The 53184-nt window shown below is 35.9% G+C and overlaps 4 protein-coding genes across 12 annotated transcripts in view; 2 read left to right on the top strand and 2 right to left on the bottom strand.

Moving 5' to 3' along the window:
- Positions 1-4016: 4016 nt before the first annotated feature.
- On the bottom strand, positions 4017-29336 carry LOC111407224 (probable LRR receptor-like serine/threonine-protein kinase At1g07650). Of its 3 annotated transcripts, XM_023036585.1 has the most exons (24): positions 29126-29336; positions 28769-28940; positions 28079-28156; positions 27893-27961; positions 27734-27805; positions 27579-27650; positions 27412-27483; positions 27261-27329; positions 27104-27175; positions 26913-26984; positions 26763-26834; positions 26423-26491; positions 26175-26240; positions 8130-8195; positions 8004-8039; positions 7856-7890; positions 6717-7093; positions 6447-6642; positions 6152-6292; positions 5902-6002; positions 5538-5748; positions 5188-5425; positions 4637-4787; positions 4017-4552 (listed from the first exon to the last, which is right to left on the bottom strand). In XM_023036585.1, the coding sequence occupies exons 1-24, from the start codon at positions 29244-29246 to the stop codon at positions 4202-4204; spliced, it is 2979 nt and encodes a 992-aa protein (XP_022892353.1). In that variant the 5' UTR covers positions 29247-29336; the 3' UTR covers positions 4017-4201. The 3 variants fall into 3 exon arrangements, with proteins under 3 accessions (XP_022892353.1, XP_022892355.1, XP_022892354.1); XM_023036587.1 differs by lacking the exons at positions 27734-27805; positions 29126-29336 and having other exon boundaries at positions 27855-27961; positions 28125-28150; positions 28826-28933; XM_023036586.1 differs by lacking the exons at positions 27734-27805; positions 28769-28940; positions 29126-29336 and having other exon boundaries at positions 27855-27961; positions 28079-28170.
- Positions 29337-36937: 7601 nt separating this feature from the next.
- Positions 36938-38756, top strand: LOC111408164. Its single transcript, XM_023037967.1, has 5 exons — positions 36938-36950; positions 37054-37065; positions 37156-37248; positions 37714-37866; positions 37978-38756. Exons 1-5 carry the CDS (start codon positions 36938-36940, stop codon positions 38754-38756), a joined length of 1050 nt encoding a protein of 349 aa, XP_022893735.1.
- An 18-nt stretch (positions 38757-38774) lies between these two features.
- LOC111408163 (ATP-dependent DNA helicase PIF4-like) lies at positions 38775-40711 on the top strand. Its single transcript, XM_023037966.1, has 4 exons — positions 38775-38946; positions 39038-39762; positions 39962-39964; positions 40637-40711. The coding sequence occupies exons 1-4, from the start codon at positions 38775-38777 to the stop codon at positions 40709-40711; spliced, it is 975 nt and encodes a 324-aa protein (XP_022893734.1).
- Positions 40712-48582: 7871 nt separating this feature from the next.
- The window catches only part of LOC111407222 (probable LRR receptor-like serine/threonine-protein kinase RFK1), a 9176-nt gene continuing 4574 nt past the window's right edge, over positions 48583-53184 (bottom strand). For 5 of the 7 annotated variants that reach the window (XM_023036578.1, XM_023036577.1, XM_023036582.1 and 2 more), the window contains 10 exons: positions 53112-53162; positions 52970-53013; positions 52080-52459; positions 51807-52002; positions 51124-51261; positions 50405-50523; positions 50122-50332; positions 49692-49929; positions 49454-49604; positions 48583-49119 (listed from right to left, as the gene is read on the bottom strand). In XM_023036578.1, the coding sequence (XP_022892346.1) occupies positions 48715-49119; positions 49454-49604; positions 49692-49929; positions 50122-50332; positions 50405-50523; positions 51124-51261; positions 51807-52002; positions 52080-52459; positions 52970-53013; positions 53112-53162 (1933 nt within the window). In that variant the 3' untranslated portion in view covers positions 48583-48714. The remainder of the gene's footprint in view (positions 49120-49453; positions 49605-49691; positions 49930-50121; positions 50333-50404; positions 50524-51123; positions 51262-51806; positions 52003-52079; positions 52460-52969; positions 53014-53111; positions 53163-53184) is intronic. The other 2 variants (XM_023036581.1, XM_023036580.1) reach the window with 2 other exon arrangements.

The following is a 53184-nucleotide window of genomic DNA, read 5'->3' as shown; positions in this document are numbered from 1 at the left end:
AATGCAGATCTTCTTTCCCTTTGTGATCTCCTAACTTGTGGCTCAGGAACCGATTCAATCGTTGTTTGAGGAATTGGAGATTCATCCTGGTTCCTCGGTTCTTCATTAACAACTTCAATTGGTTGGGAACCAACTCTTTACTGTATGATGGAAACTGGAAGAACAACTTGATTAGGTTCAACAAGAATTTCTCTCAACGTGGAACTACCACTATTTCCAAAATCGTTCTCCAGAAACTTAGCAGTAATGGACTCCACAATTCTAGTGCCGAGATTTGGACAGTAAAACTTATATCCCTTTGATCTATCCGGATACACAATAAAGTAGTCAGGAGTTGATTTAGGGTCTAATTTCTTTTCAAATGGATTATAAATCCTAACCTCAGCTGGACATCCCCAAACTTTAAAGTGAGCCATACTTGACTTACGTCCTGTCCATAATTCAAAAGGTGTCTTTGCAACAACTTTACTTGGAACTCTGTTCAAAATATACATAGCTGTTTTCAAGGCTTCACCCCACAAATATTCAAGCAAATTTGTTCTACTCATCATACTTCTGACCATATCTTTTAGAGTTCGATTACGTCTTTCAGAAACACCATTCTGCTCAAGTGTCCCTGGCATGGTGTATTGGGGCACTATTCCACACTCTTGTAAAAATTTTGCAAAATCACCCATATTTTGACCAGACTCGTCATATTTCCCATAGTACTCACCACCTCGATCAGATCTTACAACTTTGACACTTTTCCCACATTGTTTCTCTACTTCCAGTTTGAAAACTTTGAATTTCTCAAGTGCATGTGATTTGTCGTTAATCAAATAAACATATCCATATCGTGAGAAATCATCAATGAAAGTTATGAAATATTTATTCCCACATATAGTGGAAAGCAAAGGTCCACCGATATCAGTGTGAATTAAATCCAAAATTCCATTACTCCTAGTCGAACCCTTCCTCGTAGACTTAGTTAACTTTCCTCTTATACAATCTATACAAGTGTCAAAATCGGAGAAATCTAAGAAAGGAAGTATTTCATCTTTTATTAATCTTTCCATTCTATCCTTAGAAATATGACTCAATCGCTTATGCCACAACATAGAGGATGATTCACGAATTAAAGCCCTTTTCTTTGATACATTTGTAACACACGAGATATCATCAAAAGAAGCCAAAGATAATTTATATAAACCATCACATAAAATGCCATTTCCAATCAAACGAGAATCATTAAATGACTTAACCATTCCATTACCAAAATTAAATGTAAAACCACAAGTATCAAGTTTTGGTATAGAAATTAAATTCCGTCTCATCTACGGTATATAAACTGTATTTTCCAAAACAAGATAAAAATCAGACTCTAAAGTAACTTCACTACTCTTATGAATTCAACCTTCATTTGGAATCCATTTGCAACGCTCAAGCTTACTTCATTCTCACTTGGCCTATGTTTGCTTATGAAACCCTGCAAGGAATTCGCAATATGAATACTAGCTCCTGAGTCTAACCACCAAGAATTCAAAGGTACATCTACTAAAGAAGACTCAAAACAAACTAAGGCCAAGGGAATACCTGAAGAACTCTTCTTTTTTTCCAACCAAGTTTTGAACTTAAAACAGTCTTTCTGCCAGTGACCCTTCTTTTTACAGAACTTGCATCGATCATTTTTCTTTATAACTGCTTTGGGACCACTAAGATTTTTATTCTGCTGACTTCGGTGGGACTTATTACCCTTACGAAACTTAGGTTTATGATTATGAGAAGGCCCCTTATTCTGTGATGGTTGAAAAACTAATTGCACAGTTTCAACAGTTTCACGGCGCATCCTATACTCTTCTTGGGCACACACTGCTATGAGGTCATTCAAATTCCACTTATCCCGCTGAGCATTGTAAGCAACCTTAAGCTGATTAAACTTGTTAGGAAGGCTATTCAAAACATGATAGACCAGGAAAGGCTCCGCAATGGGAATGTCAAGAGCCTTTAGCTTAGATGATATATTTATCATTTTCATGACATGCTCCCTAACACCACTTATACCGGCATATTTCATGCTCATAAATTTATCCATAAGATCCGCAGTTTCGGCTTTATCAGACTCAATAAATTTTTCTCCGATGGCATCCATAAAACTTTTGGCATTTTCATTATCAGGGATAGCACCTAGAATGGAATCAGATATCGATCGCTTAATAATTTTCAAACAGAGTTTGTTAGCCCTTTCCCACTTTTCATGCTCGGTTACATATTCAATGGTACTATTATCTGTGGGTTTTTCAAGTTTTTTCTCCATTGCAAAATCCAAGCCCAAAAGACCAAGTGATATTTCTACGTCTCGTTTCCATTTCACATAGTTATTTCCAGTCAAAGTTTCAATAGCAGACAATTGATTCGAAAGAGATGAGGCATTATAAACTGTGGAAATATAAAATATCACTCTTAATATCATCCAAACTTAATGCATGCAATCAAATGGATGATGAAATAGCCAACTAATTAATATAGGCTATTAATTAGATAATCCGTAATTTAAATCGAAACATATGAATTTTATTACGGTAAGAGCCTAGGTGCATCATCATAAAGTCACCTTTGGGTCGACAATACAACATGCTATAAGGTACTCTTAAAACACATCATATTTATTTCAAAACATTTCTCTTATAGTGGGAAAAACAAGAATCGTCTCAAAACCCATAAAGAATCTAATCACAAAACAAAAATTATGCAACAAATCATGATCATTAATTGATAAAAGATAAGAAATCCATATGTGATTAACATTGAGAGACGAAATTGGTAACAAAATTTTAAAATGAAATTTAATGCATAAATAATGACAATACATAACATTTTAATGAAACAATACAAAAGTCGTCAATTAATTTTATTATTTATTCAATATATAATTTTAATCGGGTCAAGTTCAAATAAAAATTTTAATTGGGTCAAAATTGAAATCTTAGGGTCAAACTTTTAAAGGTTCAAATTAAAAGCCCCTTGGAAAAATTATATCTTACACCAAAATTAAAAACAGGTCCTTCACTACTCAAAAATTGCGTGACAGGTCCTAACTTGAGTAATTGCAATATGACACCCAACTGTTAATTGCAAACAGGGGTTTGAAGATTAGTTATTTACGGTAGAAGCCCCCGTCTACATTTGGCCCGTTTTCTATAGAAATTGAAAAATAAAATAAAATTTCTACGGAGCTGGCGGCATCGGGCGCTACAACCTGTGCGGCAACAACAGGCTGCCATCGATCTACTATGTAACATTATTATTATTATTGTTATTATTTGTGCGTATGACAGTGGCCCTATTTAGAGACCGGCGACGGTGATGATGTGGTGGTCTAAGCTTTAGGGAAGGCAAGCACTTTAATTTAATTTAGTAGCGGAATCATGGATTTTGGATGGTCTAAAGCCATGGCTTCTTTGAGAGCTTTACAATCACCCAAAACCAAGTAATTGACTTTGGATATGCATAATATTGCAAAAAATAAAAATAAAATGCGCACACAATACTCCTGTGTGTCTATGCGGAAGAACTGATCTTACGTTTTCGGCTTCTTTACTTAATTATACACATATGCATACGAAAATATATATGCACAGAAACTTGAATTAAAAAAATATTTCATGAAGGATTTCGATCTTAACATGAAGGCTCTGATACCAATTGTTAGTCTTTAGTTTTAATCATGTTAAGAATCGATAATCACAATCCAATAAATTTAATAGAAACGAATTTCATACCTGCGGAAGCCATTGTTGATATGAATTATAGTTGTAATAGTAGACGAGATCTTTCCCTCCTAGCTCTTCACAAAAGTATTAGCTATCAATGGGGCAAGCTAATGAAAACATATATATAGAGAGGAGAGGGGACCTAGCCTTTATATATAGGAAATAATTTGAGCCGTCCCATTACGACTAGAATTCTGATTAGGGTTTATTTCCGGCCCACATACTTTAAATTACCACATCAAATTAATTACAACCCGTAAAGTGTAAAAGGTCCAATTGATCACTTAATAAATTTGGCTCAAACACAATTATCATTATGAGCCATATATCTAACCCATAAAATTTTGCAATCGAATGTGAAGCCCACATATGGAATTATTAATTATTCCAACAGAAACTGCATACTAGACGATACTAAGAAAGAGAGAAAATCATTTAAGGCTGTCTGATTAGGGATCTCGAGCAGATGAAAAAGACGAGCCAGTTGCCGGAGCATCAGACGGATGAATGAGGCTCCGAGTTTCACTTGAATTAAGTTGAAAGTCTTGAAATTTCTCTCTGAGTGCTTGAAGCTTCAATTCATCTTCATAGATGCTTGGATCCATTTTAAACTCCTGAATATTTATATAACCTTCAAGCATGCCACATACCGTGGACATGGTAGGCCTCAGTGCCGGAGATGGATTAGTGCACAACAGAGCAACTTTGATCATTCTTTCTGCCTCTTCTTTATCGAAATTAGAACCCAACCTCGGATCGACTAGCTCCATGAGCCTCCCTTTGTTTTGTAAAACCATCGCCTAAGACAAAAGGAGATGAGAATAAGAACTAAAACAGAAACAAAACTCCCATCTTCTGATGGGCAGAACATACAAATTTCTTACCCAATCAAGAAGGCAAACGAAATTTTCATTGGGGCGATATTTCATGTTGTTCTTTCCAGCAACAATTTCTAGTGCAACAACACCAAAACTGTACACATCTACTTTGTAGGTTAAGTAACCCCACATTGCATATTCAGGAGCCATGTACCCACTGCAAAATGAAAATCATCAATTGTGAATCATACAAAAGCTTTTCACTCCTATTTCTCACATAAGAAGTTGTTCAAATATTACACGAGTTGATTTTTTTTCCCCGCAAATATTACACGAGTTGATTTTTTTTCCCCGCTAATTAACATAATACTGAGGAATTAAGATATTCCCAGAGGTTTTTAAGTGCATCTGTCAAGTTGTGAGCAAACAGGCTAAGCTTAAAAAGTTATTAAGTAAAATAATTAAGTTTTACAATAAGTGTTTTTTATCGGTCAAAGTTAGAAATACGTTACTTATTTGTGTGGACATATATTTCTCAACTAAATAACGAAACATAAAAAATAAAAATAAAAAGAAAGAAGAAGAAGAAGAGAGAGAAAGAGAGAAAAGAAACTCACACAGTCCCAGCAACTCTAGTGCTGATGTGCGTGTTATCATCTTCGTCAAGTTTGGCTAAACCAAAATCTGAAATCTTTGGATTTAGATCTTTGTCAAGAAGAACATTATTGGCTTTAATGTCTCTATGGACAATTTTCAATGTTGATTCTTCGTGCAGAAAAGCTAAGCCTTTTGCTATCCCAACACAAATTCTTTTTCTGGTTGGCCAGTCCATTTCTATTTGCTGTTCCTCTAATCCTATACTTGATAATTAGATACAATCATACACGTGCATAAGATAATACAAAATGATCTGGTAATACAACTTTTGAACTAAAAAATGCACAGTGCAGGTAAGAAGTTCAATTACCAAACAAAGCGCGAGCAAGGCTATTGTTCTCCATGTATTCATACACTAGCAGTAATTGGTTTCCTTCAATGCAACATCCATACAATTTTACAAGATTTGGATGCTGTAAACCAGAAATCATGCCTATTTCATTCACAAATTCACGGTTGCCTTGCTTTGATTTGGAAGACAGCTGCTTGACAGCAACTAAACTGCCATCCAAGAGTACACCCTGCAAATGAAACATCATAGTATTAACACACAAAGAAAGTACAAGAAGACAAAAATGAAAGTTCATTATTACGCTGCAAATGAAACATCATAGTATTAACACATAAAAGAAAGTACAAGAAGACAAAAATGGAAGTTCATTATTGCTATGTACCTTGAAGACAGATCCAAAACCACCTTCCCCAATTTTGTTTGTAGCAGCTTTGATTTGTCTAAAAGTGAAAAATCCAGTCCGCAAATCTAATCCTCTTAGTTCTGGAAAAGAATATATTTCAGGTGTTAAATCTACTTAAGCTACATGAGATTGAGAAACTGCTCATGTTCCATAATGGAAATATACGACAATTTTGGAATATAAATTCTTGTTGAGATACTGGAAAGTTCTATTTATTATTCCACATCACCTTGTTCCCTTGAGACCCTGCCTCCGATGTACCCTTTCCACCAAGAAAAGCAAAGAATAATGAGGATAAGAAAAAATGCCAAAGCCGCTGCTCCTGTTGCAATGAAAATCTTCTTTTTGCCTTCTGAGTAAGGATGAAAATCTATAGAGTGGAAGAAAGAAAGAAACGCATTGTTAGATGGTGCTCAGTTTTGCTTAGCACCAGAAGAAATTGCATAAAGGATTGGTACATGAAACTTGAGAGAAATATAGAGGTGTTGCATGATAATTGAAAGGTATTTGTCAGATTATCATACCCGATTCAACAGATATAGCAGATATCAAAGGGCCATACGTGCCTCGAATAGGTACGGCTGTTGATCCTTTCCCAGAATGGTGAAACCGAATCTCCAGAGTTCTATTATTTACCGTGGCTTTAAATTTTTGTTTTACAACTTGGTCAACTCCTTTTGCTTCTTTTTCAATATCAAAATCTTTCAATTTCCTGTCACCCTGTATTAAGATACACAAGTCGAGTCAAATTGCAACCATAAATGGCACTAAAAACTGCTTATTCATTACTTGACCTGGATATAAACATCAAACATCCGTCTTCCAAGACTCTGAAAAGAGCGATTATTTCTGAAAATTATCTCTGCAAAGTGAAGCGTCACAGTGTAGTTTCCATTTGCTAAGCAACGCCCATAATAAGTGAGAGATAAAGGAGAAAGACGGGCACTCGTATAGAGTTCAGAGTCATTCACTTTGAGCACGGTCACATTATTTGTCGTATACTCATTAATCGATATGTTACGGTCCATAAAGTATCCTGTACTACTACTTCCCCAGTACTCTTTCGAGTGTACAAATTTTGCTAAACCTGCTGATTCTTCATCAGCTTCAAAAATTACATTTCCAACGGAAGCTTCCTTTCCACCACAATTTACATGAAACGAATACCACTCTGGGAAAAACCAAAGCAAATTAAATGGTTTACGATGTTAATCTTGGAATGTAAAAATAAAGTACTGTAACCGTATGCTATGTATAAATTTTTTTGCTCAAAATAGAGTCCGTTAATAAAAGAAAATTACAACTGCATTCCTTCTACATTTTAGTTGTCAACGAGTACAGAAAGACGTTGACGGTATACCATGCAGAAATGCTTGGATGAAGAGATTCAAGCAAGTAATCAAGGTGTTAACGAATGTGTTATCCCACATTGGTTTAACACCGAAATAAATACCAATTTATAAAGACCTTGGACTTCTCCATTTAATAAGGTTGACCTTATTAAGATGAACCTCAAATCTTAATATGGTATTAGAGTCTATTAAGCTCCAACGAGCGATTTGATCCGATTAGAAGTCTCAATTAATGACCAACAGATTGCTAAGAGATAAAAATTTCACATCGGTTAAATACCGAAATATTGATCAATTTAAAAAGATTTTGGACTACTCCTCTTAATAAGGTTGACCTTATTAAAATGGACCCCAAGTCTTAACATGAATTAGAGCTATCCCGTGAATTTCAAGGTTAGTTTGCTCAAATGAGTCACCATTTTGAAGGGGGCCTGTTAACGGATGTGTTATCCCACATCGGTTTAATACCAAAATAAATACCAAATTATAAAGATCTTGGGCTTCTCTATTTAATAAGGTTGGCCTTATTAAGATGACCCCAAGTTTTAACACAAGGCTTAATGTGTAAATGGAGCACTTACTCTTTCTACAAGGACTGAGGCACTTCCCAAGTTCTCTGTATTTAGTCGTGTTGAGGGGGGGAAATGAGTTATAAGATAATGGATATACAAAGACAAGTTAAAATTATAATAATCTTATAAAATATATAAGAAGAAACTAATAACTTACGAACTGTTTCCTGTACTGAAGCTTCTGAACAAGTTTCTGATGCATAAAGAAAAGAAGAAAATAAATTAAAGCCGTCAAGTCTCAAGAAGCAAATAGAAAGCAAGCACGTGAAAAATTGAGGCTTACAGAGATTCCTGACAATTTGGTGGGACAGAACTCTTGTAGAAGTTATTATAAGAAAGATCGATATGTCTGCAAACGTACATAATCACTCTTTCAGAACTTATTTCAAACAATCAAACCTCTACAATTAAGGAAAGAAAAGAACCATACATGACATATTAATAGAAGTCCTGCAATATGTAGTAATTATAGCTCAGATGATAAATAAATTTTCTGCAAACTTTCTGGATAAAAAGATATCAAAAGGGGTCCTGAGATAATGAGGATCCTGTTTACACTGTAAAACCAATTAATTTCGTGGCTATTAGATAATTAATTAAGTGAAAATTACATCCAACTATATTTTTCTGAAAACTAACTTCACTAATCAGATCTAAAGTTTATTTATACAAAAATCAGATATATTAATTCAATATTTTAATACTGATAATATTATTAAATAAAATTAATCTCCCACACTCACTTCACCTAGCAACAAACCCTAATTCAATCCCCCAAATCTCTCTTTACCCTTTTCATTTCCGACCGCCTCTCTAGCATCTATACACGGTGAGAAGCAGACAATACCCACGGTCGTCACCGCCACGTGCCGCCAGCACCACCACCTCTTCTCTCTCTCTCTCTCTCCCCCTTTCCTCTCATCTCTTCTCCATTCTCTATATGTGACAGAAGTTGCACGCTACCTGTGACAGTCGCTATTCGCAGCACCTCACTACTGCAGTACTCCCAAGCCGCAACGTCACTCTCTGTGCCGCTGTACTCAACCGGGGTTTTGGCTTGTTTTTGGTGATTGTTGCGGGTTTGGGGATTTTGTTGTGTTGTAGGTGATTGTTGCGGGTTTGAAGAATTCGTTGGTGAGGGCGGTTGCTGTGGTGTGGTTGTATGATGGTGGATTCTAGCATATAATGGTGGTAATGATGAGGTGGTTGATTGGAGTTGCAAGTAAGGGTAGAGGTGGAGGTGGTGGTGGTGGTTGGTTGTTGGAGGAGGCGGTTGTCGAGATGGGATGTAGTGATGATGTATTTGGTGGTGGTGCTGCTTGTAGTGGTGGTGTTGACAATGAGGTGATGATGGTGGTGAGGTGCTGACTTTGTTAGTGGCTATGAGTGAGATGACTGTGGTAGTTAACGATAATTATGTGAAATAGTGGTGGTTTTTGGTAGTTGGTGTTGGTTTGTTTGAATGGTTAAGATGGCGGTGGTGGTGTGGTGAGTACTGTGATGCTGTAGGTATAGCGGTGGTGGTTCTATGATGTTGTGGGTGTGACAGTGGCGATGGCATTACTGTGATGTTGTGGGTGTGGTGGTGGTGGTGGTTCTGGTGCGTGGCAGTTTTGATGGCGTTGCGACTGACGACAGTTGTGAGGTGGTAGTCACAAGTATTAGTGGTGGTCCCAAATGATTTGGTTGATTAGAACCATTAAATTGACTAATTCGTGAACAATAAATAATGTGTGACCAATTAAAAGGATAAATTGTGTCAAACAAATAATTTGTGACCTAAAATTTTGTTAATTTGTGATTACTAATTTGATAATTTTTTACTGTATAATAAATTATGACTTATAAAATTTATGATTTATGACTAATAAATAAATTGTAACTTAATTTTTTTATTTGTGATTGATGAACAAATTGTGATATATGAAATGTTTGATTCGTGATCGAAAAATAGTATATGATTAACTAAATCGTTAATTTGTGATCAAATTGTATAAATTTGGACCTTAATATATTAAATTAATAAAATATATGATTAATTAAATCATAAGTAAATTTTAATAAAAAAGTGATTTTTGAAATTTGAAATATTTGTTCTTGGTTTTGAAATGGTGATACTTAACCTCTTAGTTATGAAATTTTTCCATTAATTAAAGTGGTTCATTTATTACAAAAATCAAATTGGCTGATTGAGAAGTAACAGTTTTATAATTGTCCACTTTGATGGAAAGTGGATTGTTATTTTAATAGCCCATGAAACTGTCTCTCTGTCTATAAACGTGAAAAAAACTCATCAATTAATACATTAAATTATAGAGAGGAGAAGGGAGAATCGTTTCTTATTTTCTTGTTTCTCTTATTTTTGTAGGTCTAAATCTTCAATTAATTGTCACAGATCAATGATCATGAAAATCATAAAATTCTAAGATCTTGGTATTTGGGTTAATTGCTTACATGTACTATCAGAGCCAATGTCCCTTAAAGATTAATGTTTTATACTTATTCCATTCCCATTTATCCACGACAGCGATTTTCTGCTTGATGAAATCCATTAAGTTAATCAGGTTACCGCAATTGGCTGGAAAGCAAAGAGACAGCCATTCAAAGTCCAGTATTTCGGCTGTGTTTTCTCGTTCGTCATTATTAATCATTCAAAATGCAAGTTTAATAAAACAACTAGCCTAATGCATTGGAATGGAACCCGCGTGCTAATCCATAAATTATAAGAATTGGCCTAATCCATTAGCTTATCCGCGGCTCCAGCCTCGAGGTGAGGTTTGTACTTTCCTTACCTTGTTTATTAATCTTCAATCACTAATAAACATTAGGTGGTAATTATTTTACAAGAATTAATTGGGATGAAAGGTGATATATTCAAAAGTTTTGATGAATATTTAGATAAATATTTTGTTTATGTAATTAATGTTCGATTAACGTTGTTTGATAGTCACCATAGTTATCAAACATTATGGTATTTTGAGCACTAAAATACATAATTTATTTGTCAATTACTCTTGATAGTTTGATGTTTATAAGTGAAGATGATATTATAATTATTGTTGACCTCGCGAATTGGACCCTCCACGTGGCTAACCGATAGCTGCTCCACTTAATCCTCCTTGCGCACAGTCAACGCACGGTCAGATGCACACGGCTAGAACCAGTGGGGTGGCGGCGGCCGCATACACTCCGACGGTTAAGTTTGCTTCTGGTGATCGAAACAGTGCCAAGGTTGTGCAAAAAGGGTAGGGAGGAGAATATATATTTACTTGTCATGGAGAGCTAAGTTGTAAGAGTTTCATTACCTTTGTCTCTTGTCAAACCTTGGGTATTTATAGTTGAGGAGAACCGTTAGATGTGGGACATGTGTATACATTTGACAGTGTGAGGCGTCTGCTCATAGGCGTTATTCAGTCGCGTCTATAGAGTGAGCGGGTAATAACTTCTCCTGAGTTCAGTTGACATAAAGTTGATACGTCACATCAACTAGGCCCATGGAGATGTCAAACCAATTAAACATTGGGGGTAGAAAGGATCTTGACATAGATCTCTTTCTGAAATTGGCAGCGGATCCTCTAACGTAGATCCTTGGAGTGAATTGCGCTTCGACGTCAGAGGCAAGAACGCTTCAGTTGGAAGTAGAATTGTTTATGTCTCGCAGCACGTTAGCAGCTCACCAACATTAGTGGTGGAGTCACTTTGGAACCACTTCGAATAGGTGTTGGACACCTCGTATAACGCAATGACAGACTTTTCAAAGTGGTTCAAATAGGGGCGTAACAGTGGTCCCCCCAAGTTCAGGCATGAATATTTATATCATGGATGAATTTGTTTTTCCGATCGGGTATGCTTGTCTCAGGATAGGAACCGCGATTTGTGAGAGCTTGGGAGTTGGTTTTTGGTGTTCACTAAAGAGATGAAGATCGGGACATATCTTCGACAGACGCGCTAAAGCTTCATTATTGCCTAAGGAAGGAGCTTATCTGTAACCGATGTGCTGGCCAATAGGACGGTACGTTAGGAGACGGCTAAATCTTTGTAAAGCTTAGGGAGAGACACAGCTACCGAGGCGATGACCAACAGGGGACTCCGCGTCAAGTGCGTCTAAACTTTGTAAAGCTGAGTGAGAAGTTCATCTGCCACCGATGCGCTAACCTACAGGGGATGAGACGTTGGGAGATGGCTAAAGCTTTGTAAAGCTTAGGAGGGAACGCAACTACCGAGTCGATGACCCACAGGGGAATCCACGTCAGGTGCGTCTAGACTTTGTAAAGCTGAGTGAGAAGCTCATTTGCCACCGATGCGCTGACCTACAGGGGACGACACGTTGGGAGATGGCTAAAGCTTTGTAAAGCTTAGGGGAGAACGCAACTACCGAGTCGATGACCCACAGGGAAATTCACGTCAGGTGTATCTAAACTTTGTAAAGCTGAGTGAGGAACTCATCTGCCACCGGTGCGCTGACCCACAGGGGAGGACGCGTTAGGAGATGACTAAAGCTTTGTAAAGCTTAGGAGGGAATGCAGCTACCGAGGCGATGACCCACAGGGGATTCCGCGTCAGGTGCGTCTAAGCTTCGTAAAGCTGAGTGAGGAACTCATCTACCACCGGTGCGCTGACCCACAGGGGAGGACGCGTTAGGAGATGGCTAAAGCTTTGTAAAGCTTAGGAGGGAACGCAGCTACCGAGGCGATGACCCACAGGGGATTCCACGTCAGGTGCGTCTAAGCTTCATAAAGCTGAGTGAGGAGCTCATCTGCCACCGGTGCGCTGATCGACAGGGGACGATGCGTCGGGAGATGGCTAAAGCTTTGTAAACCTTAGGAGGGAACGCAGCTACCGAGGCGATGACCCATAGGGAACTCCACGTCAGGTGCGTCTAAGCTTTGTAAAGTTGAGTGAGGGGCTCATCTGCCATCGGTGCCCTGACGCACAGGGGATGACACGTTGAGAGATGTCTAAAGCTTTGTAAAGCTTAGGAGGGAACGCAGCTGTTGAGGCAATGACCTACAGGGGACTCCGCATCTGGTGCGTCTAAACTTTGTAAAGCTGAGTAAGGAGCTCATCTGTCACCGGTGCGCTGACACATATGGGAGGATGCATTGGGCGATGGCTAAAGCTTTGTAAAGCTTAGGAGGGAATGTAGCTACCGAGGCGATCACCCACAGGGGACTCCGCGTCAGGTGCGTCTAAGCTTTGTAAAGCTGAGTGAGGAGCTCATCTGCCACCGGTGCGCTGACCCATAGGGGACGACGCGTCGGGAGATGGCTAAAGCTTTGTAAATCTTAGGAGAGAACGCAGCTACTGAGATGATGACCCATAGGGGACTCCGCATCAGGTACGTCTAAGCTTTGTAAAGCTGAGTGAGGGGCTCATCTGCCACCGGTGCGCTGACCCACAGGGGACGACGCGTTGGGAGATGGCTAAAGCTTTGTAAAGCTTAGGAGGGAACGCAGCTGCCGAGGTGATGACCCACAGAGGACTTCGCATCTGGTGCGTCTAAGCTTTTAAAGCTGTGTGGAGCTCATCTGCCACTGGTGTGCTGACCCACAGAGGACGATGCGTTGGAAGATGACTAAAGTTTTGTAAAGCTTAGGAGGAGATGCAACTACCGAGGCGATGACCTATAGGGAACTTCGAGTCAGGTGCGTCTAAGCTTTGTAAAGCTAAGTGTGGAACTCATCTGCTTGATCTGAGGTGAACATTTTTGACGTTAAATGATTTGACAGTTATCGCATATTTCTAAGGCGACAGTTGTGTGTGATGCCCATTCCCAGAAAAGGTTACTGCAGCTACTTATTGTAGACGGTTGATGGTGATCGAGGCGACGCGTTTCACGTGAGCGTGAGGGTCATAGCTAGATCTTGGGCGTAGATCAAATCTAGCGTTCCATTTCAACGGCCTAGATTGATGATGAGACGGACGGCCTAGATTGATTGCATTTTAATTCAACGGTGGAGATCAGTTGGGACGCTCTATAAAAGGCGGACTTGAGCGTTTGGGGAGTTTTTCACTTTTGCAAAATCAGAAACTCCATTTGCTCTCAAAACTCTTGCATTTTTCGGCGTTCTTCAAGCATTTTCCGATGACAACTCCAGTTTTCGACGACTCTACAGTGTTTCCTGACCATTTTCGACTGTGGAGCCCCCATTTCGTGAGTTTCAATAAGTATTTGACATCTTTCATTTCTGAAAAATGGCTTCTGAAGGTAATGATAGCTCGGAGAGGGGGCTGGAATTAGTACGAATGGACGAGACCATTTTGGCGACCTCCTCCAAACTTTTTGAAGCGATAATTGGGGGGGAGAATATCTGGAAGAGGTCTAATAGTCCAGTAGACACGTCTGTGCATTGGGGGACGTCAGATTACCCTTCTAAGCTAAAAAGTGCTGACCTGGATAGACTTAGGATGGAATATAGGATTCCAGACAGTGTAGATCTGATCCTACCCAAACTCGATAAGAGAACCTGCTACCCTAGGCCAGGATGCGTAGCAATTAGCGAAGCGATTCTTAGGGTTGGCCTTAGGCTCTCGATCCATCCTCTCTTCCACCCAGTCCTTAGGTCTTATGGTTTAGCTCCGACCCAGTTGAACCCGAACTTTTGGAGCCAAATGATGGGCTCCTGGATGTTATGGAAGGAGGTGTCGCTTGGGATAGAGATGCCTTTTCTGTCTTCCAAACCCTCTACATCCCCAAGGTACCGGCTGGGGGGGGATAAGACTAGGGGCTAGTATTACCTGACCTCATGGGGTTCCTATACTCCATTCGTGCTCAATCTACCGAACTCCATTAAGGAGTGGAAGAGCTCGTGGTGCTGGGCTACCGGCAGATGGGACACAATGGAGGGGGACCTCCCTAGAGCCTCTTACGGTCCCCACGAAGTATTCTACACTTAGTGAGTACCGTTGCTTTGCATTTATGTTTATTATTCTTCGATTTGGATCGTAATTGCTATTTGTTAGCTTTTGAAGGCACTCTTCCTCGGTGTGAGATATCCACCGACAACTTCGATATCATTTGCATCATCTATCAGCTGCCTCCGAAGAAGAGGTCATACCACCAGCTGATTAGGAAGAACATTCACTTCGTGACGTACGATTTGATGGCTTCTCAAGGTAAATTTCTCGAAGTGAATTTTCTGGACCCTTTACACTTTTAATAATTTGTTTTTTTCTTTACAGATAACTTTAACAGGAAGATGCCCCTGAGGCTTGATTTCAAGACCATCTAAAAGATGATGGCAGAGGCGAGAGCCTTGAAGACTTCCTCCTTTGCATACAAGAAGCAGATGGAGGATTTAGTGGATGCCAGCAAGATGCTCCAGCCTCCGACAGAGGAGGAGGTGGCAGAGAATCCGGAGGCCAACTTGTTATGAAAGGGCAAGAAGTCTGCTGGCCCTTCGAAGCGCCCAACAGTGGCGAGGCCACCCCCGATTCTGAAGCAAACCACCATACCCACTGGGATGGCCATCCCGGAGAAGACACATGCACTCTCCGAGGCTTCTCCTGCCCCAGTTGCTGCTGTTCAAATTGCCCAAGTGCCGGGGCAACCGAAGAGGAAGAGAGCCCGTCCTTTGAAGAAGGAGGACTTGGTGAGAACTTCGATTGAGTGGGCCTGGAAGTATGGCCTCAGTTTCCTTGACGCCGTGATGAGGGTGAGTGCTAGTTTTTCCATGCTCGGGTAGCGAGTCTCTATCAAAAATAGTGCTTTGCTGACATAGTATACCGGCAATTGATGCTCGTCTTCTTCTCTAACTATGATTGCGCTGACTGCCTCATCCGAGACCGCCAAGTATAGCAGTAGTGATTCCTGTTGTTTAGGTTTAGATAACAGAAGCCCCTCTCCTAAGTGCTTCTTCGGCGCTTGGAAGGCTTCCTTGCACTCATCGGTCCATTGGAACTTCTTCCCTTGCTTCAACATTTTGAAGAAGGGTAGGCTTTTATCAGTGGCTCTGGAGATGAAGCGACTGAGCGTAACTATTCGACCATTGAGGCTCTGGACCTCCTTCAACTTCTGAGGTGACCTCATTTCCAGTAAGGCCCTAATCTTTACCAGATTTGCTTCGATTCTCCTTTGGTTCACAATGTACCTCAAAAATTGACCCGAAGCCACGCTGAAGATGCATTTGAGGGGGTTGAATTTCATTTGTATTTCCTAAGAATCTGAAAGGTCTCGTCGAGGTGACTTACGTGTTCATTCGCCTGGAGACTTTTGACTAGCATATCGTCCACGTAGACTTCCATGGTTTTGCCAATAAGTTCGGCAAACATCATGTTGACCAGCCTCTGATATGTAGTTCTGGCATTTTTCAATCCGAAAGGCATAACTTTGTAGTAGTACAGTCATCTGTCTGTGATGAACGACGTGGCCTCCTCATCAGGTCGAAACATGGATATCTAGTTGTATCCTGAGTACGCATCCATGAAGCTCAAGAGTTCATGTCCGACAGGAGAATTCACAAGTTGGTCTATCCTCGGCAGTGGGAAGCTATCCTTAGGGCATGCTTTGTTTAAGTTTGTGAAGTCTATGCACACCCTCCATTTCTTGCTAGGCTTCCTCACAAGGACCGGATTGGATATCCACTTCGGATAAATGACTTCTCTGATGAAACCACTGTGGTTAAACTTATTGACTTCGTTTTTGAGCACCTCGTACCTCTCCGGATTGAAGACTCGTCTTTTCTGCCGATGTAGGGCACAAGAGGCGTTGATGTTTAGGCGATGGCAACTGATCCTTGGGTCTATTCCTAACATGTCTTCGTGCTTCCAAGCGAAGATATCCATGTTCCTTTTCAGGAAGCCTATCATTTGTTCTTTCGCTTCGGGGGACAACGTCTTTCCTATCCGTAGGACCTGATAGGAGTCCTCTGGGTTGATGGAAAAAGTTTCATGTTCTTCCATTGGGGTCGCGTTTGGTTCTGAGCCAGTTATTCGGGGGTCTAATTCGTCAAGAGGATGCCCTTCTTCAAGGGCCTCTTTCATGTCGACGTCTTCCTCCTGTTCGGAGGTATACCCTATTTCAGGGGCATCGAGCATTTTCACATCCAGGTCAGATTTGTTCGCAGCCTCCGTTATGATTACATTAACAGTGTGGGGCTCATATTTTTGCAGAGAGTTTAGATAACATGCTCTGGAGCCTATCTGGTTGCCTCGAACTGTTGCAATTCCATGCCCAGTTGGGAACTTCATACACAAGTAATGTATAGAGGTGATAGCCCAAAGATCTTTCAAGACGGGTCTGCCCAATACTCCGTGGTAGGCTGACTTGCGGTCTACTACCAAAAACTCCATGAAATGTTAGGCCACTAGGGGAGCTGAACCCATATCGACGGGTAGAGTAATTTATCCTCGTGGGATGATGTTGTCTCCAGTAAATCCAAATAGTGGGTTGGTCATGGGGATTAGCCCGTGTTCAATTTGCATTTTGTCAAAGGTAGAGCCAAACAGTATGTTCACCGAGTTGCCATTGTCCACAAGCATGCGTTTGAGTCTGTTTCTTGCTACTACGACTCTTACTACCAATGCGTCACAATGGGTGTGGTGAACTCCTTGTGTATCTTCTTGGGAGAAGGTAATTGGAGCCATCCTGTTGGCTTCTTGGGATTAGTTGACAATGTCGTGAGCATCGATGGATCCTTTGCTTCCCTTGTGTAGTTCCTTTGAACATTCCTTTGAACATTTCTAGTGTTGCTGCCGATGTGAGGTCCCCCAATGATCGTGTCAATTTCCTTGATGATTTGGCCTCCAGAAAATGGGGCCTGATCTCTCTGTCCGGACTTTCCTCTGTCCCTCAATCCTCTTCTTCGGGGTGATTGATCTTTATGCCTCCTTTCAGCCCTGTTCGAGGAGGCGGATCTGCAGGGATATTCGTCCCTCCTAGAAGGATGTAGGTTATTCCGATCTGAGTGCCATCTCTACATTTGCATTTGCTGGTGTCATGTCCATAGAGTTGGTGGAAGGTGTAGAACCTTGCCCCTTCTAAGGGCCTGCTTGACCACTTCTTCTTCTTTTTTCGACTACTATCAGTACCCCTAGATGGTCCCGCCTCAGCAAGGGCATTCTCGTATGTCAATACTGGCACTTCATTTAGCGAAACAGAAGCTAGTGCCTGTTCGGACGTGGAAGCTATTGTATGCCCTGCCTGGATCCATTGCTGGGTGACAAGGTGCGCTGCAAGTCCTCGGCCTACCTGCCTCTGAGGCAGACAAAGTCCCCGTGCGGTACGATTTCGGTGATCAATCATCTCTTCACTGACGATCTCAACTCTCATCATTTCCACCAGTTCGTTATAAGTGGTAGGATTCTTGCTGCGCACATCCCTCCAGAAAAAAATGTTCATGTTGAGGCCGGCTTTCAAGACTGAAAGGGCTTCTCTGTCAGTGACCTGTTCGCAGTAGGTGATCTCATCCGTAAACCTAGCGAGGTAGCTTTTTAACGTTTCTCCAGAGACTTGTCTCATATCTTGTAGGCGTTGTACTAGGCCTCTCCTTCTCTACGTGAGAGGTACTAGTTCAAGAAGGCCTTTTTTAGCTTTGACCAACTCCTAACGCTCAGGGGAGGCAGCCTGCTATACCACACTTCAGCGACTCCGGCCAGGGTTAGGTGGAAGGCTCTGCATTTCAAAGCAGGCGAGGCTCTCCTGAGACTCATCTGTGTCATGTACTTCGTGAGGTGCTTTTACGGGTCCCCTTTTCCTTCATACTTGGAGATTTTAGGTGGTATGAAGTTCGCAGGCATTGGGAAGCCTCGGATCTCTCTTGAGAAAGGGAGATTATCATTATCATCATCAATCTCGTAAGATCAACACGGCCATTCGGAGTCCCCATCATCTTGCATGTTTTGGGGGGTAGAGGTGCTCTTCATCGGCTATCCTATAATACTAAGTTGCTTCTCTCTTTCCTATTTCTAGGTGGAAGAGGCGCTTGTTCTTGCTCTTCCCCTTGTCGAACTAATCTTTTCACTGAGCGTACCCTATTACTAGGGTCACGCCCTATCCGGTCAAAGACACTGACTGACCTTTCTGCTTCATATTCTGGTGGGAAGTTGTCCCCCAATTGCGGTTCTGCTAGCTGGCGGATGTGACTTTCGTACCCACTTCTCTCTCGAGGGGGGTTCTCTGTGCTGGCTCATATGGCCTCAGGAACGAGATGCAGGGACTTCACGAGTTGGGTAAGATTCTTGGGACATTTGGGCGCCCTGGTGACCTTGGGCTCACATGAAGAATTCATGCATCGCCATATTATGAGCTGCGATCTCTCTCACGCCCGCAGCTATTTGGGCCATTCCTTTAGTGAGCATGGCTGTTCTTTCACTTCGACGACGTCGGTGATGGGGTCTTTGGTAAGTGACATTGTTTCGGAGCACCTCCTCTTCGGAGGCGTCCATCCTGGGGTTTGCGTTCTCATTGCTGGAACTCATCTTATCTACCCCTTTTCAAGGGTGATGAGGATCTGGATTGTAATTCGATTTTGTTCTTTTTCAAGAACGTCCCATTTTTAGGGTAAGTCAAGGGTTTTTCAGTGGCTTTTTCGATGGAGAATATAGAACTTTGGATGGGAAGTTTCCCACAGACGGAGCCAATCTGTTGACCTAGCGAATTGGACCCTCCATGTGGCCAATCGATAGCTGCTCCACGTAATCCTCCCTGCGCACAATGAACGCACGGTCAGATGCACACGGTCGGAACCAGCGAGGGTGGTGGCGGCCGCATACACTCTGACGATCAAGTTAGCTTCTGGTGATCGGAACAGTGCCAAGGTTGTGCAAAAAAGGTGGGAAGGAGAATATATATTTACTTGTTATGGAGAGCTAAGTTGTAAGAGTTTCATTGCCTTTGCCTCTTATCAAACCTTGGGTATTTATAGTTGAGGAGACCGTTAGATGTGGGACACGTGTATACATCTAACGGTGTGATGTGTCTTCTCATGGGTTTTAATCAGTCGCGTCTATAAAGTGGGCGGGTAATAACTTTTCCTAAGTTCAGTTGACATAAAGTTGATACGTCACATCAACTAGGCCCATGGAGACGAATTAAACCTTGGGGCAGAAAGGATCTTAACACAGATCTCCTTCTGAAATTGACGGCGAATACTCTGACAGAGATCCTCGGAGTGCATTGCGCTTCGGCGTCAGAGGCAAGAACGCTTCGGTTGGTTCAGTAAAATTGTTTGTGCCTCGCAGCGCGTTAGCAGCTCACCAACATTAATGGAGGTGTCACTTCGAAACCACTTCAGATGGGTGTTGGACACCTCGTATGACGCAGTGGCAAACTTTCCGAAGTGGTTTAGATAGGAGCATAACAATTAATATTTTCAAGAGTATATTGACGTTCATAATTATATAATTATCATTCTCAAGAGAATATTGACGTTCATAATTATAAAATTATTATGGATCGCCCAAAGGTTGATCAATTAATTTTATTAATCTTGAACATGATTATGACTAATTGATATACTTATTTAGAAGTGTTTTGTATATCCATAGATGACAGACATGTCTGATTAAAGTATATTTCATTACTAATTAAGTGAAATTAAATTAGTATCATTATGTTTATTATGATGGTATAATGTAGTATCACCCTATACATTTATTGTTATTTGAATATGAACTTAAATGTTTAAATCTAAACTCAAAGCATTAATGTTAGAGCATATTATATTTTGTAGTATCTTTTCTTGTTTCTCTGCGTTCATAAGCTTCATCTGTACCACTGTTCAATTGGCTCAATTTTTCTAACTAGTGCGAACAAGTCTAGCTCAACTTAGATGTTTTGGACTTAGACTTGACGCTTCAAGTTGAGAAACCTGCTAATCTCACTGATGAGAACAGTGCTGATGAAATATCTTTTTACACCACTTGGGAAAAGTCAAACAGATTAAGTCTAATATTTATGCGGATGAACTTAGCAAAAAATATCAAGCTTCCTATTCTTAAAACTTAGATTGCTAAGAAATGTATGATGTTTGTGGAAGAACGTTCCCAAATAGTTGACAAGTCACTTGCTGGCACGCCGATGGGCACCCTAACCACCATGAAATTTGATGATTCTCGTACTATGCATGAGCATGTTATTGAAAACAGTAACATTGCAGCAAGACTTAAAACTCTTGGGATGACTGTGAATGAAAATTTTCTGGCACAGTGTATCATCAACTCCTCGCTTCCCAAGTATGGTCAATTCCATATGAACTATAATATCTTAAAAGAATAAATGAAATGTGAATGAACTGCACAGTATGCTCGTGCAAAAGGAGACAAGGCTTAAAAATCAAGGACCTCGTTCAGTTCATCTCGTAAGTCATCAATGAGCTGGAAAAAAAATATAAGAAAAGGTCTAGAAAAGACATTAAGTAAGGACCACTAAAGATAAAATGAGTCTTCTGTCCAAATCTATAATAAGGAACACAAGAAAGATACATGTCATTTCGATCGCAAACCTAGGCATTAAAAAAGGGACTTCCTAAAACGTAAGGCATGAAAAGAACTAGACTCGAGAACAATCAGTGGATTTTTCATTGATTATCCAAAAAAAAATTGAAAGGGTAAAGATTTTATTGTACTAACCATAGTTCTATAATTGTTGAAATTGGAAATGTTAGGTTCATTGAAAATGGTAAAGTTAGTGGGATTTTGGAGCCACGAAATGTGGAAATACAAGAAGTTGGAGTTCATGTTTCTCCACCCTTAACTTCTTCTCCTATTGTTGTTACTCGAATTGTTGATAGTGTGACAATTTGCCAGACCAACAAATAAATGATCAAACATCCCACAATGAAGTTGTTGCTGATGAACCTACACTAAATGAACCACAAGAAATAGCATTAAGAAGCTCACAAAGACAACGTAGACCTACTATTTCTGATGATTGTGTGGTTTGCCTACAAGAGTCTAAATTTGGCTTTAGAAATTGTTGATGATGATCCGGTTTCATTTTCACAGGCCATTGAGAGTGCTAATTCTGATAAGTGGTTAGATGTTTTGAAAGATGAGTTGAAATCTATGGAGCACAATGAAGTCTTGGTTCTTGTTGAATTACCTGAATCATGTAAAAGAATTGGGTGTAAGTGGGTCTTTAAGATTGAGCTCGACTCTATTGATAATATCGAATGATATAAAGCTAGACTTGTTGCCAAAGGACTCAGAAATGTGGCATTGATTATAAGGAGACATTTTCATCAGTCTTTAAGAAAGACTCACTCACAATTATAATGGCTTTAGTAGCTGATTATGACTTATAGTTATATCAAATGGATGTGAAAACTACTTTTCTAATTGGAAATTTAGATGAAGAAGTTTATATGAATCAACATGAAGGCTTCAGTTAAATGAAAGGAACATATGTGTGTAAGTTAAAGAAATCAATATACGGACTTAAACAAGCTTCCCGTCAATGGTATCTTAAGTTCAACGATACCATTACTTCCTTTGGATTTAAGGAAAACGTCGTTGATCATTGTATATATCTAAAGGTCAGTGAGAGCAAGTTTATATTTTTGATTCTGTATGTTGATGACATCTTGCTAACTACTAATGATCTTAGTATGTTATACAAGACTAATAAATTTCTCTCTAAAAATTTGGAAATGAAAGATATAGGAGAGGCAATCTATGTAATTGAAATTAAAATATTCCGAGATAGGTAGCAAAGATTGTTAGGGTTGTCTCAGAAAGCATATATTAATAAAGTTTTAGAGAGATTTGATTGTTCAGCGAGTGTCGTTCCAATTTAGAAATGAGACAAATTTGGTCTCATGCAATGTTCAAAGAACGAATTGGAACACAAACAAATGACAACTATTCCTTATGCATCTCTTGTTGGGAGCTTAATGTATGCTCAAACGTATACTAGGCCAGACATCAGTTTTACTGTCAGAATGCTGGGCATGTATCAAAGTAACCCAGGACTTGATCATTAGAAAGTTTCAAAGAAAGTATAGAGATACTTGCAAGGAATAAAAGACCACATGCTCACTTATAGAATATCTGATAGCTTTGAGGTCATTGGATATTCAGATTTAGACTTTGCTGGATTTGTAGATACTTGAAAGTCTACATTTGGCTATCTGTTCCTCTTAGCTGGAGGAGCTATATCATGGAAAAGTGCAAAGCAGTCAATCATTGCAGCATTTACTATGAAAGCTGAGTTTGTGGCATGCTTTGAGGCCACAGTTCAAGGGAGCTAACTGCAAAACTTTATTTCAAGGCTTGAGATTGTCGACAGTATTGTCGAGCCGCTAAAACTTTATTGTGACAATTCTACAGCAGTTTTCATTTCAAAGAACGACAAGTACGTCAAATGTGCTAAACACACGGAATCGAAGTACATTGCGTTAAAGAAGTTCACATACAAAAGGTGTCAATCGAGTATATTAGCTCCAATCTTATGATTGCAGATCCACTAATGAAAGGATTGCCGCCAAAGACATTTAATGAACATATCGAGAGGATGGGCAATATCGAAAATTATCATTGACATTATGAAATTTATGTAATTGACACTTTGAGCTCTTTTATATATTGTTTTTGACAAAATATTATTCATGCCATAATAGTTGAGGTATGTACATGAATTTATTATATAAATGCTGACAGGAATAGTCTTTTCAAAGATATTATTGAAATGTAATTATCTAACTTCTCATTAATGTCATGTTAGGTGGGGACTAATATTATAGTATCTGGAAGGAGCTATGTGCATTATGTTATAAACCACGTAATGATATAGTATTACACGAGCCAAGTGGGACAATTGATAAGCGTATTTTATATACTTATTCGGGGACCCTAAAATAACAATATTTGATAGTTCTTTTGACAAATTATATCCTAAAGTGTTGTCTTTTATGTTTTATGGGTAAACTCTATAAATGAAAAAAGAAGTGAAGGAAAGAAGCAAAAATTTGCCGAAAAATGGCAAAACTAAAGCATGGGAATTAAATTGGTCATTGGATAAAAATTGAGGACTTGAAAACAAATACCACCATAATGGGCCTCAACTTTAAGTTGTAATGGACTGCTGCTGGTCTAGTTAAAAGTGATTTGGACTCTTGGAGAAAAAAAAAGAGACGTGGCAGACCTTAAATTGAAGGACAATTGAATCTCTCTTGGGGGTAAAATATTGGGCTGAATTGCTATAAAACTGACCTATAGACACGCTTAAGGCAAAAAAAACGACGGCCTTTGGAGCTGATTTTTGGGAAAGAAATCAAAGACAGTCTTTGGAGAAGAAAGAGGCAGCCATTTTGCCCCTGTTTTATCCCCATTAAATTAAATTTCATTACATTCTATTTTTCTCTCTCCTATTTTCAACCACACAATTTATCATAAAATAATATTACACGTAAATCGAAAAATTTTCCTTATTTTTCAACCACTCATTTTTTCAAGAAAACACTATTCCCGCAAAACACTATTCCCAAACGGGAATAGTGTTTTGTTGAAAAAATGAGTGGTTGAAAAATAAGGAAAATTTTTCGATTTACGTATAATATTATTTTATGAAAAATTATGTGGTTGAAAATAGAAGAGAAAAATAGAATGTAATGGAATGTAATTTAATGGGGATCAAACATGGCTATATCTCATATGCAGAAAAGAAAGAAAAGAGGGAGCAGACAACTGAAGAAGAGAAAACGAGATGCCTGCTGGAATTTATATACTTTAGAAACAGGATACGGCGGCTGATTTGTTGGATTTCCAAGTCAACAATTGTAGCATATTGAGGAAATAAAAACGAGTTGCGTGCTGGAATTTTATACACACCAGAAACGTAGCCAACTTGGTGGAATCAGACCCACAATGGGCAGCTATTTTGGGGAAAGAAAACATAGAAACTTGTAGCAACTTTGAGGCGGAAAATAGGGCTGATTTTGAAGGAAAAAAGGGCTGAAAATTTGCAAGACAAGTCGGCAATTTTTGGAGAAAACTTGAGGGAGATTATACACGCAGAAAAAGGTAGAATTTGAACGCAATTGGCTGCTGAATTTGGAGATAAAACATTAACATATAGCTGCTGGACATAAAAATTGGAAGCAGTTGGCGACTACAGTAGGAAAAAAGGCAGATTCAATTTTTCAACTTTAATTACGTTCCATCAAAGTTTGGGGATATTTTTTAACTTTTGCGTGTTTAATTTCGACAATATGCTTGGCTAAACTTTTTAATATTGTTGGGATGTGATGAACCATTGTTAAGAAGTTTTTAGTTTGAATAATTAATTTGACACTAATTTGTTTAGTTTTTTTGGATATTTATTATTGTTTTATTTGCTTTTCAATTAACTGGCTATTAATTGAATTGTTCGTGGGTATTATTGTCATCGAGAGAGATAATAAGATCATTGACACATAGTAATAAATATTGTGAGGTTTGATAGAGAATAGAAATATACATGTATGCTTCACATAATTTTTATAAATGTTTTAACTCGTTTAATGCTTGCTTGTACGTTCTTATTTTTCATAAAGATATAGAAAAATCACTGTAGGATTAGATCTAAAGGCTATCGAGGGAAGCCTTTAAATAAAATAGGAACATTGACCAACCAGCATGATTTCAAATTGTCCATTTAAATTGTTGAACTAAAAATGGATTAACAATGGAAATTCTATATCTTAACAATACGTCTTACGAATTTGATATATCTTCTTCACATTGCTTTTAAGTTAGTTGATAGATTTAATAGTGTTTAATTACCACTTGATTTTACTATTCAATTAAGGGCATTGTTAGCTTTAACTCGATCAAATGCGTAGTCTTTGTGGGCTCGACACTCTATACATCACTTTATTACTTGTTTACGATCATGTCCACTTGCAAGAAATCAAAAGATCAACAATGTAAACTCAATTAATTTTGTGGCCTGTGGAATATTATAAGACAATTAATTAAATTGGTTTATTTATTGCTAAAATCCTATTGGCTCATTGAGAAGTAACATTTTTATAATTATCCACTTTGATGGAAGGTGGACAATTATTTTAATGGCCGATGAAACTGTCTCTCTGTGTGTATAAACGTGAATGGAACACATCAAGTAATACATTCAATTACAGAGAAGAAAAGAGAAAGAGAACGGTTTCTTATTTTCTTGTTTCTCTTATTTTTGCAAACCTAAATCTTCAATTAATTGTCATGAATCAAGGTATGTTTTTGATCAATTAAATTTACTCATGAAAATCATGAAATTCTAAAATCTTGGTATTAGGGTTAATTGCTTACATACATGAGTATTTTTGGACACCGTCATGGATGATGGATAATGCTGCTAATGAATCACAGATATAAGTTGATATTTTAATAAGAAACATAGAAGTGAACTTACTGTTTAGGATTTTTGCTCTTGATCCACTCTGGAATTGGCCCGGTAAGGAAGTTACTAGTCAGATACCTAATCACAGCCACAAAATTATACATTTTAAGAGTAAATGAAGATTCTGAAGCAACATAACATGAATAATGCGCAGAATATCATGCAAGAACACATGTACAGGGGTATATTTGAATGACACGTGCTTCAGTATATGAAAGGTGAATGTCAGACAAATTAATTAAATAAACTAATTTGCTCACATGGTCTCTAGTTTTGATAGGCCTTCAAGATTTGGAACCTCTCCTTTCAACTTGTTAAAGCTCAGATCTCTGTGAATACACCACAGAGTATATCTTTAAATCAAGCACAGAGTTTCTCTACTTAAGAACTATATGGCAGTGCATATTTATAGTAACGCAACAAAGTGAATCTTAATTTTGTATGATATCCAGAAAGAAAGAAATAGATCGGCAGAAAACCAGTGGAAGCACAGGAGAAAAACCAAACTTACAAGGTTTCCAGATATTCGTCTTGTAAAAAGAATAGTGGCAAGCTCTTGCATTATGTAAAAAGAAGAAGAGTACTAGAATCTGTACTTACAGAATCTTCAATGATGCCATATCTGCAAGGTACCTAGGAATGTTTCCAGATATGTTACAGCTCCTTAACATCCTGCAAGAACACAACACATTTATTAAATATGCAGTTCAATGATAGAAATTATCAGCTTTTAATATGATATTTACTCACAAGATATTCATCATTTTCATTTCTCCTAGCAGTGGAAACTCTGAAGCACCTCCATTCAAGTCACTAATCCTTCTGCAAAGATATCACATTAGATCAATTTTCATCTTCAATAATAATGTTAAGTAAATGAACGTAATATGGTTACTGAAAGATTGAGAAATTGAAAGGTGACTCTATAGGTTTCAACTCACAGTTCAGTTAAATTTTTCAAGATGGAAATACTGCGAGGTATGGGGCCTTTAAAACCACTCCCTTGTATCTCTCTGTTGATAAGCAATGTCACATAAACAAAAGTCGAAACTGCAAATTTTTCATTTTGGAAATATATTTCTCAGGAAAAGGACTTACAACTTCTGAAGGTTTGCCCAGCTCTTGAAACTAGGTAATTTTCCAGTGAAGTTAATACTGCTTAGCCTACTGCATTGGCCCCCAAAACACTTGTTATCCCACGATAGCTGAATTACTTTATAATTCAAGAAAGGTGTGGTAACATACTTACAGTTCTGTCAACTTTTTCAGATTATTTAATTCAATCGGCAACTCACCAGTGAGATTATTATCACTTAGAATGCTGCAAGGACGAAAAAAGTGAAACAGAACATAATATAAATTCAACGAATTCGATCAAATAATTCTTTAAAATATGGATGATCAAAAAGGTCTTACATATTTTCTAAATTAACCAGCTTCTCTAACTCTGTTGGAATGGTCCCATTAAACAGATTGCCCTCCAGGCTCCTGAAAGTTCAATAGATTTCAAAATTATAATTAGAATTATGTCAAAATGAAATAGAATATCTGAATGCTAGACAGGAACTCACAAATATACAAGGGTAGTAATGTTTCCCAAGTATTTTGGTATGGGTCCAGATAAGCGATTCACGATAAGAGACCTAAAAATCACATATACTTTGTCAATATAACTAAGAATTTAGACATTACATCAAAATCTCAATGACGAAGCTACAGGGAAAGCTCACACGTATTCCAAATTGGTAGATTCCCATTCCTTGGGTATTGTACCACTGAGGTAGTTGCGAGAAAGATCACTGCAGCCAATAGATTAAGAGTGAGATCGATGAAGCCAATAAATTGGCTCATCATTTTGAAGCAAAAAGTTGAGTAGATTATAATAAATTGAACATAAACTTGGAAATTCTTGCTACATTGTCTTGATGTAGGGTAACTTCGATAGGGAGGGTGGAAGGACACCTGCTAAATCCTGTCCTCTAAGAAATCTGTTTGCAGAGAAAAAGAGTCTCTCATTAGAGTACTCTAAATTGAAATGATGAAATTTGATATCAAATTTAATATACAAGTATATCAACACACGAAGAAAAGTTTCTTGAAAGGTCTAAGAAACCAAGCAATAAATCAAACAGAAGGATTTTCCCAGGTAAAGCGATGTATTTCATGTCACCTAGTGTTTGAAGTTAAGCAACTTCTTATGGTGCTTCGTCTAGAGTACACTACAAATTTTATGCAATTTCACTTTTGACTCAAACTTAAAGATCGAAAAAGTAACTTGTAACATTGACATGGTGAAATAAAGTTGCATTCTGGAACTTCTTCTTTTTTTTTTTTTTTTATGAATATATCACTAGCACTGATTATTGAAGAAATTCAGATACACATGTTAAGAGCAGATCCTGATTGTAATTTATGATGATAGACTCAAGCAATATAAAACAGAGCAGAAAGGTCAAGTTTGATTATTAGGCACCGTAAGTTCATGTGGGGTTAAACATGAAAGAAATATAATATATTCCCATGAAAGTATTATTTTTGCAGATTGGTAAACAGATAATCAACCACCATATATTTTCCTGCTTCAAGATCAATGTAGCAGCAGAATATCTACGTGGCATACGCCGCCAAGGAAAGAACAATTGCAGATGACAGAATTGTTGTACCATGGCATATCATTTCTTTTTGGTGTCGACCAGTTTGAGTTCCCGTCACAAGGATTCAGGCTGAAGTTCCAATCCTTTTTTCCCACCTGATCAGCTATTTCTTGAAGAGCATTTTCTGGAAAAATTGGAACTCAATTACTATTGAAATGTGATTCGATGCATGGTGAACAAAGCGAATTTTTAGAGATAAGCAAGCAGAAGTTGAATGGAAGGGCAAAAATTGTTCGAAAATCATAGAAATCCTAACTACACGCGAAGGGGGATAGGAAAAAAGGTTTATAAGAAAGAAGTGAGACTTACTCTCCTCCTCAGGAAGAGATCCACTCTGTGCTAAAACAGTTGTTGCTTCGAAGAAAAGTAATAGAGTCAAGGTGAACATAAAACTAAAAAAAGCTCTTGACATCTTGGCAACTGTTATCATCTCCTCTTGGCTTAAGAGTCATTAGGCTGAAAAATACACTGGTATATATAGAGCGAGAAGATGAGACATTATACACGACTTTGGGCTTTTATTCCTACAATTACAAGAAATATACGTTTATTTTATGGACATGATTGGTAGGGGCTGCTTTTCCTTTAAGTTCTTTTAGAAGAGCTTTATGACAAAGCTGATTCAGATCAACTTTCTCTAAAAGCTCTTATAGTCAAACAAAGCACATTTAGAAAATTATCCAAATATATCAGAGTTGCTTTTGACTTTTCAAAAAATCCTACCAAATAGGCCCTATATTTTCAGTCAAAAGGCACTTAGTCCCCGTTTGAGCTGCAATTTTTTTGGAGAAAATACATTTTTAAACAGTGATTTGACATTATTTGAACCACGCATTATTCAATAAATTAATATTAATTCTCCATCATTTTACCATTTCAACATACATTCTTTCAAAATAATGTGGCACACACACTTAAGTTAGGACATCTTAACTATTTTTGCTTCCTTGCTTGCAAAATGATAAACATAATGTTTGAGGATTGTTCAATCGCCCATCTTTAATTTAATACTGAGCCTGCGAGCCAAGTACATAGAAATATAATCATATGTAACTTATAAGGTTCAAGACAATTTTTTAATTTTCCTTCTTAAGCATGTTCGCCCGATAGTCTAAATTACTAACATTATGGCCCATTCTTATTGACTGAATATAGATCAAAAGCATGGTGCCAGCCACCAGCTCTTTTAACTTCACCCAAACAATGGAACAATACACTGGACATTGATATAAAGCTACCAGTGCACAACTACTATCCACCCATCCACCACCTAAGAAAAAAGAGAATAATTCAGACTCTGCTGGTATGTGGCCCTATACAACCAGCTTTATTCTAAAACAATACTTTTGCAGTAGAACATTGTTATTTATACATTGATTTTTGACACTTTAGTTGACATATGCGTTGTTGTCAAGTGTCAATTGGATGAAAAAACTGTTTGAAATTTAAACTGTCAAATAGAATAATGACACGTGACAAAGTGTACATGTAGCAAAGTTCTTTGCAGTAAGCATTTACTTTATAGGTTCAATGGAAATTTTGCTATCAATACCTTAAATTAATGACTTTGCAAGGTTGTCCCATACTCTATAAAATTTGAATGGTAGGCTATCATTAATCAATTATTGATTCTTTGACAATGATTTCCAATGCAAAATGTGCAGATATTTACAAGAAAGAAAATGTCGGTGTACACACAGCTTTACATCCCCCTCATATGGAGGGGGTCCACGAATATTTTATTATGTGTGGGCTCCCCTCCATGTGAGGGAATGTAAAGTCGTGTGCACACAGTATGATCCTTACAAGAATTAGTCTATTTGTACAATTTTGTTGTACATAATCCTTTACACTCCTTACATGGAGGAGGTCCACACATAATAAATTATATTCGAGCCCCTTTCCATGTGAGGGGGTGTAAACGATTATATACACTAAAATTGTATAGATAGCATAGCCCTATTCTTCTTCTTCTTTAGCATAGCCCTACGAAACACTTTCATGGATGGGTTCTATGTGAGTAAAAAATTACAAAACATACCCATCCATCCTATGAGTTTTTTGGAATTCTTTTGTGAAAAATTAGTGTGTACACGACTAATTCATTCTTCATAAACTGACGAGGAAATTAAATATTGGAGGGACATCCCATCCCAGGGAAGTCAGACTTTTGGTCTGCCTTTATGTTCAAAACTTTTCCTAACAAGACAATGCTGGTACATGTTGATTGACTTAATTTGTAGTGTTCACATTGCAAGCTCTCTCAAAGCCGCCTATAATATCTAGAAATTCTTAAGTGCTCCAACTAATAATATTTTTCGTACAAATTAAAGGGGTGTTTGAGAGTGATTTTTCACTCAAAAAAATTAATTTTTTGATCGTTATTTTACTATTTCTGTTGTAATTTTTGATTTATTCTCTCACAGGCAACCCCCACTTTTCTCCTAACAATAAAAAAATCAATTCTCAAAATTTCTACCTAACAAGGCCTAAATGATATTGCTAGAACACGGAAAAAAATAAATAAATAAAAGAAGGGATGTACCAAAATCAACATGGTTTGGTTGTCAATGTTTAATTATTTTCAATAATAAATTAAACAATCCACGTAGCTTATCAAATTTATTGGAAACAAAAACTCCTTTGTTCCGTCAAGCACTAATTTCCTATAACCAGACAAGCTAATAACAAGCAACAATTAATCCTTATTTTTAATAAATTTGAAATTAGCGAGTATGGATAAATAACAAATTAGTAAAAATAATTGAAAACCTGCACAAATCTACTCAAGAAATAGTATCTGATCAAGAAAATTTCTTCCCTCTCCTAAATAATATTATAATTAAATAATTACTGTAAATTTAAATGGATTGGAAATAAAAATCAATGTGTTTGATAGCGATGTTAATAGATTAGATATTGACATATGTGATATGTGGTGTATTTATAAATTTAAATGGATTGGAAATAAAAATCAGTGTGTTTGATAGCGATGTTAATAGATTAGATATTGACATATGTGATATGTGGTGTATTTATTCCTTGGCCCTACCTGAACTCTATTTCAAAGTTGAACGTAGACATGTCACGGGTGTATTTATTCCTTGGCCCTACCTGAACTCTACTTCAAAGTTGAACGTAGACATGTCACGGCGGATCTAGGTGCCACTTCAAATATTTATCTTCGAAATATATTGAAACTTACGTGTTCCTACAATATAAAAAGGACAATGTGTTGCTATTGTAGAAAGAACGGTAAATTCTTCCATTTCTACACACTGTAGCAACTTTTTTTTTCCCTGGAGTAAAAACGACGCCGTCTGTCAATTTTTTTATTTTTAATTTTTTACATGTCTGGAGCCAAGACGAGGCCGTCCAGACAAGAAAATATATATATGTGTGTGTGTGTGTGTGTGTGTAAGCTACTCACTTTATATAGATTTTTCTTTCTTCTTCTTCATTTTCACATGCTACTCCTTTTTCTTTTTGAGTTTCATAGTTTCCTTTCTTTTTTTCATGTATTTATGATATTTCTATTTCAATTATATTTGGGATATCTGTATTTTGTGCTTCAATCATTGTGCTTATATTGTATTTGTTCTCTTTGCTTGTTCGATCGTTGAAACATGTTCTTTTGGCTTTATTTTAGTTTGCAGGTAGTGGTGGAGAATGTTTTCAACTTCTCTTTAGTTTGTGGTAGCAGTAATATCTAAAGGTTTTTCCTGCGATGATTAATGAGGGGGAAATCTACTTTCATATGATTTGATTTTTCATTTTCCTCGTATAGTGTTGAACTTCGATGTTGATTTGTTGTACACAAACTCTGGAGTAAACTGGTAAATAAGAGAGTAAATAGAATTGGACGTGGAAATAACAGAATAGAAATACATGAAAATTATTAGAAGAAAGTAAAGAGGTCTCATAGACGTGTCAAACTTCCACCAACATGGTCTTTTTTGTAGACGATGAACGTTGGGGGTTCACTGTTCAAAAGTTTGAAGACACATGTATCGCCCATTTGTAGTTCTTTTTCTCTAAAAAAAATCTGCCCAGCCTATAGTCATACATCTTACTAGATCATTTGGTCGCAAGTTTGTGGCGAGCTCCCAGTCGTGATGTAAAGAATCATGGATTTGAACACTTCGCAGACCTCTTGGTAGGTGATATCTAGAGAACTGTCCTAATATATCTTGAAAAATCATGAATGAATAAATTATTGATCTTTGAATCAAATTTATGGGAAGAGATGAATGTAGAATGAGATATTAAAAATGACACTTACAATTTCCCGATGGCTGTTGTGATGAGGTGTTAGTGTTATTTCAAATGCAGGGTTATATGTATGTGAAGCGTTGTATTCTTCGGGAGCATCGGAGTCATATGTGACCTCTAATCCAGAATGGTCAAATATGATCATATTGAATGTGGATCTTCCGTTATATTCAAATACCAAAACATGAGCATCCTGTAAGTTATGATGGTCAAAAAATTGTTCCCTTCCATAGGCAAAAAATATTCTTCCATTATCTCTTTCCAATCGTATTGTGACAATTATACCATCATATGCAGTTACGCGTACTGTGTCACCAAGTTGGTGTCTCCAATCGTTGACAAAGGATCTGGGAAGCATCTATACATATATATTAAAAAGTATGAGAGAGATATTAAGAATGCATCCATTCAAATGTGAGATGAGAAACTCTTGTGTGACTAACCAAACGGGTATTATGGTTTTGTGGAGGAGTAATGATTCTGAAGAAACGACGTGGCACCTCCATTCTGTCTCAATATAGTACAATGAAAATTTTGTTAGAATAACTCTATTATTTACGTTGTGGAGGCCCTAATATAGATTTTTAAGGTAGATTTTACAGTATAGGCGAATTAGAAAGTTTGTTAATGGAAGTTCTATGTCTATAAGATAAACTTTGTATGTGATCCAAAAAAAAAAAATATATTCCATATGCCGTTGTAGAACAATATCGTGAAGTTTGGTAAAAAATTCATGATTTGTGTTCGATTTTTAATAAAAAAATTGAAGATTGACATTTAGTCCATCTCAATAAACAAGATGTAAGTTAAAACTATAAAATTTAGTGTTGAAAAAATAGTTATGGTAATCAGGAAAGAGTAGATAAACACCTGATTTTCTTTTTGTTGAGTACCTGCAAGCAAAGATATGTAAATATTTTATGTGAGGAGTGATTTAAGGTAAATTTTGAAAACATGAGAAGCTATTTAAATTAGAGGATATGTACTTCTTATGTTATTTCCTTTTCTCCAGATTTGACAAAAGGTTCACGGATTGTAGAAATGGACAATATGTTACCAAAAAAGCCTGATCTTACTCTTCCCAAAAATAAAAGTGAGGAGAAAGAAATTATTGAAATATCACGTGAGTGACTATTTTATCTTAATACGTTTCACACATTATTTGATTGCAATCAAAAGGTTACGATTGGAAATATAATTAATATGTAATATGTCTATTATTTATCTACATTTTTACTCATTGAATTTATATAATATTTGTATATATAAAAAAATGAATTATATTTTATGTATTTATTTTAGGAATCACATCTATTAAAAAAACTAAGTTGATTAAATGAAATTAAATTTTGATGCTGAAAGTTAGTAAAGAAAAAAGAAAGGGAGAAAAATGAAATTTGTTAATTATGAAGGCGGTTTGGTGCCTAGACAGTTGAGCCTCCGTAAATTACGAAGGCTCAATGTGCCTCCGTATGTAGTGATACGGAGGCTCAACTTTGAGCCTTCGTAATTATGGAGGCACTTTGATGACTCCGTAATTACGGAGGCTTTGCCTTTTGAGCCTCCGTGATTATAGAGGCATTATTTCCCCCCCTCCCTCCCTCCCTTCTTTTTCTCTTAACTGTTATTACAACAAATACTTCAATATTATTTTTTTGTTTTGTCGAACGTAATTTTATTATTTTATATGGAGTTATATTTTAGTTTAAACATCAGTTTCTTATTTTGTATGGAATTTAACTAATAGCCAGACTTTCTTAACATTATTTTTAAAATTTTAAAATTTCTATTTATGTGATGACAAAAATTTATAATATATAATATAGAAATAGAAAAATGAATAAATATATTTAGTTTTTTTTTCTTCCAACTATAATACTTAAGTGAGTATAATTTATTCATTTTCCTGTCTATGTCATTTTCATTTTACATTTTGAACGAAAATGTCGTTGTTTTCGTTTCGTTCGTGCAAGCACCTTGCCTTTGTCCTTATTTTCATCGTACCTTTCCCATCCCTCCCATCCTTTTGTTTTCTCCATGTCTTCAATTGCGTGTATATTTTGTTCAACAATATTTAATTCAACGATAGACTTGTTGTTGGTGGTGGGTTTTTTTTCGATATATTTCCTATTGTTCGGGTCATGAAAATGTATGCATTTTTTTGGCTTCTTTTATATGAGGATATTTTTTTCAATGTGCATACTCTTAGTTATGTTTCCAATTTTATTGAGTTGATTTTTGTGGTTTCTTTCTTTCAACAATATAATGAGTAAGCAATATTGGACACCTACATCTGTATAGCTTCAAGTTCTTGAATCTATATTTAATCAAGAGAATAAAACCCCAAACAAGTCAAGGATCATGCAGACAGTTTTCGAACTATCGTTGCATGGGCAATCTCTGATATGAATGTTTATAATTGGTTTAAGAATAGACGTGCTCGTTTAAGAAGGCTGGACCTATCCACACAGGCACAAGATTCTGAACTTGTAATTCAGCCAAGGGTACAAAAAGACAAATTGCGTAGGAGACATATAGATACGATTTATTGTTTAAATGTGATTTCTTGTTGGTTTAATATTTTTTACGTAATTTTAACATAAATATTTGGTATTATAGAAATATCTACAAGTTCTAGACATATGACAGGAAGAAGGAGGAGATGTTGTCCTAAATTCACAGCAGGTTTCGTAGATTGAATATATTTTTTTATAATTTTTTTTTTTTGCATCCGGCTATTTATTTGGTCATGTTGTAGTACACTTTTCTTTCATCTTTTTTTTTTTTGAAATTATTTTTTAATCCAATTTTTGCACTTTTGTTGTCTTTCAGGGATCGTATACTAATTTTATGATTGTAGATTCTATTGATCATGTCGACTTATAGAAAGATCTTCAAGTTGATGAAAACATTGGCGTGGAAAAGCAATTTGAAGATGACAATATGCAATCTCAATGTGGTTCATATGATCCTATCATTTTAGATCGTTCTAGGAGAATTGATATAGGAAATATTCCAGTCGAACCTTATATTCTTCCGTCTTGTACAATTTGTAAACATTGTGGTGCAAAAAAATTTTACAAAGAAAGTAAGGGTTTTTGTTGTTGTGATGGAAAGGTTAAATTACAGCTGAACAGTGTTCTCCCTGAATTATATGAGCTATTTACTTCTAATTCATGTGAAGCGATTGCTTTTTAAAAAGTTGCTCATACTTACAACAACTATTTTGCATTCACTTCATTTGGTGTTAAATATGATAAAAATTTGTGCAAAAATAATAGAGGTGTATTACGTTCAAAGTTCAGGGACAGGTATACCATTTTATAAATCCACTTCTACCAACTGATGGAAATCCTACATATTTGCAGTTATACTTATACGATACTTATAATGAAATTAGTAATAGACTACAAATTTCAGATGGGTTAAGTGAATCAACTTTGAAAAAGTTAATAGATATCTTAAAGATAAATCCATATCGTCGTTTTTTTCGATCATTAAGTAAAGTTTCTGATTTTGATTCGTGCTGTATCATACTGAGGTCTGATCCGGGTCTCGACCAGAGAGTATATAACATGCCATCATGTGAATAGGTGGCTGCAGTGTGGGTTGATGATGATCCATCTGCAAGCATAAAGACTCGTGATATATTAATTTATGGACGTTCCAATACTACACAGAGTAAATTACTATTATGGCCGTTATGATCTACTTCAATATCCATTAATATTTACCTATGGAGAACCTGGATGGCATGAAGGTATCGAAAAGATAAATTTGAATACTTTAATAGTCCATGAAGATTTCATACAAATCAATTAAATTGATTCGACCGAACAACTTATAGAGATGGAAGATCGTGGTAAGTTTTATTACTATTGAAATTTTTTAATATTTTTAGAGTGCATAAATGTATTGTCATTTCTAGATCTGTCTTTGTGACTTTAATTTTTTTTCCCTTTCAGCTATGAAGAGAGGTAAGAAACGAATTACTGTGTCATGCCATGAATATTATTGCTATAAACTTCAAATCAGACTTTCAGATAAGTCTGTACTCCTTCATACAGGCAGACTTCTACAACAATATATAGTGGATATGTGTGTTAAGATTGAAACTACGAGATTAGATTATTTTCGTAATAATCAAAAGACTATACGAGGTGAACTTTACCAAAGAATTTTAGATAGTACACAAAATGGTGAGAATAGAGGCTATAAAATTGGCAAATCAATTGTGTTGCCTACAGGGTTTATTGGGGGTCCTAGAAATTTAACTAAAAGATATATGGATGCAATGTGTTTAGTTCAAAGATATGGAAAACCTGATATATTTTTAACAATGACATGCAATCCAAATTGGCCTGAAATTAAACAAGAATTGAGGCACAATGATAGTGTACAAAATAGGCCAGATTTGTTAGCCCAAATATTTCGAGCAAAACTTGAAGAACTAAAAATAGATTTAATAAAGAGAGAAATTCTAGGGCCTATAGCTGCCTATGTGTATGTAATTGAATTCCAAAAAAGAGGTCTACCTCATGTTCATTTTCTCCTGATATTTAAAACGAATTTTAAGATTAATAATTCTACGTAAGTTGATGAAATTGTTTCTTATGAAATACCAGATCCAAAGAGAAATCCTCACCTGTATGCTACTGTGGTCAAACATATGATGCATGGTCCTTGTAGACAATTAAATCCTACAAATGTGTGCATGAAAAATAACTGTACTTGTAAAAACAAGTATTCAAGAGAATACATTTTGCATTCTTCATTAGGTAATGATTCATATCCACTTTATAGGCGTCGTGACGATGGTGTTACCGTTAAGGTCAGAGGGTCTGTACTAGACAATAGATGAGTTGTACCATATAATCCTTATATTTTAGCTAAGTATGATTGTCACACTAATGTTGAAATATGTTCTTCTGTTAAAGCAGTCAAATATTTATACAAATATGTATACAAAGGACATGATCGTGTTAATTTTACGGTAAATAAAGGAACTAATGAGCATTATGTTGATGAGATTTCGAATTATCAAACCGCTAGATGGATATCTGCACCGGAAGCTATATGGAGAATTTTTAGTTTTGATTTATTCGACATATCTCCTTCTGTAGTTTCTTTGCAGTTACATATTGAAGATGCTCAGTTGGTTACATATAATGAAACAGATGATCTATCAGAAGTTATAAATAAAGACTCCATTCAACGAACAATGTTAACTGAATGTTTTAGAATGAATATTTCAAATGAAAAGGCACGAACTTTACTTTATAAGGATTTTCCTACATACTTTGTATGGAATACATATTTTCGAGTTTGGAGTCCTAGAAAGAAGCAAAATGTTATTGGTAGAATAGTTGCTGCTAATCCATTTGAGGGCGAGAGATACTTTCTAAGAGTTTTATTGAATCATGTTAAAGGGTCTAAGTCTTTTCAAGATTTAAGAACAGTTAATAACATTGTTTTGCCTACTTATCGCGAAGCTGCATTTTTACATGGTCTCATAGGTGGGAATAATTATTGTGAAATGTGTTTAAATGAGGCGATCACCTATGAAATGCCTATATCATTGCGTCGCCTCTTTGCTAATGTGTTGATTTTTTGCAGCCCTGCAAATCCTAGGAATTTATGGGTTAAATTTAAAGTGTACATGATATAAGATTTTTTACATGAAAGCATGACAGTATGTGATGCCGAGATTAGGGCTTTGAGATGCATAAATTCATTCTTGGAAGTTTTTGGTACAAACATAAATGATTTTGGTCTGGTAGATTTTGATGTAATTGTGAATGATGCTGATGTGTTAGCAAACATGATTTTAGAAGAGACTACAAATATTAATATTCAGTGTGACATGCATTTTTACAGAGAATTTAAATAAGGAACAACAATCTGTCTATGATGTTATTTTAGACTGTGTTGTAAATAATAAAAATGGAGTTTTTTTTATTGATGGTCCAGGAGGTACTGGAAAAAATTTTCTGTACAAGTCATTACTTGCTGCAATACGATCTCGACAACTTATTGCATTAGCAACATCGTCATCGGGAGTGGCTGCTTCTTTATTGCCGGGTGGGAGAACTGGTCATTCACGTTTTAAAATCCCACTTCAAGCAAGTTCTGATATGCGGTGTTCAGTAAGTAAACAATCATCACTTTGTCAACTTTTACAAATGACAAAGCTAATTGTGTGGGATGAAGCACCGATGATTAATAGATGTGCTTTTGAAACTTTGGATAAAATGTTAAAAGATATTACTGAATGTGAATTGCCATTTGGTGGAAAGGTTGTTGTGTTCGGAGGAGATTTTCGACAAGTGTTGCCAGTAGTACAAAGAAGAACAAAAGATGATATCATGAAGGCCAGTTTAGTTTTTTCAGATTTATGGCAATATTTTATACAACTACCATTGACTGAGAATATGAGAACTAAATTAGATCCTTTGTTCTGTGAATATTTACTTAGAATTGGAAATGGAATAGAAAGAGAACATACATGTCACATGATTAAGCTTCCTGCAGATATAATAATAGATTTTGAGAGTGAATTTGAATCATTGAAAAAACTAATTGCTATTGTGTTTCCTAATTTTCACACATATGGTGACAATTTGAATACTATGATGAACAGAGTTATTTTGACTCCAAAAAATGAACATGTGGATGTAATAAATAATATGTTAGTAAAAGAAATTTCAGGAGAGATATTTACATATTTTAGTTTTGATGAAGTAATTGATAAAGCAGAAGGATTTATTCATGAGGACTTTTTGAATAGTCTAACTCCAAATGGTATCCCTCCACATGAACTTGTACTAAAAAGAAACTGTCATGTTATGTTGCTTAGAAATATTAATCATTCAGAAGGTTTGTGTAATGGGACTAGACTTATTTGTCGAGAATTTAAACGAAGTGTTATTTTAGCCGAAATTAGAATAGATGAATATCGTGAAAAACAAGTATTTTTACCTAGAATTTCATTTATTCCACTTGAAGGAGCTAAGTACTCAGTACCATTTAAGAGAGCTCAATTTCCCATTCGTCCTTGTTTTGCAATGACAATTAACAAAGTTCAAGATCAAACTTTAGATTTTGTTGGACTATATTTGCCTGAACCTGTTTTCTCGCATAGTCAATTATATGTCGCTTTATTTAGAGCAAGAACAAGAGAAAACATAAAAGTTCTAATAAAGCCAGTGGATGAAATAAAATCACACAATTGTTGCACAAAAAATGTAGTCTATCTTGAAATTTTGAATTTGAGACATACTACTTAAGAAGTCTATAATTACGAATTTTGCTTAATTGGACTGCCAATCTATTGTTAGCCTAAAAGAGGATATTTTCTCTGTTAATCCATCTTATGTCAAGGAGAATAACATTGAGCTATACAAAGTTAGTTATTTTTACATGTTATTATGCGTTTCAATTATACTTTACTTGTTAGTACGAAACATGGTGCATATAAAAGGGTCAGGTCATTATCTTTAAACATGTCCTTCATAATATTCCATGTTCAACATATCTTTATTTATTTAGGTCACTGATAAGATACGAGAAGAAAGGATAAAAAACACAAGTTTATTACATAATATTTCAATCAGTAGATTCTGATTATCTACTACAATTAGGACTTGCGGGGATGAAGAAAGTATTCATTATTATAGATATCTACCGCAATCTTTCGTCTATATATACTCATCCTATCTGACGAAATTGATTCAATTGGATATCCCAAAACAAAGCATCCTATATATTTGAGCACGAAAAGTCCACAATTAGGCCTGTGGAAGAAATAGTTTAGTGTTAGAATAAATGACTAAGTTTAGGAAATTAAATATTCTGCTAAAAAACAAGCCACTTAAATACTTACCCATTGTTTGCACAGTTTAGGAAAGGTATAATCTCCTCTTTCATTTGTTTATTCCTATGTTTCATTATATCTCCTCTAGAAGATAAAGTTGTTTTCAATAGTGCTTCTACCACAGTCAATGAAGTTTTTGCATGTGCTTTTACTTGATCCGGTGTGTGGACGTTATTGCTGCAATCATATATTTGGAATTTCCATTCAAGAATATTGACAACGAAAAGGTACCAGCTATTGCCCGGATATGAGTACGGAATTAATATATACTTGCATGTCCTCCAAGGATGACCAAATATAGGTGTTGTGCCATTCATATAACTTTCCATAAGAGTTCCATCTGCTTCACCCCTTGTGGTTCCCATTCCTGTGTCAGTATGCCATATCATTTGACAAGCACATTCTGCTTCAAATTTGAAATCCATAATTGCATATTCTTTTTAAACAAGCGGACAACCATCATTCATGAGCCGCCTCAATAATTTTAACTCTAACTCAATGTTTTGATTAAATAAATAGATATAAATTAGATTATATATATCGACTATGAAATAAAATCTATTGTAATTTATAGACTTTACTTACAGCAATATTTATGTCCTGTGTTTGAGCCATTAGAGTTTTCAACATGTCTCTTCCAAAGACATTGTTATTGCCATCGTCCAAGTATGCACTATATGACATAATTTTAATTAATTCCAAATAAATCAAAACAGAACTTGAAGATTTGAGCTAATACAAGTAAAATTAGATTTATTACCCAGATTGATTCTCCGCTATAAAATTTCTAATTTTTGTGTATCTTTGCATAGGATAGTCTTCTAGAGGACGATCTGAAGATGATGAAAACTGTATTTGTTTCCCCTTGTTTTTCTTCTCTTTTATCGACCGTTTAGAGTTCTCAATTTGTTCAGCTGTTGATATCTCATTTGGTTTATCGCAAGAAACAACACTTATATCGAGAGGGACATCTTGTTGCATGGAACCTATGATGGCTTCCATGTTTGATTTCCATTCAGATAACGTGTTCAGTGTTTCCTGATTTTGTTCGTCGACATAGGATCTCATTGAACTTAAACTGGTATCAATATAAGATTGTATACCCTGATATCTCTCTTCCTGCCACTTCTGGTGCTGTTCAAAAAATTGCCTTTGGTTGTCAAGAATTATTTGATAATGATGTTGCATGTAATCTTCTTGCCATTTTGTTTGCTCCTCAAATAACTGTTTTTGGTTTTCAAGAACCGTATGGTGGTGAGCTCTTGATTCATCAGCAAATTCTGCGTTCAAGTTGCTATATACATCAGACACGTCTGATGCTGTGTATTGCCTGTAGATACCCAACAATTATTCCATTTTATCTTCACTTAAAAAGTTGGAGCTACTGGGAACAGAGCTGACCCAAATACAGGTGAAGATGTAGAAGTACCGGGATTCATCGTTTCTTGCACATGTATATTGTCTGGGATTTGTTCTACTGCATTATCTAATACTCCATTTACAATCCCATCTAATCTGCTGTGTCTATTATTCACTGGCAATGAAAGAGTTTCGTACCAAAAACTTTGTAATTCTTCTTCATTAGGCTGTAGCACAACAATCACTTGAATCTGTAATCAAATTGAAATATCAAAATCGTTTATTTTGAATTTAATTTTATTTTAAGATAATTGAATATAAGAGTAATTGTACATTCATAAAAACATACCTGACGAGTAGACAAAAAAAGCTTTATCTCTTTTTCAGTTACAAATTGGTTGGGTTTCCACTTGTATATTCTTGGGCACTATGGTTTTTTATGTCTACGATGTCCAAATTTCTTTCCAATCTTTGGAAATGCTTCATATATCAAATACTGCAAAATAATAAAAAATAAACATTATATGTTTAAAAAATTTTTATGGGAATATATTGTACATAATAAATCAATACAAGAATAGTGACTAATTACCTGGAATGCAAGTGGATACCCATGTAACGCGTACTTGCATTCTATTTGTTCATTCCGTTGCAACCTTTGTATTCTTTCAGATTGTGATGCTTTCAATGAATATAACACGATCAAATATGTTTTGCGACCCCATGGATATGCAATGAACTCATCCAGATGCTCAACTATACCAAGAGTTCTATAATCAATTTGTCTTGAAGTGGGTGTCAACACACATTCGATCAACATGACTAAACCAAGCTTCAATTTATCTTTTTCATGTTCACACGCATGGAATGTTTCATGAAGCATCTTCATACTGATTCGATATGTACTATTAAAGTATTGATTTCTAAGACGATCATTTGTATCATTAATGTCCATGGATGGTTCATGGCAAGGTAATCCAGTAATAAGACAAAATTCTTGCATACTAAATCTGGCTACACGATCGTCTAACCTTACCCAAATTTCATCAATTTTCCCACAATTTACAAGCCTCAATATAAATTCATGCACCAACCTACTACTAAATTGTACATTTTTCCTTTGTAGAAAGCTCCATAAAGAAATCCATAAAAATTAATACACATCAACAAAAATTGCTCATTCGAATCTAAAAATTTTACAAAGTCTTTAAGATATTCGAAATTTGGATACTGGACAATTATAGCAGAAAACCATTGATCCGGAGAAATTATGTATTCTAGAGACATCTGTATAAATTATTCCAAAAATCACATCTTATTTATAAATGAATCTAAAAATTAAAAATAGATAAACATTTATGAATGAATCTAAAACCTCCGTGATTATGGAGGCAAAGATTTTCAGTATGGATATAGGTGCTAAAAATGCTGAAAAAAATATGAAAATGACAAAAATTCAAACATTTATGATATTATGTACATGGTGTCTAAGAAATTAATGTGAACATCTTTTGTTAACAATGAAAATTTCTACTCTTTGGGTTCAAACAATTGACTCAAGTAAACATGATAGAACCATCAAATCTTCTATATGAATCCTCACTACATTTGGTATACTTCGGATTTTTCTGTCACTTTCATATTGTTTTTCAGCATTTTTAGCATCTATATCCATACTAAAAATCTGTTGCCTACACAAGAAACCAAGCCTCCAGATTTACGGAGGCCAACGTTTGCCTTTGTAAATACGGAGGCCAACACTGGCCTCCATCATACGGAGGCCTTGTTATGGCCTCCGTAATAATGGAGACCCATTAAAGCATGGGTCACCATAATCACGGAGTTCTTATGGGCACCATACGCAGATCTGTGCAGATATATACAAGTTTCTTCGATTGTAAATTTTTAAGTAAAATTGTTATCTTTTCCGGCCAATTTCAGAGTTTCTCCAGTTTAAATCTGCTGGGAGTTTCTCTCTTGAAAATGTAGAGATTTTTGGGACTAAAAGTATAATAAATAAGCATAGACCAACCATAAGATAAAAGGCTGTCACATATGAGCTGTATGTTATTGTTGTTTTATGCATTTGGTCAACAATCAATGAAATATTTTTGTTGTGTTATGAAATACAAACTATTCATACCTTTTATAAAATCTCAAATATACGTCTTTATTTGAATTGTTTAATTTCATACACAAAATCATACATCAACATATTCACGTGTAATTAGATATTTATTACAATTCAATTTATTTAAGCTAAATAAATAACTGAATCAAAATTTTCTTCCATTACAAAGAAGGTTTGTAGTATGAATACTTTTTCCCCGGTGAATACAACTTAATTTAATTCAGAGTCATTCTTATACCATGTTTAAACCTTTGCCAGCTCATGTCTATGTTCAGTCATTATAAATCAATAGAGTATGGGTATCATAAGATTTTACCGTGTAAATCTTTATTTTTTTCCTTTTTTAATCCAAATAAATCAATAGAGTATGGGTATGATAAGATTTTACCGTGTAAATCTTGATCTTTTTCCTTTTTTAATCCAAATTTTGACGTCCTTTTATTATATTTATAATAGGGAGTACCAATAAATTATAGTTTTACGTATGCTCTAAGTATAAATCTTTGAACTCACGTTTTATTTGTGTACTATCAATAAATGAATATTACAAGTAATCTCCATATCTCATGCAGACAAAACTTATGACAGTATATGGCTAATAATAAGATATTACTTAGTACATACTTGTATTACTTTTTATAAAAAAATAAAATTAAGAATAGAAGATGAAGTACGAGAAACCAAATATGATATAATTTTACATGTCTATATATATCTTCTTTTATTTCTCAATTGGATATCTCAAAATCGTTTGCCATAAAAATCTTCCTTTTGTGTGCATTTTACCTCTATTATTTTGTTACGAAATTGTCACGAAATTGCTACCATGGAAGAACAATACCAACTTCTACCAGAAATTATTTCCAACAATTAAAAATGAAAAGCTAAAGTGATTGTAGTTGAAAAACAATTACCAAAGCCTTCGAGACAAGGCAATGAAAGGTACCAACATTTGATGTTAATGGATACTCAGGTAACTCTTCTTCGTACATTTTTTCTTCGTTTCTTTTTGTTTTTTGTTTTGTGTTTTTTCTTAATCTAAAATCATGTATATTACAGTTATTTATATGGTTCATCATGATTTTTCAGGTAATACTATTCAGGCAAACTTATATGATTCCAATATTACTGCTTTTGAGGATCAACTTGTTCTGGGAAAAACTTATACTATTTCGAAAACTTACGTGAAGAACAATACGACAAACTACAGATATTTGACTGGCTCTCTACAATGGACCATATCTGGAGAAACTCATGTTGAAGAATTGAATGAAGATAATCTAGAGTTTGTATTCTCAACATATCAACTGACACAACTTCATAAACTCGAACAATACATGGATACAGATGCTGATTTAAGTGAGACAAAATTTCATAGATATTAAATAATCATATACTAATTCTGCAGAAATAGAGTTTCCTTCAAATTTGTACAGCTTATGTCCAAAAAAAATAAATTTGATGGCTTATTTCAAATTTGCAGATATACTTGCAGTTCCAGTTGATATGACACCCAAACGATTGATTCAATCCAAAGATGGCAACCAAACTTGGTTGCAAGATATCATACTTCTAGACATGAATTTCAAAACAATGGTGCTTACACTTTGGGATTCATTTGTTGACAGAGAATGCTTACTGATAGCAGACATTATTGACAAAAAGTCAGTCTTCTTCGCAACCCATCTAAAGGTTACATCATTCTTTGGTATGTTCTATTGTATTATTTAAACTTTTCTTAACGTTTATGTGTGTGTGTGTATATATATATATATATATATATATATATATTACATCATTTACACATTCTCCATATTGATATTATATAGGTTTAAAATTGTCCATGAAAGTTCATTCCACTTTTTTCATAAATGTGCCTTTCAATGCTGTAAAACAAATGACAGAATGGTATGTAAAAAGTGCTATATTTTATTATTCTTTTTTTTTCTCCCTCTCAATTATTTTTCGGCACATTATTATTGGAGTTACTAATTATCTTCATGTCTTTTGATTAGGGTAAGAACAAATTTCATTAAAATAGATGATTTTGTGTTCAAAAAATCATACATGGACAAAAGTCCCACGAATCTTTCTCCACCTGTACGAAGTAAATTCATTCCTATTCAAAATCTTCAGGGACGCCTTCTAATGGTAATATTAAGGTTACGTATGATACTCAATCTCTATTTATTTCCTAATATAGAGATATTTATTACAAGATACACTCAATCATATTATTTATTTTTCCTTGTAATTTCTCTAAGTATATCTATACTATAACAGTGAAAGTTTTATTGGGTAAACGGCACAGCAACAACAGATAAAATTGATAGCAAATCCTGGTACATAACCTGCAACAACTGTTTTAGACGGTCGAACGTTGATTTTGGAGAAACATATCTTTGTATTTTTTGTAAAAATCCCAATTCCAAAGCTATTCCTCGGTAAAATACACTAACGATTAATTACTTTTCATTTTTTACACCTTTCTACTTCTCTTTATTATTCTTGTATCTATTAATACTAATTTCTTTTTTACTTTAGGGCTAGAGCATATGTTCAGCTTTCAGATGTCACCGGATCAATCAATGCAAATGCAATTGGTGAACCAGCTGAGAAACTATTATTTACAATTTCAGAGTCTTTGATGGAGGAAACCAAATTTGTAAGAAATCTAACTTGTCTCAAACATTTTGCCATTCAGTGCATATTTTAGTAGAATAATAATAATACAATTTAAAATTAACACAGGGTTCAAAGACAAATTTCGAAGCAACCATTAAAAAAATGCAGAATACTGAACGAGCTTTCTACTTGTAAGCATCGCAAAATGAATCTAATTCATCAAGTTACAGATTTGATATCATCTCTGTAACAGACTTTGACCATCCAAGTCCAGGACAAGAAATTCAAGTAAATATTGATCATGCAAGTCTTGAACCAAAAATCCAAACAAACGTTGACAGTCAGGTTACAACAGTTGGGAAAAACGTTAGTACAGACTATCAAGAAGATTAGTCACCTCCAGTGAAATAAGCCCTTTTCAAATCTTCTAATGAGAATTCTAACTCAAAAATGGTTTGTGATGAAAACATGAGTTCAGACTCAAATCCACTTGCTCAAAAAGAAAAACTGGAGTAAATAGTAGTCGAAATATTTTCCGCAAAACCAACATTTTGACAAGAGTGTTGTGTGGTTTTGTAAATTTTTTGCTAATTCGATTTGTGAAATTTGTCTTCATTGTAAATTTGATCTTGAAGTTCTATTTTGTTATGTATAATTTCCTGATCAAAAACTGCAAAACAAAAAAAGTAATGACAAATGATGTATATGTAATCCCTACATCATCCATCTCGAAAATCAGTCATTATTTTTTTTTTTTTATTTTGGCTATACTCTGTAATTAATGATGGTAATGAAGTTAATTTTTATTCTCTCTCATCTATCATTGACTGTAATACAAACACATGATTAATTACGATGAATTTACAAATTTACAAATCACAATCAAACACATCAATATGTATAATATTATCTCAATTATTCACTGGTTAGTTCCTTGCCAATAATTCCATCTTCCAATATATTTTCAAACATATTCAATACATACGCTAACCAAATCATAATTTATGCACAACTCGTGCATCGCACGTAACATAGACTAGTTATTATAAAAAGAAAAATTCCGATCCCCATGAGCTTGCGTGATATAGTGCCAATATGAGTTTGAAGCGTCCGCCCCACTTCGAAAACGTTCAGTTTCATATTCCGCACTTCTAATGCAATATAGATGCTTTCTTGTGCATACAAGTTCAAAATAGTAGAGTTTTTGATACATGATATCGACTATTGAAAAAAATAAAATAAAATGTGTCGGTCATAAATATTATATTTTAAATAGTAACATTAATATGTTGCCCAGCGGGACATGGTCACATGGGAGTCAATTCTAAATTTTTAAGCAAAGGGTTATGTTACATGTATATTATGATGTCTATAAAGATATCCATAATGTATAAGTGACATAACATTATTGGAGAGTTGAAAAACAATTTTTTCAACACCACCCATTTCACGGGGAGAATCTTTATCCTTTGTCGATGTAAATTATTGTTTTTGACTAACGTTAAATAATTACAACTCATAATCTTATGGTATTAATAAATAAGTCGAATAAAAATTCAATAGGCATTACATTTACATCCCAAGAGTTTTATAATTCCTAGGCTATATAACCTTTTGGAGCATGAAGTTTTTTTCTTTTTATTCGATGTGCTCGACTAAATTAGGTGAGTTCTTCCATGTGGTTGTAACATTTAAACCTGAATTTAAAGATTCAGTGCTAGGAGTAGAAACTCCTGCATCTGTTTGTACAATGGTAGACTTCTGAGTTCGACTTCCACTTGAACTTCGATTTTGCCATTCTTGGTTTAAGCCTTTTATGGTTTTGAACCTCACATCATTGCCTTCGTGGGGTACATCTGGAATGGCCATGTGTCCTTGAAGCATTTGGACTACCTCGGACATGGGAGGCCTAACAGATGCAGTTGCATTTGCGCAGAGAACAGCCACTTTTACCGTCCTTTCTACTTCCTCTGGGTTCACTTGAGAACCCAGCCTTTTGTCGACAAGTTCGTCTATGTTATTGGTTTCTTGCAATTGACAAGCCTACAATGCAATTTTTTCCAGACATTAGATGGTTTCGATAAGGGAAAAAAGGGGAAATAGGCAACAATTATGAATGTCAGCATGCAAATGTGAGGGTCAAATTTTGGACTACATAACGAGTAGGGGTGTCAAATAGGGCAGGCTGTCGTTATTATTGGCAAGCTGCTCCAAGCCCATTTCGCCAATTTATATTAGGCCAGTCTCGACCAGCCTTCAAAATGAAAGGTGGTCGAGCTTGGTGCAGTTTTTGCTGCTGTGCCAGCCGGGCCTGATCCTTTTGACATCCCTAATTACAGGGGAAGTGCAATTAAGTGAAGAGCCGAAGGATTAGTACCATATCCAATAGGCAAGTGTAATTACTACTTGGCATGTAATTGTTGTTGCTCTTGCCGCTGACAATTTCCAAAAGCACGACTCCGAAGCTATAAATATCTGCTTTATCGGTCAGATGTCCCCATAGTGCATATTCCGGTGCCATATAACCTCTGCAATCAAGATGAGAAACTACCGAATTGGAGCATGCCAAGGTACAAAGGTTGTAAAGAATTACCCAATGACCAAGTTGAACTCACATTGTTCCGGCAACTTGGGTGCTAATATGGGTCTTTTCTTCTTCATTAAGCCTAGCTAATCCAAAATCTGATATTTTAGGGTTTAGATCTCCATCAAGCAGAACATTAGATGCTTTGATATCTCTATGAACAATTTTCAGTCTTGATTCTTCATGAAGAAATGCTAATCCTCTAGCAATTCCAAGACAAATCTTGAACCTTGTTGGCCAGTCCACCGTCAACTGGCTTCCCCCTGAACCTGAATTTTGCAGCCCGACCAATTTCGAATGTTCAGTACCATCATATTAGTTACCCAGATTGGACACTAGAATCGACAAAATTTTAACTGCTTTCTTTATTACTGTCTACTAATGTACCGTCCACCCTAGCAAAAAAGGCTATAAAACCAACAAGCAGAAATTGAAAAATATATTTCATGTAAGAAAACTACCAAACAAAACATGGGCCAGACTATTGTTTTCCATGTACTCATAGACGAGTAGCAATTGGTCTCCTTCAATACAACATCCGTGGAGCTTAACGAGGTTTGGGTGTTGCAAACAAGAAATCATGCCAATCTCATTCAAAAACTCACGATTTCCTTGCCTTGATTTAGAGGAGAGCTGCTTTACAGCAATAACAGTCCCATCAGATAATTGACCCTGTGCCATTTCTCCTTTAGAAAACCTATTCATCAGAAATGAAGGAAATAATGATATCTCAACAATAAATACCTTGTATACGGGACCAAAACCACCTTCTCCAATCTTTTCTGTGGGATCGAAGTTGTTAGTAGCCACTTTTATTTGTTTCAAAGTAAAAGAAACTGTTTGCAATTCTAGACCTTCAAAATCTGTTCACGGAAGACATAAAATGATCATTCATTTGCACAATGTTCTGTTTGGTCATCCCAGATAGATATGGTACATTTGATATCACATGACAAAGAACAAAAAATTAGAAGACACAAGATTTACGAAGTTTACTCGGCATCCCTACATACACGTAAGAGGAGAAAAAAGTCCATTATAAAGAGTTAAGAGAGTAAGAACGAAGAAAGTCCCAATTTCAAAATCCCAATATGTCTTAGATGGCTATAGGGAAACTCACATTATATACAGGTGAACGAGGAACTCCCTAATTCCTTTTGCTCCACCTCCACAACAGGTGGTCCAATAAAAACGTCCTTAGTGGCCATTGACTTTTAAGAGAGAATTATATTGCTGATTCAATGAAAGAACTAGATGGCCTCCTCGAATGTCATTTCAAATCATATGATCTAGTGGGAACTCTTGAAAGATAATGTACGCATATTTAACTGTTACATCTCGAAGTTTACTTTATATTTCATATTTGATACCCTTAACATGAATTGCGCTGTGCATTTAATCATATTCACCAGCTTATGAATCAATAATCATTCTTGTTTTCATAAGATAATCAAAGTCATCACCTTTCCGTTTTCTGCCTTTCAAACAGCCTTTCCACCAAAGGAAGCCAAATATCGAGAAAATAAGGCATCCGGCCACGACACCAACACTTACATAAACAGTTAAATTGTTCTTGCCTCCATATGAACAAATTTTGAAGTCTGCAAGATATAAGAAAAGGCATTAATTATGTAACACAAAGCAAGGAGAAACTCAGGTTTAAACAATAACTAAGTTCATCTCATACTAGCAGGTTAGTCATTTCTATGACATCCAAATTCATACTAGCTAAGATGAATAACTAATAAGAACTAACAAATGCACACCCCCAAGCACAGCACAAAGAAAACAGGATTCAGAAGATAAAGACTCAATCTAGACCACAGCCTTAAATATTAAATATAGATTTGAAATGAAGTGTTGATGGTCGAAATTAATGATTTTGGAGAGATAAGTTGATGAAGAAAATCAATGAGCCGAGTGCACCTAAGAATGTAAAAATCAATGAAAAATTACATAACCATCAATAAATATTAGCGCATGCCAAAGTTCTTCTAACTCCTAAACTTAAAATATTATCGCATAGCAAAAGGTAAGTATTTAGATTTTTACCTTCATATTTATATAAGTGAAATTTTAAAATTGGGGGGGGGGGGGGGGGGGGGGACAAGAAGGAAAATATAAGGAAAAGAATGCAAATACTCACTTGGAATGACTGAGATAGCTGATATAACAGAACCATAATCTCCTCTATTAGGAATTCGTGTAGTCCCTTTACTAGCCCAGTAAAATCGGATCTCCAAAGTATTATCTGATACTGTGACATTAAAATGTTTAGTCGCAGGCCTTTGAGCTCCCCTAGCCTCATATTCAATGTTGAAATCTTTCAAAACTAATTTTTCCTGAGAGTGAAAGAGGGTCTTATAAAGCCATACAATTCACTTGGGAAATGCATATAATTCGCATATATATTCACTACCTGGATGTATATGTCAAACATCCGCTTTCCAAGACTGTTAAATGTGTTGTCATTTGTGAATAGTATTTCAGCAAAGTGAAGATTCACGCTATAACTTCCATTCTCCAGGCAGTAATGGTAATATGTAATCGAAAGAGGACTGAGACGTGCAGTACTGTATAACTCAGAGAGGTTTGTTGTCGATGTGGTTCTGATAGAACGTGAATTTTGGTTGTTAGGTTGGTCCATGAATTCTCCAGAACTAGTAAACCCCCAATAACTGCTTGTACTTGAAAATCTTGCAGAATCACCTCCAGCATCTCCTTCATAAGTAACTTTTCTATTGCTTTCTTTGATTTCCAAATTACCCCCGCCACAATTAACACGTAAACAACACTTGTCTGGCATGGACAAACAAGATTAAATAGTTACATGAGCAATTTCACAACTCTTCCTTAAAAAACATATGAATTAGACAAACAAAAACTGCATGGGTACACAAGGAAGGTGGCATTGAATGAGGATAAATTAACAAAAAGATGAGTTAAGTGGTGAGGACATATTTTGCTTAGACCAAAAGACACTATTGTTCAAATGACGCTATCTTGGTAAAATAGGTTAGAAGATCGAGGGACAAACTAAAACTGACATAGCCTGTTGCTGATTGCTAAAAATCTGGTTGATTTGGATCTTCCAGTAAATCTAGTAATGAACTGAACAAATTATAGTAAAAAGATTCATGTGGATGATCCCAAATACATTGGGAACAAAGCTTGCTTTGTTTTCATTTTGTCATAGTGAGATGCTCCAAAATATTAAGTTGCGAAACGGATAAAGAAAATAAAGAAAACTTCAATTTTATTACAAGGCAATAAGTGGAGAATTTAATTAACAAAAGGGAATGTACTTACATCTGGGACAATCTACATTTCTTGTACAAGGAAGCATTTGTTGTCTGTGTTGGAGGTTAAGCATCGAAGCAGTCAGAAACAAGTGTGCATTTAGTTTTAGTTTGATGAGTTTTCAAGAATAAAAAGAGAAAATGCAACTTACAATGGATTTACAGTAGCAGAGCTTTTGAACAGGTTCACATTTTGATTACTACTAAAAGGAGGGGGGGGGGGGG

The sequence above is a fragment of the Olea europaea genome, chromosome 13, assembly GCF_002742605.1.
Source record: "Olea europaea var. sylvestris chromosome 13, O_europaea_v1, whole genome shotgun sequence".
NCBI classification, from domain to species: Eukaryota; Viridiplantae; Streptophyta; class Magnoliopsida; order Lamiales; family Oleaceae; genus Olea; species Olea europaea.
The sequence above is the reverse complement of the archived record's forward strand: the minus strand, read 5'-3'. Positions and strand labels throughout refer to the sequence as shown.

Excerpts from the sequence above, each read along its gene's own strand:
- LOC111407224 (XM_023036585.1), bottom strand. The coding sequence starts at position 29,246 with ATGATAACAGTTGCCAAGATGTCAAGAGCTTTTTTTAGTTTTATGTTC. Across the intron at positions 27,330-27,411 it reads CTGAAAAAGTTGACAGAACT|TAGGCTAAGCAGTATTAACT; the intron begins GTAAGTATGTTA and ends GGGCCAATGCAG. Across the intron at positions 8,196-26,174 it reads AAGAGCAAAAATCCTAAACA|ACATATCGATCTTTCTTATA; the intron begins GTAAGTTCACTT and ends GTACGTTTGCAG.
- LOC111408164 (XM_023037967.1), top strand. Across the intron at positions 37,249-37,713 it reads TAATCAAAAGACTATACGAG|ATCCAAAGAGAAATCCTCAC; the intron begins GTGAACTTTACC and ends ATGAAATACCAG. Across the intron at positions 37,867-37,977 it reads CATTTTGCATTCTTCATTAG|CTAAGTATGATTGTCACACT; the intron begins GTAATGATTCAT and ends CTTATATTTTAG.
- LOC111408163 (XM_023037966.1), top strand. The coding sequence starts at position 38,775 with ATGACAGTATGTGATGCCGAGATTAGGGCTTTGAGATGCATAAATTCA. Across the intron at positions 38,947-39,037 it reads TACAAATATTAATATTCAGT|TTTTTTTTATTGATGGTCCA; the intron begins GTGACATGCATT and ends ATAAAAATGGAG.